General features: G+C 42.2%; 3 protein-coding genes across 4 annotated transcripts in view; 2 read left to right on the top strand and 1 right to left on the bottom strand.

The window, feature by feature from the left end:
- The first annotated feature begins 12,745 nt into the window (after window positions 1–12,745).
- On the top strand, window positions 12,746–30,067 carry zgc:113279 (NF-kappa-B inhibitor zeta). Of its 2 annotated transcripts, XM_023981761.2 has the most exons (11): window positions 12,746–13,035; window positions 13,120–13,348; window positions 14,598–14,719; window positions 14,831–14,855; window positions 15,403–15,449; window positions 15,583–16,328; window positions 17,824–17,929; window positions 24,080–24,226; window positions 24,495–24,555; window positions 26,225–26,388; window positions 27,355–30,067. In XM_023981761.2, the coding sequence occupies exons 2-11, from the start codon at window positions 13,129–13,131 to the stop codon at window positions 27,370–27,372; spliced, it is 1,656 nt and encodes a 551-aa protein (XP_023837529.1). In that variant the 5' UTR covers window positions 12,746–13,035; window positions 13,120–13,128; the 3' UTR covers window positions 27,373–30,067. The 2 variants fall into 2 exon arrangements, with proteins under 2 accessions (XP_023837529.1, XP_070293851.1); XM_070437750.1 differs by having other exon boundaries at window positions 12,746–13,348.
- A 4,940-nt stretch (window positions 30,068–35,007) lies between these two features.
- LOC111959934 (uncharacterized) lies at window positions 35,008–39,808 on the bottom strand. The gene is made up of 4 exons (XM_023981793.2): window positions 39,248–39,808; window positions 38,225–38,461; window positions 36,704–37,895; window positions 35,008–36,134 (listed from the first exon to the last, which is right to left on the bottom strand). Exons 2-4 carry the CDS (start codon window positions 38,361–38,363, stop codon window positions 35,948–35,950), a joined length of 1,518 nt encoding a protein of 505 aa, XP_023837561.1. The 5' UTR covers window positions 38,364–38,461; window positions 39,248–39,808; the 3' UTR covers window positions 35,008–35,947.
- Window positions 39,809–63,986: 24,178 nt separating this feature from the next.
- LOC111959835 (alpha-2-macroglobulin) overlaps window positions 63,987–72,089 on the top strand; it is a 27,725-nt gene continuing 19,622 nt past the window's right edge. The window contains exons 1-12 of the mRNA XM_023981643.3: window positions 63,987–64,283; window positions 67,389–67,572; window positions 68,915–69,071; window positions 69,304–69,356; window positions 69,949–69,969; window positions 70,132–70,300; window positions 70,456–70,540; window positions 70,780–70,894; window positions 71,029–71,140; window positions 71,223–71,332; window positions 71,538–71,705; window positions 71,869–72,089. The exon at window positions 71,869–72,089 is cut by the window's right edge and continues 16 nt beyond it. Coding sequence (XP_023837411.1) covers window positions 64,183–64,283; window positions 67,389–67,572; window positions 68,915–69,071; window positions 69,304–69,356; window positions 69,949–69,969; window positions 70,132–70,300; window positions 70,456–70,540; window positions 70,780–70,894; window positions 71,029–71,140; window positions 71,223–71,332; window positions 71,538–71,705; window positions 71,869–72,089 — 1,496 coding nt within the window. The 5' untranslated portion in view covers window positions 63,987–64,182. The remainder of the gene's footprint in view (window positions 64,284–67,388; window positions 67,573–68,914; window positions 69,072–69,303; window positions 69,357–69,948; window positions 69,970–70,131; window positions 70,301–70,455; window positions 70,541–70,779; window positions 70,895–71,028; window positions 71,141–71,222; window positions 71,333–71,537; window positions 71,706–71,868) is intronic.

Below are 72,089 nucleotides of genomic sequence, written 5' to 3'. Positions count from 1 at the left end.
CAGAGGACCTGAGGGACATACTGAGTACATAATGTCAGACATGTATTAGGGTGCACAATCATAGATTGATTTTAAAACCAATAGAAGAATCTTACAATAAATTCTAAGACTCACAGGCAGCCAGTGCAGAGACCTTAAAACCAGTGTGATGTGTGCTCTCCGTCTGGTCTTGGTCAGTACCCTGCAGCATTCTGTATGTTCTGCAGTTGACCAATCACTTTCTTGGGTAGACCAGACAGGAGAGCATTACAGTAGTCAAACCTGTTTGTAATAAAAGCATGGATGAGTCTCAGGTCTCAATGTTCCTCAGGTGGTAAAATGTGCAGCCAGATTCTCTCTCTGTGCTTTGGCTCCAACAATAACTACCTCGGTCTTGTCTTGATTTAGCTGGTTCAGCTGTGAGTCATCCAAGTTCTTCAATCACTAATACAGTCTAATATTTTATCTGTGGAGCTAAAGCCCTCTGGTGACATAAAAAAGTAAAGTTGTGTGTCGTCTGCATAGTAGTGGAAATAAACGCTGTGCTTTCTGATAATGCTGCCAAGGGGGTAACATATATAAACAGAATAGTACCGGACATCATGCTTAATAGTGTTGAATGCAGCACTCTAAGGACAGAGAGCTGTTTGGCATCTGTGTGGGCACAAAAATAATTTACTACTAACTCTCTGCTGTGGTGGGCCTGAAAACCAGATCGGAATTGAAAAGAATTCATAAGAATGGAAGGTTAGAGATTGGCTGAACATTTCTAAGAACTGAAGAAGCTAGATGACTTTTCTTCAGAAGGGGTTTCACCATAGCAGTTTTTAGTGCAGTGGGGAAAGTGCCTGTGAACTGGTAGTGATTAACAATAGCTTGCACTTCTTCAGATACAGTTGAAGTCAGAAGTTTACATACACCTTAGCCAAATACATTTAAACTCAGTTTTTCACAATTCCTGACATCTAATCCGAGTAAAAATTCCCTGTCAGAGGTCAGTTAGGATCACCACTTTATTTTAACGAATATAAAATGCCAGAATAATAGTAGCGAGAATGATTGATTTCAGCTTTTATTTCTATCATCACATTCCCAGCGGGTCAGAAGTTTACATACACTTAATTAATATTTGGTAGCATTGCCTTTAAAATTGTTTAACTTGGTTCAACTGATTCAGGTAGCCTTCCCACAATAAGTTGGGTGAATTTTGGCCCATTCCTCCTGACAGAGCTGGTGTAACTTAATCAGGTTTGTAGGCCTCCTTGCTCACACGCTTTTTCAGTTCTGCCCACAAATGTTCTATAGGATTGAGGTCAGGACTTTGTGATGGCCACTCCAATACCTTGACTTTGTTGTCCTTAAGCCATTTTGCCACAACTTTGGAAGTATGCTTGGGGTCATTGTCCATTTGGAAGACCCATTTGCGACCAAGCTCTAACTTCCTGACTGATGTCTTGAGATGTTGCTTCAACATATCCACATAATTTTCCTTCCTCGTGTTGCCATCTATTTTGTGAAGTGCACCAGTCCCTCCTGCAGCAAAGCACCCAAACAACATGCGATGCTGTCACCACCATGCTTCACAGTTGGGATGGTTTCTTCGGCTTGCAAGCCTCCCCCTTTTCCTCCAAACATAACGATGGTCATTATGGCCAAACAGTTCTATTTTGTTTCATCAGACCAGAGGACATTTCTCCAAAAAGTACTCTTGTCCCCATGTGCAGTTGCAAACCGTAGTCTGGCTTTTTTATGGCGGTTTTGGAGCAGTGGCTCTTCCTTGCTGAGTGGCCTTTCAGGTTATGTCGATATAGGACTCGTTTTACTATGGATATAGATACTTTTGTATCTGTTTCCTCCAGCATCTTCACAAGGTCCTTTGCTGTTGTTCTGGGATTGTTTTGCACTTTTCGCACCAAAGTACGTTCATCTCTAGGAGACAGAACACGTCTCCTTCCTGAGCGGTATTGCGACTGCGTGGTCCCATGGTGTATACTTGTTACTATTGTTTGTACAGATGAACGTGGTACCTTCAGGCGTTTGGAAATTGCTCCCAAGGATGAACCAGACTTGTGGAGGTCTACAATGTTTTTTCTGAGGTCTTGGCTGATTTTTTTTAATTTTCCCATGATGTCAAGCAAAGAGGCACTGAGTTTGAAGGTTAGGCCTTGAAATACATCCACAGGTACACCTCCAATTGACTCAAATGATGTCAATTAGCCTATCAGAAGCTTCTAAAGCCATGACATAATTTTCTGGTATTTTGCAAGCTGTTTAAAGGCACAGTCAACTTAGTGTATGTAAACTTCTGACCCACAGGAATTGTGATACAGTGAATTATAAGTGAAATAATCTGTCTGTAAACAACTTTTGGAAAAAATACTTGTGTCATGCAAAAAGTAGATGTCCTAACCGACTTGCCAAAACTATAGTTTGTTAACAAGACATTTGTGGTGGTTGAAATTCGAGTTTTAATGACTCCAACCTATGTGTATGTAAATTTCCGACTTCAACTCTATGCAATTAAAAACTGTTTTGAAGAAGGTGGTGGGGATAGGATCGAGAAGGCAGGTAGAAGGCTTAAGTCCTGAGCATGTCTGTATCAACCAGGGAAAATAAATTCATAGTGCCTTTGCTTGGTAGGCTACAAGGCACATATCATTAAACTTCTCATCAGGTCTTGCTTGAGTGATACCCAGCCTAATGTTTATCTTATCTCTGAAATATGCTGCAAACTCATCACATTTAGATGTGGAGGAAGGTTCACATAGGTTTGTGGGGGTAGGATTTATCAGGCCATCAATGATCAAGAAGATTATCAAATTATTCTGATTATTAGTGATCAAGTGTATGTGATACCAAAGAGCCATATAATATTTAATATATGGCTAGTCACCATGTCATTGTAATATTAACTTCCCTGCTACACCATCAGGTTAGTAAGCGTGACAGATTAGCTACAGTAAATTACTGTGAATTATTCAATAATCCAATTGCAACTGGTTGAAAGTAAATCATTGAAAATTAAACATTAACTTTCTGTCAACCAGCTGCCATTAAGCTACTGGAAAATGCAGAGTAACCTCTTAACAGTACAGCGATTGCAGAACTGATTGCAGAACTGACAGTCAAAAGAGGTGCTCAACCTTCTTCAACATAACAATAAACTGGAACACCATTTCCACTAATGGTTGCCACAAATACAACATATTTTAGACCGTGCCCCTAAATATGCTATTGTATCCCCACCATTTCTAAAACATATGTTTTTGGAACACTTCACATGTGACATTTCATATGTGAAAACATTTGTTTTTAGAACACTTCACATGTAACATTTCACATGTGAAAAAGTGTTTTTGGAACAATTCAGGTGACATTTCATATGTGAAAACAATTGTTTTTAGAACACTTCACATGTAACATTTCACATGTGAAAACGTGTTTTTGGAACAATTCAGGTAACATTTGACATGTGAAAACGTGATCACTTGAAATGCATGTGTTTTCTCCATAAGGCTGAGGTCTGTGTTAGGATTTTTGTAAGATGTTCTCAAGACATTTGTTTTACCAGTCGTCAGGACATCACATGATGTTCCTTAAGGTCCCAAACCATTATAATTCAAATAATGGTATGGTTGGTTAAAGTAAGTGGTACGCTGTTCAGCTAAAATACTACCCTATCTGGGATTTGAACTCACAACCTCTGGATTGAAGGTGCACTGATCTTTCTGTTGCAGCACTAAGTCTGTAGCAGCACTAAGTCTGTAGCAATCACCTACCTATAATACATCTTTGCACTTAGCAAAAGAGTGATCTTTGCTACTATTTCAGTGAATCTGACTGCTCTCATCATTGATTTAATTGACTGTGTTTTGTATTCACATGTGAAATGTCACATAAAGTGTTCCAAAACCACGTTTTCACATGTGAAATGTCATGTGAAATCATGTGGTTTTTCTGTAAGGGTTAACTCAATGACAAACATCTTTAGAAAAGTATGATCCTCGATGAAAGCATTTTGACATGATCTATTGAAACAAATCTAAAGATGACTTACAGCCCCAACAGAGCATGTAGAGGCCTGTTTCATAGTGCCTATAGAAAGTCACTCTCCAATAGACCCACCCAACACATTCACGGTGCTCCAAGTATCAATGAAATGTGATTCATATCCCTGCTAATGCGAGTCAAATGCTAACGTACATATTTGCTCAAGGAACACAAACTGTAAATCTGAATGTGTTGTTTCAAGGAGAACTTTCTGCAAATGTTGGATGAGTAGTGGTACAGTAGGTGCTAAAATATGTCTTGCAGGTTTTCCCTACACTCAACAAACCAGTTTAACTGTTACATTCATAAACAGTTTTCTGGGAAGTTTTCTGGAGTGATGGGATGATAATTCTGCATTCCTAATGGAAAGGAATACAACCACAAGTTCTGACTAAATGGTCTGAGTACAGTTTATTGGTTACACATGCCTTGGCCTGTTTAAATCCCTGCATAGTAGGTTGTAGTATGAAAGTCGAACATAACCCCATATAACACCAAGGGACCCCAAAAGGCTAGGGCCGGCTCTGACTGCATGTGTGGGTCTGGATGTGGGTACACAGCCCCTCATCATGAGTTCAGATTTTTTTTGTGTCTCCCACCCCGATCAACATTGCCCATCCCTATACTATATCATTGGACATTGTTCTTATAAGCTGAAACAGTAACATAAACTGAACCACCGATTTCCGACTTGCTCAGGCAAAGTCTGCTATAATACCATGGTTAGTCTTCAAACTTCAGTACCTTACTCACTAAAATAAAAATGTATGAATTGGTATTCCCTCTCCTATTATGCTACATTCCAATACACTACTGCCACCTAGTGTAGATATGGACGAATTACCATAATACACCAAGGTCCCACACTGTAATATAGTAACTATAGGGCAGGCTATACTGTATCACAAACAGTAGAGGGTGCAAAGGGATTTGAAAGAATTATGTAAGTCAAAAATATATACACTTACAAATGTACACTTACAAAAACATCATAGTAGAACTCAAGTGATGAAGTAGTTTAGTAGGCTAAATGCATTGTAAGCCAGCGAGGAGGACAAGTGGAATCAATGAAATACAATTGAGATTTACGCAAAGAACCCAGCCTACAGTTTCTTGGAGACGTGATACTATATCTATAGACTACTTATTCAAATCCTGTAGATGGCAGTGTTTTACTACTGTACACCAAGGGTTTTTCTCAACCCTCTCCTTTGAGCCCTATTGCACTCAAAACTTCCCAAATGTGTGTCCTTTTCTGCCCCAAGTGTGCACTTGTTCACTTCCCTTCATTGATTTACAGTAAAAGGAAAGGCCTGTTAAAGTGGAACTTACATAAATCCAGTGGGTTTAAATGTGTGGGAGAAAGAGAGGAATGCCAGTGCCAGTAGCAAGGTAGGAATTGTGACACAGGGTCAATCACAGTAAAACTCACTGAGGCCCTCTAGTGGTCACCATGTCCCTGATTGAGGATTGCTGTTGTGAAGAAATGTACCGGTTTGCATAGTATAATAGGCCAACATTTTCACAAGTACAAATATGACAGTTCTTCTGAGTGGTTGGGGTCAATTAGAAAAGCGTCATCGACAAAACATTCAATTGCATAGCCATTATTTCGGGGTAAGGGGACAGAGAAAAGAGACTAGAGGGTAAGTACAAGTAGTTATTTCTGTTTACCAAGAACATGCCAAAAAGAGAGTACCTACATTGTAAACACTGTATAACCGCTACTTTCTAGACAGTTACTGTACATAGTAATTAGTACTGATTCAACTTCCTGAGATCATGTAAACAGCCTGATGGCCCAAACGGTCTGATGGCTTCAGAAAACACATCAGATGTGTACAAAATGAGGTCTGATTGGAAGGTCAGACAAGGGACTGCATTCTTTGACAGATGATAGGATGATGCATTGACTCTTGTCAACTTCTCATCTTCCTGTGCTAGTGTAGCGCATTGGGATATGTGAAATGTACTCCTCAGCGTTAAGTGTCTCGCTTGCTTCGTCTCATTAGCCAGCTTCTGAGGTGGCGCGATCGGCTAAGACGCTTGAGGAGGGTGCTTACGTACGTTTGCAAGGCAGAGGTCCTGATTTCAAACCATGTATGGGAGGAAGTGGTTGTTGCTAAGCTTGCAGTGCAATGTCCTAGTGACTTGGATCTACAGTTGTGCTCCGTTCAATGCTGGGGTCTCTGTTGAGTAAATTTGAGGGGTGAATGTAGTGCATGAGGATGTGTGACACCTACTCCTCAGCCTTATATGTCCCGCTTGCGTCGCCTCATTAGCTAGCTTTTGAGGTGGCGCGACCTAAGACATAGGTTCCGAGTTTGAGCCAGGCAGATATTGGCCGTATCGGGAGGAAGTGGCACTGGCTAAGCAAGCAGCGTGACGACCTTTACACTAGGTCCAAACACATTCCTCAGTGTCCACTACAGTAAAGGTTAAGGTGTTCCCAGACAAAACAGACCCGTCGTGTTACAGGTGTTCCCAATCCCCAGACAGATAGATTAGTATTTGGGGTTATTGTCTTGCTGGAAGATCCACTTGCGGCCTATTGTCAGCCTGCAGAGGCAACCAGGTTTTTTGGCAAAAATCTCCTGGTAGTTGGTAAAGTTATTGATGCCGTTGATCTTAACAAGGGCACCAGGACCAGTGGAAACAAAATATCCCCAAAACATCAAAGATCCACCACCATAGTTTACAGTAGGTATGAGGTACTTTTCTGTATATGTTTACATTTTTTGACACCAAACCCACTACTGGTGTGTGTGGCCAAAGACCTCAGATGCAGAAAATAACCCCATACCTACTGAAAAATATGGTGGTGGATCGTTGATGTTATGGGGGCTATTTGGCTTCCACTGGTCCTGGGGCTTTTGTTAAGGTCAACTGCATCATAGACCAGTACCAGGACATTTTAGCCAAAAACCTGGTTGCCTCTGCCAGGAGGGTGAAACTTGGCCGCAAGACAATAACCACAAGCACATATCAAAATCCAGAAAGAAATGGTTAATTGACCACAAACATTATATTTGCAATGGCCATCTCAGTTTCCGGACTAGGACCCCATTGAAAACCTGCGGTTTGAATTGAAGAGGGGAGTCCATAAGAGCAGATGAAGGATATCAAGGCTCTGGAAAGATTCCTTATGGAGGAATGGTCTAAGACCCCTCCCAATACGTTCTCCAATCTCATAAAATATGTTAGAAAAAGGCTCCGTGTCGCTATTCTCGCAAGGGGAGTGTGCTAGAGTATTGAAAACAGGGGTGCCAATAATTTTGATCCCTAACCTTTTATTACTTGTTACACAAAATATATTTATAGGAACAATTGAATTAGTATAAAATATAATTTGAAAAAAAAAGGTTTTGCATAAAATATAGCTCAGTATTTGTGTTATTTACTTTATACAGTCTTTTTAGCTAATCTTTATCAAGGGTGTCAATAATTATGGACACCACGACGGACGGACGGACGGACGGACAGACAGACCGACCATTGAAACTTGCAGCTGACTACATGAGCTAAATGTCATCCCCAGTGCTTGGAAGTCAGCTTGTGTTCTGCCCCTGTTAAAGGCATGTGAACCCTCTAACCTAAATAACTACAGGCCAATTTCTAAGCCATTGATTCTAGATAAAATCTTGGAGAACCTAGTGTCTAATCAATTAAATAAGTTTTGATGTGTCAATTACATTTTATCGAAGTTTTAATCAGGTTTAAAAAAAATAGCATGGTAGCTCATGGTTCAAGAGTTACCTGTCAGATAGAACTCAGAGTGACCAGTTTCATGGCAAGGTGTCAAATGCTAGTTTTAATTTTTATGCTGATGATACAGTCATTTATTGTTGTGCAGCAACACTGATTAACCTTTCTAGCCCAGGGGTTCCGCTAGCGGAACACCCACAACATTCCGGTGAAAAGGCAGCTCGCGAAATTCAAAAATATTTTTTAGAAATATGTAACTTTCACACATTAACAAGTCCAATACAGCAAATGAAAGATAAACATCTTGTTAATCTTCCCATGTTGTCCGATTTCAAAAATAATTTACAGCGAAAGCACAACATATGATTATGTTAGGTCAGAGCCAAGTCACAAACACACACAGCCATTTTTTCAGCCAACGATAGGAGTTACAAAAAGCAGAAATATAGATAAAATTAATCACTAACCTTTGATKATCTTYATCAGATKACACTCATAGGACATCATGTTACACAATACATGTATGTTTTGTTCGATAATGTGCATATTTATATAAAAAAATCTCAGTTTACATTGGCGCGTTACATGCAGTAATGTTTTGATTCCAAAACATCCGGTGATTTTGCAGAAATACTCATAATAAACATTGATAAAAGATGCAAGTGTTATTCACAGAATTAAAGATAAACCTATCCTCTATGCAACCGCTGTGTCAGATTTCCCAAAAACTTTACGGAAAAATAATAATCTGAGAACGGCGCTTAGAACCCAAAATAGCCAAAGAAATAGCTGCCATTTTGGCGTCAACAGAAGCTACAAAAAACACTATAAATATTCACTTACCTTTGATGATCTACATCAGAAGGCACTCCCAGGAATCCCAGTTCGACAATACATGACTGATTTGTTCCATAAAGTTCCATAAAGCCCATCATTTAGCCACTTCTTGTTCTTGTTAGCATGTTCAGCCCAGTAATCCATCACGAGAACTTCCTCCAGACAAAAACTCAAAAAGTTCCGTTACAAGTCGTAGAAACAAGTCAAATGATGTATGCAATCCATATTTAGGATGTTTTTAACATTAATCATCAATAAGGTTCCAACCGGAGAATTTCATTGTCTGAAGAAAAGCATTGGAACAAGAGCATACTCTCTCGTGACAGCGCATCATGAGACCGAGGCTTTCTGACAGACCACTCAGTAAAAGAGCTCCTATGAGCCCCTCCTTTATAGTAGAATCCTAAAACCAGTATCTAAAGACGGTGACATCTTGTGGAAGCCCTAGGAAGTGCATGCACATCCATAACTAACAGGGATTTCAATTGGCACTGTTTTGAAAATCGATTTCTCACTTCCTGTTTGGATTTCTTCTCAGGTTTCTGTCTGCCATATGAGTTCTGTTATACTCACAGACATCATTCAAACAGTTTTAGAAACTTCAGAGTGTTTTCTATCCAATACTACTAATAATATGCATATATTGGCATCTGGGACAGAGTAGGAGGCAGTTCAGTTTGGGCACGCAATTCATCCAAAGTGAAAATGCTGCCCCCTATCCCAAACAGGTTTTAAGGTCTTTGAAGATTGTTTAAGGTCTGATTAAGGTCTTTGAAGATTGCCTTTAATATTGATTAGGCTCTGTCAACTGAAGTTGATGGTTTTCACATTTTACATTTAATTAACATTTTAGTAATTTAGCAGACACTTATCTGTGAGGGACCTACAGTTAGCACATTCGTCTTAGTGGTGGGTGGGACAACCACATATCACAGTCATAGTAAGTACATTTTTCTTCAATAATGTAGCTATCAGCAAAATCAGAGCTAGTGGGGGGGCTTATGGTAGAGAAATTTGACAAATTCTCTGGCAATAGCTCTGGGGAACATGCTGCAGTCAGCATGCCAATTTCACGCACATTCAAAACTTGACAACTCGTTAGCATTGTGTTGTGTGACAAAACTGCACATTTTAGAGCGGCCTTTTATTGTCCCCAGCACAAGGTGCACCTGTGTAATGATCATTCTGTTTAATCAGCTTCTTGATATTCCACACATGTCAAGTGGATGGATTATCTGGGCAAAGGAGAAATGCTCACTAAAAGGGATGTGACAAATTTGTGCACAAAATTTGAGAGAAATAAGGTTTTAGTGCATATGGAAATTACTGGGATATTTTATTTCAGCTCATGAAACATGGGACCAAGACTTTAGATGTTGCGTTTATATTTTCGTTCAGTGTAGTTTCAGTGCAATACTGTGTAGGCCTAGACCAAATGTGTTCAATACAGCTTAGCTGTCTGGAAAGAGAACAGTTGGACAAAGAAATAATATTCTAAATGTGACACACCAACCGCCTCTTATGCATAATAAAAGTATATCTTGACATGGCTATAGGGATATAGGCTATTAGTTTCCAAATAAAATGAAAAAAAGAGATAAGTCAATAAGAGAAAAGACAGTGAAGTATGGTAGGCCTAGTGCACGTTCGAAAGTGAGGGACAAGGTAGGCCAGTACTTCTTGTAAGGATGTAGGGTTTTTCTTGTGGGTTATGAATGTTGAGTTAGTCGAAGACCTCTCAATGCACCCGAGGGAAGCAACAACCTATTTTAACGAGTCCTAGCTGCCTTTATGTTACCTCAATCCAGTCACTCTCAACTAGTGGCGATTTTAGCATGTAAATCTTGGTGGGGGGGGAGAAGGGGGATGCATGTCAGCAAAGCCACTACACAACACTAAACAATACATTAATTGCACTATAACTGTGACAAACGGTGCCCACAAACATAAAGCTGTCCCAACATCTTACCACTGCTATACCTGGCTATCAGCGGAGCCTTCTCTAGCAGCAAAACAGTTCATTCAGTGTTATTTACTGCCTTTTAAAAAAACATAGCTGATATGGCTGACTTGCTTAAACAAATGTGGGTTCTAATGACAATTGAGATGTACAAACGCAAGCATAAGGGGACGACAAGCGGATAAGAGGTGGTCCGTAATTTCGATTAAGACAATGAGCAAGCTAGGACGGACGGAGTCAATATAACTATTTGTTTAGCACTTTGAAATGTACAGCAACATCATTCATTACATTTTTTATCCATTCTTACAGTGTTCTCCCTGTACACCAAGTCAGAACCGTAGGATAAATAATGAAAGCTCTTACAATATTCGATGATTACATTTCTCTAAAACAGGTTATAGGCTACATGTGCATTGTGCACCACCAAGTCAGAACAGTAGGCAAAATTAAGCGGGGTAAACAGACCAAATTATTATGGTGAGGCACATGGGCTACTAACATCTTACTACACAACATACACTTAGTATTACTTTCTTAGCTATAGTATACATATCTCCCTGGCATATTACATAATTTATACAGCATCATACATTTTTGGACTCACCTTGTTGTGCTGTGCTCACTTGAACAGGAAGGTGGCGCGGCAGTCCTTCGTGGGAAAATGTTGTCATCAAAGTATTTTTGGTGCTTTTCAAAAGGTTGAATCATGATGATGTCATTGATCTTCAGGTCGTAGCTTGAGAAAGAGGCCAAATTTACAATTCCGAGTTTGATGACCGTTCAAAATGTATTTCCCCAGCCGGAGCTCATTTATTCCCAACTTCCCAGTTGTCTTGAACTCACTGAAGTCAAGTTTTCGCAGTTCCGAGTTAACAGTCGTTTTGAGCGTGGCACAAATCATGCTTCATTGACAGCATGGTCAATGTTGAACTTGGAAAAGAGCCCCTTAATCCCAGATTTGGGACCACACAGCCACTGTCACTGATTCCTTCCAAACCACTTACTATTGAATTTGCGATTTCCAACTTGTTGTGTAATGTTTATGTCCAATGGCCGATGAGCACCGATACGTTTTATCTATAATTTCTCTTCATTATTTCTCTTCATATGACAAGGATTAAAGAGGATTTGCCAGTAGACTGTCGACTTGATTCATGATGATGACTGCTAGCTAAGATTTTGAAAGTATGATGCTGACATGATCAGTCCAATCAAAAGCTACTGTTCATATAACGTGATTTGATGTCATTTTATCTGTGGCCAATGACCTTGAGCCTTCTTGGATGGGCACTTCTATGGCAGCACCCAACGGGCTATAGAATTTTTGAGGTCTACCCTTAGACTTGGCGGTGACGTAGTGTCCCCATGAGTGACAGAACACGGAGCCAATCATGGCACAACGTATTTTCTGCTGGCTTGCCCCACCACCACAGAAAGCACTGAGCTAGGCTGAAACACCTGCATTTTGGTGCTGCCTTACTCAAGAAAACAAAAAGGGCATGTTTGTATGCTGCTATATTAACTTAAATATTTATATAATTTTTTTAACGTTGTTTGCAAACTGATATGTGACACATATTAATGCCAAAATAACATGTTTTTATATAATTATTTTTTTGCAAAAAATGTGGGGCTCAAAACAGGTGGGCCTCTGCCCCACCTGCCCTGAATGACAGGTCACCACTGCTCTAAACCTCACAAAAACATGTTTAATTTAAGCAATAAGGAAAGGGAAAGGAAAGGGAAAGGGGGATACCTCGTCAGCTGCACAACTGAACGCATTCAACTGAAATGTGTCTTCCGCATTTAAACCAACCCCTCTACAATAAGCCCGAGGTATATGGGGCGGCAGGGTAGCCTAGTGAACGACAAATCTGTCGTTCTGCCCCTGAACAGGCAGTTAACCCACTGTTCCTAGGCAGTCATTGAAAACAAGAATTTGTTCTTAACTAACTTGCCTAGTTAAATAAAGGTAAAATAAAAAATATGGCCAATATACCACGACTAAGGGCTATTTTTGTGCACAACACAACGCGGCCATATATCACAAACCCCGAAGGTGCCTTATTGCTATTATAAACTGGTTACCAATGTAATTAGAGCAGTATACCCATAGTATTTGGTCTGATATACCACGGCTTTCAGCCAATCAGCATTCAGGGCTCGAACCACCCAGTATATAAAGTCATATAAATGTGTTGTTTTACAGGGTCAGTCATAGTAGTAAGCTGCCCAAGGAGCAAATTACAGTTAAGTGCCTTGCTCAAGAGCACGTCGACAGATGTTATCACGTGGTTTATTCAAACCAGGGACTTTTTAGTTAATAGCCCAAAGCTTTAACTGCTAGGCTACCTGCCGCCCACTGACCTGAAAAACAGGTGTTAAGAGCAATTTATAATTCGCTCCACCAGGTGCTTCGTGTAGGGCAGGCTACCGCCCCACTGAGGGATTTCAGACAAAACAGACGTTGAACGCTGGTATTTACACTCTATGACTCCCAGGTAAACAGTCTGTTTGTTTCAATATCTTGAGAGTTTCCCGTTTGATTTTGTTTCCAACTAATACATTACCCCACTGCTGCAAAGGGGAGCGAGATGCGTGGGCGATATAAAAGTAAGGAGAACGCGGGCAGTGAATGCATCCATGCTTTTGAGGGGAAATGGGACATTGGAAACGAGCTGTTTAGGAGTTACGACTCACCTATGCCAGGAGAACCTGCCAGCTACGCGGAGGGGCCAAATTCCCAAAATGGAGGTATCCTGACAAGTTTGGACGACGGGAATGGGCCTTCAAAAAGGAACTCTTCTTTGACAGGTCAGCACAATTTAGTGAATGCCTTCCTTGTATAATCAAATGTTATTATCTAGCCAAATATCATAATTTAAGAAGTTGACATGTATAAATGTTTTATATCACAACCTTACTGAAAATGAGAATGAGCACTTCTATGCGTCAACTTGTGTTGAGTAGTCTACATTAGACTAAAAGGTGCAATACAAAAGCCCTTTTGGTAACACCTTACATCCCAACCTGGTCTCAGAGCATGTGTATTATTCTGTACGAAATCCAAGACAGTCCATTTAGTATGACATGATATGTTACGTTTCGTATGGTATGTATTAATATGTGGATTTAATTTATGAATTACAATTCGTATGATATGTTTGCAAATTTCCTAAAGTTACAAAATGGTAAGAATTACAATACGTACAATGCGTTACGAATTTGCAAGATATATGATGTGTTACGAATTCCAATTCGTTATGGATAATCCTAATGTTAGCTAGCGGGCTAGGGGTTAGGATTAAGTTTAGGAGTTAGTTTTTAAACATTTTAATTTAAACTTTATTTAACTAGCAAGTCAGTTAAGAACAAATTCTTATTTTCAATTACAGCCTAGGAACAGTGGGTTAACTGCCTTGGTCAGGGGCAGAACAACAGATTTTTACCTTGTCAGCTTGGGGATTCGATCTAGCAACCTGTCGGTTACTGCCCCAACGCTCTAACCGCTAGGCTACCTGCCTCCCCCATTAGCTAAAAGGTTTATGGTTAGGGGAAGGGCTAGCTTACATGCTAAGTAGTTGCAAAGTATCTAAAAGTAGTAAGTATTTGAAAAGTTGCTAATTACCTAAAATGCTAAAGTTGTCAGTGATGAGATTCGAACACCCTTTGGGTTGCTAGTAGCCTGTCTTATGCAACCAATTTGAGTGTTGCCGAAATAAGTTTACTATGTTACGTGTAGTCTATGAGAGCAGGCTGCACATCCAGGTATAATGCTTTATAACTTGTTATAAGCATGTATGAGCCTTTATATTGTCTTACAACAAGCAAGGCTCATACTGTTGGTTGTTCATATACTGTGCTGTGCAATCTATATGTTTCATACAGTACATGTGATACATTTTTGTAAATTACATATAGATGAAGTCATATTTTAGGCCTTACTTTTTGGAATGAGTGATACATTTTAGGATAATATGATCATCAGATATCATGTTTCTTTTTAGGCTGTCTGAATTCACAAATCAATTGCTTTCTGTTGCAACATGGTTTTATTCATCAGGTCCAAAACGCTCCAACTATGACGGTGAGAAAAGGTACCTGGGAGTCAGGGTCAAAATGCCTGTGAGAGACATGCTTAATAAGATTCGCATAGCGAAGGGAATGGACCCCAGAAATATCCAGGTATGACATACTGTATATTCACTGTGGCTAAATTGCTTGGAAGATAATTTCCACATTCCCCAGTTAGATGTTTTGACATATTCACAGTTTATCCTTTACGTCTCTCTACAGGGCAACTGCGGCAAGGCATTGAAAGGTTAGAAAAAACTCCTCCAAATTCTATTATGCTTATGTTCTTGGCCTATAACCAAGATTTAACACTTCTGGCAGTCTCCTCAAAAGTGTGTCTTGTTCTGCTCTGGAATTAGGGTTGTTTACCTTCTGCAAACATTAAGAGTCATAAAGTGCTTGGTATTGGGTGAGGCTGATCACACGCTGTTCACATTTATAAAATGTAGTCAAGACTTTACTTAAAGCCTATGGATATAATGCATAATGATGTACACATCAATTAGTAGTAAGACATACGCATATTTTACATCTTAGTATTGTTTCATAATAATACAGTATATCACAGCCATTTTGAAAAAGAGACTTGTAGGATACTGATTTCTAACAATACAAGTTAAAACGTGTTACTGAATTTCATCATTACAATATGAACATAAATAACACTGAAAACTGTCACAACAACAATGATGTACTATTACACAAGCATTTATGTTGTGGGTAAGGGCATGCAACAGCAAAGATACTGTCAACTTCATGAAACCTGCTATCAAAATTCCTTATATTCTTCACAGGAGAGAAGAAACGGGTAAATGCCAATAGAGATCGCAGAAGTAGCAAGGTGAGTGATTTACAGTACATTATATGAATAAGCCTACATGTCTTTTCACATTTCACCAGGTGTGCCTTGCTCTAACATGGACGGCTCAGCACTCAACACTGCATACTTATTATGTGTGCCCGCTGTGTTTCAGAGAAAACAACCTACAAAGAGCCTGGAGGAACTCGCCATAATAGTGGAGGTATTGGAGGAGGATCTCAAAGCCAGCAAGCCATACAGCCAGTCTAACACGTCTGAGTCACCTGATTACAGCCCAGAGCCCAACGTGCAACCATGGAATAGTCCAGAGCAACTCCAGCATAGTCACTCAATGAAGTTCAGTCAGGAAAACAAGATGCCACAACAAGCCACAAACTACTGTATGTCCCGCTCTGCAGACAATCACAACACTAGTGTTCCTCCGCTGAACTCCCAAGGACGGTGTATCAACGACGAATCCGACAATATGATGCCCAGTCCAGATTCATATATGACTTACTCCCCCAGCAGCACCAGTGAATGTCAAGTGCCATCTCCCCAATATTCGGTCTTTGCTAGCCCCCTGTCCTCCAGCTATGAGCTAGGTCAGGATGGAGGTAGTGACTACCAGGATAGCTTTAGCCCCCAGTGCCAGGATAGCTTTAGCCCCCAGTGCCAGGATAGCTTTAGCCCCCAGTGCCAGGATAGCTTTAGCCCCCAGTGCCAGGATAGCTTTAGCCCCCAGTCCCAGGATAGCTTTAGCCCCCAGTCCCAGGATAGCTTTAGCCCACATTGGCTCAGCTACATGGGCCAGAGTTGGAACAGCACAGCATACTTCTGGAACCAGCTCCAGAGGGAGGAGAGCTTACTGACGGGGGTCTCTGACACAGAGGTTCTGGCCACAGACAGGAACGGAAGGACGTAAGTTGGAATCACAATTTATATTTTAGCCTTTTCGTATTACTGAGCCTTGCTGAGCTGTAGCCTGGTCTTGTTAGGCATCCACCAGAGGTTGGAACAGTGCTGGAAACTAGCACAGTGCGGTTCAGGTCGGCACAATAGTGTGAAAAGGGTACATGTGTCTGATACTGTATCAGTGCTTGCAGACAGTGCTAGTACATCGTAGTTACACCAACTGTTGATTTAAATTGTATACCCCGGGAGGCTATAGCAGTATAATAGCCCGAATGTTATGGAGTTTCAGACAGAAATGTGAGATGGTATCACTCAGTTTGTCATTAAAGGCAGTGTACAGAGCCTGTATGTGACATTATGGTGAATGGATGCTTTGTAGTAATTTAATGAGATATTTGTTGTCCAAAGATAAACAGTAACCTGTTACAGACATATTAGTTTTCCTACAATAATTAACAAACACCAAATGATGCCAAGACATACTGAGGGTATCTAATAGGCAGCAGTTAAGTGTTAGTGTTGTTACGTTCCCCAGCAAGAAAACCAAAGATTGTCGCTCAAACAGAAGGGGGAACTAACAAAGAGTCATTGACGAATAGGTGGGGTTTTAGGAGGGGTTCTGAAAGACACTCATGGGGGTGTCCACTGAAAGTTGACTAGCAACAACAACTGGGACCTAAAATACACCCACCATGACTGCCACTAAATTTCCCCAAGAGGCAAACAAAAGAAAAACCCACACCAAACTTAAAGACAGGAAGCAAACCAAAAAGTGGAGCAAAACGAAAACATGGAAGATCAGATAAAGGATTGTTTGTCTAGAAATCAAATAGGGAAAGCCAACTAAAGGTGTTAACCCGCCACATCTCTCAAAACAACTGGAGCACTGGGCCAGCCACTCTAAATATCACCTGGAACAGCACTGGTGAAACACCTTCCGACTAAGGAGATGGACAAGCCAGCACAGAGATGGACACCAATCGATGTGCCCCATGTGCTAATGTCCAACCTCAAAACATAAATGGAAAATCCTGTAACAATGTTCTGAAGAAATTTCCTCATAATGTACTATATCATCATGACTCATGGGGCGTTGGCTGAAATTGCACGAAAAGTAAACAATGACTGAAAATCCATGACCAATGTTGATATAGGAGGACAGTAGACAAATAATTGTTTGAATGGCTGACTTTAGTGACAAACACAGCAATCTAATATACATTTTGCTGTGAAATGTCATGTTCTTGATATAATTGATAATGAAAAAAAAGTATTATTACTTTCAAGCTACCACTGATTCGAATCAGGCTGAATTATCATTGGCCATCACAGTACAAAACAAAATTCCCACATTGTTGATGTACGATTGACATGCTGCTATCTATCATCGAGTACATTCATGTTAAAATGCACTTTAATGCATTCATGTTGTTAACCATTCAAACTCACAGTGACATTTATGTGAGTACACTATAAATACGTTTATTGCTTCTTTCTTTAGAGCTCTCCACAGAGCTGTGGGTCAAGGCAAGAGGGCCCTGGGATATGTGATTGCCAGAAGGATGGCAGCTCTGAATAGGCTGGATGTCAAAGACTCAGAGGGAAAGGTAAATCAAATGAAAAATATAGCATGACTTAAATTGTTTTCTGGTTGTTCAGATTCATTCAGACGTTCAGATAACTTTGAAGCAACTGTATACTACTGCTGAGCGATTAGTGCTTTTTGAGGTTGGTACGGTTTCTGTTAGATTATTCAAAAATAATCACGGTTTTCGATTTCAATTTACTTTTTTAGTTTAGACATTAAATGCACTAGGCATTATGTGGGTTGAATGCTTTAACACAGAATAAAATAATTAATAAAAGTCCCATTATGGTAGTGACTGCCCATTTACTGCTTATCACTTATTAACCCTCGTTTATTCACATTACTTTAAGAAAATATTTGTTTTATTTGATGACTTTATTATTTAATTCCAAGTCATAATTTCGAACTCCTGCTATGCCCTCAGAACTCCTGCTATTCCCTCAGACAAAACATTAAAGTGTCAATACAGGACTAAGATTGAATCCTACTACACAGGCTCTGACGCTCGTCGGATGTGGCAGGGCTTGCAAACTATTACGGGCTACAAAGGCAAAACAAGTCGCGAGCTGCCCAGTGACGTGAGCCTACCAGACAGGCTAAATGCATTTTATGCTCGCTTCGAGGCAAGCAACACTGAAGCATGCATGAGAGCACCAGCTGTTCTGGACGACTGAGTGATCACATTCTCTGTAGCCGATGTGAGCAAGACCTTACCTGGACGTGTACTCAGAGCATGCGCGGACCAACTGGCACCGCCCGTAGCACTCACGTCAGTAGCCATGAAGTGCTTTTAAAGGCTGGTCATGGCTCACACCAACACCATCATCCCGTAAACCCTAGACCCACACCAATTCGCATACCGCCCCAACAGATCAACAGATTATGCCATCTCAATCACACTACACACAAAAGGAATGCTGTTCATTGAGTACAGCTCAGCATTCAACACCATAATTCCCACAGAGCTAATCACTAAGCTAAGGACCCTGGGACTAAACACTTTCCTCTGCAACTGGATCCTGGACTTCCTGACAGGCCGCCCCAAGGTGGTAAGGGTAGGCAACAATACATCTGCCATGCTGATCCTCAACACGGGGGCCTCTCAGGAGTGCGTGCTTAGTCCCCTCCCGTACACCCAGTTCACCCACGACTCTGTGGCCAAGCACGACTCCAACACCATCATTAAGTTTGCTGACGACACAGCGGTGGTAGGCCTGATCACTGACAATGATGGGACAGCCTATAGGGAGGAGGTCAGAGACCTGGCAGTGTTGTGCCAGGACAACAAACTCTCCCTCAACGTGAGCAAGACAAAGGAGATGATTGTGGACTACAGAAAAAGGAGGGCCGAACACACCCCCATTCACTCCGACGGGGCTGTAGTGGAGCTGGTCGAGAGTTTCAAGTTCCTTGGTGTCCACACCACCAACAAACTATCATGGTCCAAACACACCAAGAAAGTCATAAAGAGGGCACGACAATGCCTTTTCCCCCTCAGGAGACTGAAAAGATTTGACATGGATCCCCAGATCCTCAAAAAGTTCTACAGCTGCACCAACGTGAGCATCCTGACCGGTTGCATCACCACCTGGTATGGCAACTGCTCGGCATCCGACCGTAAGGCACTACAGAGGGTAGTGCGTACAGCCTAGTACATCACTGGGGCCAAGCGTCTTGCCATCCAGGACTTATATACTAGGCGGTGTCAGAGGAAGGCCCAAAATATTGTCAAAGACTCCAGTCACCCAAGTCATAGACTGCTCTCTCTGCTACCGCACGGCATCGGTACCGTAGCGCCAATTCTAGGTCCAAAAGGCTCCTTAACAGCTTCTACCCCCAAGCCATAAGACTGCTGAACAATTATTCAAATCGCCACCTGGACTATTTGCTTAGCCCCCCACCCCCTCCCCCCCATTGTTTTTACACTGCTGCTACTCGCTGTTTATTATCTATACATAGTCATTTTACCCCTACCTACATGTACAAATTACCTTGACTGTTATTTTATTGTTACTTTTTATTATTATTTTTACTTTGTTTATTTTGTAAATATTTTCTTAACTGCATTGTTGCTTTTAAGGGCTGTAAGTAAGTATTTCACGGTAAGGTCTAGACCTGGTGTATTTGGCGCATGTGACAAATACAATTTGATTTGAAGGACATTCAGAAACTTGTCCTGAAGCCACTCCTGCGTTGTCTTGGCTGTGTGCTTAGGGTCGTTGTTCTATTGGAAGGTGAACCTTCGCCCCAGTCTGATGTCCTGAGCGCTCTGGAGTAGGCTTTCATCAAGGATCTCTCTGTACTTTGCCCCGTTCATCTTTCCCTCGATCCTGACTAGTTTGCCAGTCCCTGCCGCTGAAAAACATTCCCACAGCATGATGCTGCCACCACCATGTTTCAGCGTAGGGACTCTGGAGCTCTGTCAGAGTGCCCATCGGGTTCTTTGTCACTTCCCTGACCAAGACCCTTCTCCCCCGATTGTTCAGTTTGTTCATTTAAAAATGCTGTAGGGCACTGTGTTCTTGGGGACCTTTGCAAACAAATCGAATAACCTGTTTTCGCTTTGTCGTTATGGGGTATTGTGTATAGATTGATGTGGAAAAGGTTTTCTTTAATCCATTTTAGAATAAGGCTGTAACATAATAAAACATTTAAAAATGGAAGGGGCACTGTACCTCTCTGTCCCTCTTGTGCGTTCTCTCTTCTTTCCGTGTCTGGTCCGAACAGACCAGACAAGCTGGCGCTCTACATCTCACAGTTCGGGCTTGATCTGATTTGTCTCTACAAAAACTGCACATCGAGCTAACAGAAAAAAAACAGATCAAAATGGAATTCAAATAATTGAACCGACGTCGGTCAATTAGTTGTTTATAAACTGAAGATTTACAGAAATGTAATCACTCAGCACCACTTATCGCTCAGCACTACTGTATGCAATCAGTGATAAAGCTCAAATAGCTTAAGCCACGTCAGGATTGCTGTCCAATCAAAACATAAGACGGTCAAAGAGTTGATTACAGGATTGCCATGTTTGTAGTTTTCCGTCCAAATTGAGCTACTTTGAAAACTGTCGCGGGTGAAAATGTATTGGTTGCAGGTCGCGGCGTTTTGGACTACTTCTAAATTGGACCGCGGCCGCCATGGCATTTCTCTTAAAAAAAATATATGTATATATATATATAACTGTAACCTGCTGCTGCTGACTATCAGGCAGTGAGCAGGTTGTTACTGAGTGAGTGAATGGTGGGGAGGGCCAGAGGGGTGTGTGTGCGTTGAGAGTACTAGTGTGCTGCAGCTGAGTCAAGGAGCCAGAGCAGAATTTAGGTAGGTAGGCTATATAGATTAGTCATTATGGAGACCCCCTTTTCCATGGAACAGGTTAACGTGCTAGAACTGATATAACGGTGACAAAGCAGTGGAAAATGACTGTAGGTGAGAGATGAGAACTCTCTTGGTAGATAGTGTGGTCAGTTTATCATGAGATATTCTACCTCAGGCGAGCAATACCTCAAGACTTCTTTAATATTAGACATTGCGCATTAGCAGTTATTGACAAGTAGACACACACCCCCGCCCCTCGTCAGCCGTAGCTACTCTGTCCTGCCGATACACGGAGAAGCCAGCTCTATATTATCAGTGTCGTCGTTCAGCCACGTCTCGGTGAAACATAAGTTATTACAGTTTTTAATGTCCAGTTGGTAGGATAGTCTTAATTGTAGATTGTCCAGTTTGTTTTCCAATGATTGCACATTGGCCAATAATACCAAGGGTAGTTGTGGTTTACCTACTCGTCGGGCAAATTCTTACACGGCACCCCGCCCTCCTCCCCCCTTTTCTCCGTCTTTTCTTCACGCTGATGACGGGGATTTGGGCCTTGTCTCGACAAAGCAGTATATCCGACTCATTAAAGAAAAATTCTTTGTCCAGGTTGAGGTGAGTAATCGCTGTTCTGATGTACAGAAGCTCTTTTCGGTCTTAAGAGACCGTAGCAGCAACATCATTATGTACAAAATGAGTTACAAACAATGCAAAAAAAGAAAACAAAAATGCATAGTTGTTTAGGAGCCCGTAAAACAGCAGCCATCTAGTTCAGCGCATTATATACACTGCTCAAAAAAATAAAGGGAACACTTAAACAACACAATGTAACTCCAAGTCAATCACACTTCTGTGAAATCAAACTGTCCAACTTAGGAAGCAACACTGATTGACAATAAATTTCACATGCTGTTGTGCAAATGGAATAGACAACAGGTGGAAATTATTGGGGGTGTCTTGCTAATGCCTATAAAGGAGTGGTCTGCAGGTGGTGACCACAGACCACTCTCAGTTCCTATGCTTCCTGGCTGATGTTTTGGTCACTTTTGAATGCTGGCGGTGCTTTCACTCTTTGTGGTAGCATGAGACGGAGTCTACAACCCACACAGGTGGCTCAGGTAGTGCAGCTCATCCATGATGGCACATCAATGCGAGCTGTGGCAAGAAGGTTTGCGTGTGTCTGTCAGCGTAGTGTCCAGAGCATGGAGGCGCTACCAGGAGACAGGCCAGTACATCAGGAGACGTGGAGGAGGCCGTAGGAGGGCAACAACCCAGCAGCAGGACTGCTACCTCCGCCTTTGTGCAAGGAGGAGCACTGCCAGAGCCCTGCAAAATGACCTCCAGCAGGCCACAAATGTGCATGTGTCTGCTCAAACGGTCAGAAACAGACTCCAGAGGGTGGTATGAGGGCCCGACGTCCACAGGTGGGGGTTGTGCTTACAGCCCAACACCGTGCAGGACGTTTGGCATTTGCCAGAGAACACCAAGATGGAAAATTCGCCACTGGCGCCCTGTGCTCTTCACAGATGAAAGCAGGTTCACACTGAGCACATGTGACAGACGTGAAAGTCTGGAAACGCCGTGGAGAACGTTCTGCTGTCTGCGACATCCTCCAGTATGACCGGTTTGGCGGTGGGTCAGTCATGGTGTGGGGTGGCATTTCTTTGGGGGGCCGCATAGCCCTCCATGGGCTCGCCAGAGGTAGCCTGACTGCCATTAGGTACCAAGATGAGATCCTCAGACCCCTTGTGAGACCATATGCTGGTGCGGTTGGCCCTGGGTTCCTCCTAATGCAAGACAATGCTAGACCTCATGTGGCTGGAGTGTGTCAGCAGTTCCTGCAAGAGGAAGGCATTGATGCTATGGGAACGGGCGGGCCAGTCCCAGACCTGAATCCAATTGAGCACATCTGGGACATCATGTCTCGCTCCATCCACCAACGCCACGTGCACCACAGACTGTCCAGGAGTTGGTGGATGCTTTAGTCCAGGTCTGGGAGGAGATCCCTCAGGAGACCATCCGCCACCTCATCAGGAGCATGCCCAGGCGTTGTAGGGAGGTCATACAGGCACGTGGAGGCCACACACACTACTGAGCCTCATTTTGACTTGTTTTAAGGACATTACATCAAAGTTGGATCAGCCTGTAGTGTGGTTTTCCACTTTAGAGTGTTACTCCAAATCCAGACCTCCATGGGTTGATACATTTGATTTCCATTGATAATTTTTGTGTGATTTTGTTGTCAGCACATTCAACTATGTAAAGAAAAAAGTATTTAATAAGAATATTTCATTCATTCAGATCTAGGATGTGTTATTTTACTGTTCCCTTTATTTTTTTGGAGCAGTGTATTAACCAGTTTATAATAGCAATAACGCTCCTCAGGGGTTTGTGGTATATGGCCAATATACCATGGCTAAGAACAGTCCAAAGAACAGCCCTTAGCCTTGGTATATTGGCCATATACCACACCTCCTAGGGCCTTTTAATTATAGCAGTCAAAACAATTTAAATCGACATCCGTTGATGGAAAATGATCTGGAGAGTTTAATAAGGGCGATTTATTTTCTCTTGCAACATTCTCAACATTCTTAAACTTGCAAAAATTATTATATTGATGGAAAAACTAATTTTGCTTCTTAGCCTAAAAATTACGTAGATATTCCCTCTTAATTCGCTGAATAACGTTATGGAAAAAGGGTTTCATGGATAAATGTGGCAACTCCTCCATTGCTGAAAAAAATTGGCTCATTTTCAGGCCTTGTGGGTGGGTTTTCTGAGGTCTTTGGTTTAAAATGTTTAGCTCAACCTGGCAACGCTGGTTGATTAAGCCCCTGACTTCTGTTCCCAGACTGCACTTCACCTGGCTGCCCAAAAGAACCAACACCTGATGGTGGCTGATCTGATTCACCTTGGTGCCAGTGTGAACGAGAAGGACAGGAGTGGAAAGACCTGCCTGCACCTCAGTGTCGAGAATGGATACATTCAAGTTCTGGAGGTAAGTATAGCCAATACTGACAGGCCAAACCTGTTCTGTGAGCTGAGCTCTTTAAAGGTTAGCTTCAAATAGTATTTAAAGTATTTTTAGGAGGTACTTTAAAAGTTTCATTTTAACGTGCTACCCTGTCATTATGATTCATGTAAGCCTACTGCATCACCTTCACAACCCAGTTTGTCAGGTTTGGTTAGTTCCCTCAATGAAATTGATACCCTGAACCTCAGCAAGATCTTATGGTGTCTAATGGCATACATATTTCTTCTTTTAGGTTCTGAAAAATATGATGAAAGAAGGAATTTATGTAGATGTCGAAGCTACAGATAATTATGGTATGTTTGGCTTTCTTGTTCTCATAGCCTATTCAGAACCTTCCGTTTAAAAAAAGCTCTTAATGTAAGTCTTATATTTAAAGCTGCAATATGTCACTTTTTGGTGAGTTATAGATCTGTCATTCTCATTGAAAGTAAGTCTAAGAAATGGTTGATCTGTTCTATGTGCTCTATTTCTGTGCTTCCCGTTCTTAAGTTTAGTTCTTGCATCTTTTACTTTGGGTTTTGTACGCCTGCTTCAAACAGCTGAAAAGACAATATTTTGTGTTTGCGAAGATATTTCACAGAGGTTTAGATGGTACAATTGCTTGTTTTGTTACATAAACTGAATTTTAGCAACCACGGAATGGCAGAGCGATTTCTGCATATTGGATCTTTTTAAAGGGATAGTTCACTCCAAAATGAAAGTTTGTCATATGATTCAGACCTCAAAAGTACTCAAATGTCAAGATGAATCCACATCCCACGGCATTAGTTGTGCAGATAGAGCTAAATGCCTCAACCACAAATGAATGGAAAAGATAAGCACAGAATAAAATCATGAAATGATAGTCTTTATATTTTCCATTCATTTGGGACTGAGGCATAAGCTGGATCTACACAATGTCCTGGAATATGGACTTATCTTAACAAAAGACCACTTTTGAGGTATGAAAACATTTAGTTTAGAATGAACTGTCCCTTCAGGAATGCTCATTCAATATACTACCTGAGGGGTCAACAAGGAACAGTAATGCTAGCCTATTCAGCTGGTTATATTCATATCAAAGAAGTTGATGATTTTAGATTTACAGTATATACAGTTCCTTCAAAGTATTCACCCCCCTTGACTTATTACATATTTTGTCACCCACCTACACACAATACCCCGTAATGACAAGGTGAAAACATGTTTTTAGAATTTTTTTGCAAATGAGTCAGTACATGTTAGAATGACCTTTGGCAGCAATTATAGCTGTTAGTCTTTCTCTGTAAGTCTCTTAAGAGCTTTGCACACATGGATTGTACAATATATATACCCAATGTTCTTTTCAAAATTCTTAAAATTCTGTGAAATTGGTTGTTGATTTTGAAGTTTTGCCATAGATTTTCAAGCAGATTTAAATCACAACTGTAACTCTGCCTCTCAGGAGCATTCACTGTCTCTAGCGGTTTCATTCTTCTCCGGCAACTGAGTTAGGAAGGACGCCTGTGTCTTTGCAGTGACTGGGTGTTTTGATACACCATCCAAAGTGTAATTAATAATTTCATAATAATGTCTGCTTTTGTTTATTTTTACCCATCTACCAAAAGGTGCCCTTCTTTGCAAGGTATTGGAAAACCTCCCTCAAGACATTTGAGCTTTTAATTTGTAAATAATTTGTAAGAATGTCCCCAAATATTGTTCCACTTTGACTTTATCGGGTATTGTGTGTAGGCCAGTCACAAACAATCTCAATTTAATACATTTAGAATTCAGGCTGTAAAATGTGGAAAATGTCAAGTGGTCAAGTGGAATACTTTCTGAAGGCACTGTACATTGAAAAATCCATGACCACAATGTCATTGTCATAACCCATGTTTCGTACAGTGATAAATTCCCCTTTGCCTTACATACTTTGATAGGTTTTGGGTGGTTGGTCTTATTCTACAATGCCTCATGTCTGTGCTTGGTGTGTATTGCGGTCAGGACTCAGTGTGTTTCAGTGTGCAGCAGTGGCTCTGAACGTCACCGTGCGAGAGCTGGAGAGAAGTGTGGCCCCCAGTCAGATGAGACTCCACACACTGCGCAAGGAGCAGATGATGGAGACACTGGGGTGTCTGCTGCAAATGGGAAGCTACCATCACACTCTGGTCAGTGTCTCCCTATAATATAGGCGGCTAAAGTTTTCCATTTGGAAGTCATAATGTGTTTATTTAAGTGACTAAGCTAAGAATGTGTTAAGTTTGAACGAATCCACACAAATATACAGATACTGGAGTACTTCAATAACCATTCATGCTCTGTTTACTTGACAGAGTTAAGCCTTAAAGCGCAGGAGATTAAAATGCTGTCAACTACTCTCCCTCAGGATAATCAATCAAATGTATTTATAAAGCCCTTTCACATCAGCCGATGTCACAAAGTGCTATACAGAAACCCAGCCTAAAACCCTAAACAGTAAGCAATGCAGATGTAGAAGCTTGGTGGATAGGAAAATCTCTCTAGAAAGGCAGGAACCTAGGAAGAAACCTAGAGGGGAACCAGGCTCTGAGGGCTGTGCCGGGTGGAGATTATAACAGTTCATGACCGCGATGTTCAAACATTCATAGATGACCAGTGGGGTCAAATAATAATAATAATCACAGTGATTGTAGGTCAGCACCTCAGGAGTAAATGTCAGTTGGCTTTTCATAGCCGATCAGTCAGAGTTAGAGACAGCAGGTGTGGGGAGAATGTGGGGGGAGAATGCAAATAAAGTGGAAGCAAAATGGAGTCCTACAAGTTCATGCAAGGAGTGGTCTCCCGAGCCAGTAACGTGAGCTACTTCTTAATTAACTTGTTCAGTATTTTTCATATGATTTCCAAGGGGGGGCTGTAGACAAAAAGAGGCCTTATTTACAGTACTGTACATTTTAGTTTGTCTTTGTTTCACGCTGTTTTATTGAACACACAAATGTAAATGTAATTTCTTGCTGTACTAAAATAATTGTGTTTTTGATGTATCAAACACAGTTTGATTTGGTTACAGTTTGATTTAATAGGGTCCTCGATGAAATGAATAGTTTCCAGAATCTATTAGATTTATGGTTCTAATTTGGTGTTTATCTCTTTCTTAGGGGAACTACGTGACTTAGATGGTGTCCATCCACACAGCTGTTCCTTATGAAATTATGTGTGCATCTGCCAAGCAAGGCATGCCAGAGAACTGACAGTTAATGTTTCTGAGTTGTTACAAGCTTGAACTTGTCTTGGAGAAAGGCCAATGTGGTTTAGAAAGCCTTTAATTACCTATCTCTTTGTTACGTGGCTTTAAAGTGAGAGGCTTTCTTCATGGCAAGGTACAAGTCTTATGTAAAGCATCCAAAGTTTTATGTAAGCTGAAACACAATTGTAAATTGAGTGTTTTTGTGGCTTGCGTTAAGACTTTGGTTGCACATTAGCTGGTTTCTGTGAAACTTCCACTGTTTGTTACATTAAAGTAACAAAATGTTAATGCAAGTTAAGCTCAATGTTATTTGGTGAATGTGTTATTGGTGTTGTATGTAATACAACAAGGAAGACGAATTCTTTCATACTCACGTCTTGGAGGGAAAGTGATAATGTTCAAAGCAGCTAGTTTGGCCGGAAAGTAGACACCAAGTCGCCAACATGTTGTTACACGGTTGAAAACTTTATTATACGTGTGTATGGGTGTGTGTGTATTTTTATTCTGTAATGAATACCAAGGTTATCAACAATATTCTTATATGTGTATAGGCCTATATGTTGATTGTACGTTAAAGGTGCAATCCATAAGTTGGTCTCAGCTGATGGAGAGGGTTATTGCAAGTGCAAAACAAAAAAAGTAGGGGAACAGGCACATTCATTGGCTTAAATCAAACCACATTGTACTTTGTGTTATTTCCACAGGAGACAAAGAATTAGCATTTTACTGCTTTGTTATACACTTTTGTCTGGTGTCGCGTTATTTTACCAAGATGGTCATCTCGTACTAGACACATTCAAGGCTTGTGGCAATGTGTGTGGTTACAGGTTTTTGAAATTGTAGTGAAGTGTCATTTAAAAAAAATATATATCTTAAAGACATTCACAAAATATTATTTACTATGAACCAAAAAGTTTGCTCTTTATTTCACACAGTAAGTCGGCATTGCTCTTTTTGTATTGATGACAGTACGTACAGAGGGCGGTCAGGTGAACTGGTCCACTAGTACAACCATGAATGACTGATCTTTGTTGTTTTTATGGTGGAGCTTGGGTGTTAACCCTGAATTCTTTGATGGCTGTATACCGCATACTTTCGATACGATAGCATTTTATTAGTCCCAGAAAGGACCTAATTTCTTCACTTAAAAATATTTGGTGGTTTGCATGGTGTTGTTTTTGTAAATAATGGTTGTGATGTAGCTAGCTTCATTTCAGCTCCAATTATTTAAAGCAGTTTTTATGTGCACTTTTTTCTTATAGTTGTAATGGTATAGTTGTTAGTCATTTTTATTACACATATAGTAGTTGTAGTGGTGTAGGAATTTTATTTGACATGCATTTTTGTTAAAGTTTTATGGTAGGGCTAGTAGTAATTGTAGTGTTGTGCGGCTGCAGTAGCAATGTAGCTGTGGCTGCAACAGCAATCATAGGAGTTGTGGTAGAAGTAGTGAAAGATGTGGCGCAAAGAGAGTAGGAGCCGTATTGGCTGGTACTTTTAGTAGGAGTTGTATGGCCTTGGGGTTCACAGCATTCATATGAAGTTCATGAAAACCCTTAATTTTTTTCTATTACGGTTTTATTATTGTTATTGTTTCGTACATGTAGCGCTTTAACAGGGGATGAATTGGGACTATGTATGTGGTGGAAATGTCCCTGATTTCTATGGAATATATGCAATTTAGACTCTATCCTGTCTACTAACATATGGTGATAGAGCTCAACAATCCCCAATTCAACCCCTGGCATGAATGTGCAGATGTAGGATCTTAATTTTAGCCAGTTTGCTACAGCAGGAAAATAGTCCTGCATCGACAGGAAATGGGAATTATGATGTGGATTATAATGAATGGAAATGTATGAAGGGATACATTGTTTATAAAGAAACATTTAGAAGTATAAAGGACAAACTTCAGAATCCTTTTTAAACCTAAATACACTACACAATTTACTTTTCCTGCAACAGGGGGAACAAATGAAGATCCTACACCTGTAAAGTAACTATTTTATCCCACTATAAATATAACATTATCTGTATTCTGGTGTTTGGTATGTAATGTTTTATATGTATTTGTATACATTGATCAATATAATGGAAACATGTTTTTTTGAATGAGATATATGCACAACTCAGACCTTTGGAATTGATTGGAGATTTTCAAACTAAAATAATCAAGATAAACACACAGATCTCAGGTTAGGATTCAGCTAACCTCGTCCCCAGGCTCCAGGTCAACAGAGAGAGAGCGGGCTGGGGATGAGATTAGGATTCAGTAACAATAGTCAGGCTAATATAGCCATCCATGTTCGTTATTTCTGTATTTGTGTGCAATTCTAATTTAAACTGGTTGTCTTAAGGCTTTGTTGATCAACGAATAAGCTGAACTGATAGGAATGCAAGCAGCTATACATTTGTTTTAGTCTTGCGGGAGGAGGGTTGTTGAGCAAAATGATAGGCTGTCACTCACATCTTTGGGTTTAGTGATGCCTGAGTGTATAAGATGTTTCTGGTGGTGCACTGGTCCTGAATGGCCACATAGCTGGTGCACAGCCCCTTATTAAGTTGATTCATGTATACCACTTTCCCATGACCTTTTATTAAAGATTAAAAGCAATTTTACCTGAGGATTACGCCTTGTTTCAGTCTGATGATGACAGTGTTCCAACATGATCTCGCAAGCTTACATTTTCATTCACGCAACCTGGTCTCAGCATTTCGTATTATTCTGTATGTAAATCCGAGACACTCCATTTAGTATGAAATGTTACGTTTCGTATGGTATGTATTAATATGTTGATCTCCGTCACTCATTTCGAATGACATGTTGCAAATTACAATTCGTATTATATGTTACAAATTTGCAAAACGTACAATACGAAACTAACAAGTCTCTCAGATTTACGTACAGAATAATATGAAATGCTCTGAGACCAGGTTGTAACCAGGTGCCTTGAAATTATTCACAATGGAGCTGACTGTAAGGCACTTAAACAGGTCCAGTATCACCTGTAGGTTTTGTCGGAGTATATCGTGCTCCCGAGTGGCACAGCGGTCTAAGGCACTGCCTCTCAGTGCTAGAGGTGTCACTACAGACCTCCTGGTTCAAATCCAGGGTGTATCACAACTGGCTGTGATTGGGAGTCCCATAGAGTGGCGCACAGTTGGCCTAGCGTTGTCCGGGTTTGGCCGGTGTAGGCCGTCATTGTAAGTAACAATTTGTTCTTAACTGACTTTCCTAGTTAAATAAAGGTTAATAACACAAATGTCTGTACCAGAATAGCTGCATAAACTCGATGCATATATGGAAATCAGTCAATTGAAATAAATAAATTATGCCCTAATCTATGGATTTCACATGACTGGGTACAGATATGCATCTGTTGGTCACAGATACCTTTAAAAAATGGTAGTAGTATGGATCAGAAAACCAGTCAGTATCAGGTGTGACCGCCTCATGCAGCGCAACACATCTCCTTCGCAGTTGATCAGGCTGTTGATTGTGGAATGTTGTCCCACTCCTCTTCAATGGCTGTGTGAAGTTGCTGGATATTGCCGGGAAATGGAACATGCTGTCGTACACATCGATCCAGAGCATCTCAAACATGCTCAATGGGTGACATGTCTGGTGAGTATGCAGGCCATGGAGGAACTGAGACATTTTCAGCTTCCAGGAATTGAGTACAGATTTGTGTACACCATGGGGCCGTGCATTATCATGCTGAAACATGAGGTGATGGTGGCAGATGAATGCCCCGACAATGGGCCTCATCTCGTCACGGTATCTCTGTGCATTCAAATTGCCATCGATAAAATGCAATTGTGTTCGTTGTCCGTAGTTTATGCCTGCCTATACCTTAACCCCACCGCCATCAAAGAGCACTCTGTTCACAACGTTGGCATAAGTAAACCGCTTGTCCACACAACGCCATACAAGCTGTCTGACATCTGCCCAGTACAGTTGAAACCAGGATGCATCCTTGAAGAGCACACTTCTCCAGCATGCCAGAGGCCATCAAAGGTGAGCATTTTCCCACTGAAGTCGTTTAGTACGCCCAACTGCAGTCAGGTCAAGACCCTGGTGAGGATGACAAGCACACAGATCAGCTTTCCTGAGATGGTTTTGGACAGTTGTGCAGAAATTCTTCAGTTATGCAAACCCACAATTTCATCAGCTGTCCGGTGGCTGGTCTCAGATGATCCCGCAGATGAAGAAGCGGATGTGGATCTCCTGGGTTGGCGTGGTTACACGTGGTCTGCGGTTGTGAGGCTGGTTGGACGTAGTGCCAAATTCTCTAAAACAGCGCTGGAGCCGGCTTATGAAAATGTAATTCTCTGGCAACAGCTCTGGTGGACATTCCTCCAGTCAGCATGCCAATTGCACACTCCCTCAAAACTTGAGACATCTGTGGCATTGTGTTGTGTGACAAAACTGCACATTTTAGAGTGGCCTGTGCAATGATCATGCTGTTTAATCCGCTTCTGTCACGCCCTGACCTTAGAGAGCCTTTTTATGTCTCTATTTGGTTTGGTCAGGGTGTGATTTGGGGTGGGCATTCTATGTTTTTGTTTTCTATCATTTTCTATTTCTATGTCTTTGCCGGGTATGGTTCTCAATCAGGGACAGCTGTCTATCGTTGTCTCTGATTTGGAACCATACTTAGGTAGCCCTTTTCCCTCCTTTCAGTGTGGGAAGCTGTCTTTGTTTGTGACACTAGCCTTAAGCTTCACGGTTGTGTTTGTATTGTTTATTGTTTTTGTCGGCGTCATCCTAAATAAAAGGAATATGTACGCTCACAACGCTGCGCTTTGATCCACTTCATTCGACGGCCGTGACAGCTTCTTGATATGCCACACCTGTCAGGTGGATGGATTATCTTGGCAAAAGATAAATGTTCACTAACAGGGCTGAACATTTTTTTTGCAAAATTTGAGAAATACAATTTTTTTAGGAACATTTCTTGTATCTTATATTTCAGCTCATGAAACATGGGACCAACACTTTACATGTTGCGTTTTATATTTTTTGTACAGTGTAGGTAGACATAAAAGACAATACAAAACTCTAAAAACACATACACTGTATGTTCAAGGCCTCTTGAATACTTTCCATGCAAAGCATATACTGAACAAAAATATAAACGCAACTTGTAAAGTGTTGGTACCTTGTTTCAGTGGGTGGGCCTGGCTCCCAAGTGGGTGGGCCTATGGCTGCGCCCCTGCCCAATCATGTAAAATCCATAGATTAGGGCCTGATGAATTTATTTATATTGACTGATTTCCTTAAATGAACTGTAACTCAGTAAAATATTTGAAATTGTAGCATGTTGTGTTTGTATTTTTTTTCAGTGATAGTGGTCTGAGAAAGTTTGATGTTTGTGCGACATTTCTAAACCCATGTGGCTCACTGAAACAGTGACTGACACCCGCAGAAACATTACAGAGAATACATAGGATGCTTTGATAAGGCATTATTTAAGTTATACAACACTTTTCTAGATGTTCAAAGCACTTTACATTATATGGGGCTTAACTCATCCCTTCCATTACCAATGTGTAGCACCCACCTGGGTGACCATAGAGACCACAGAGAACAGGATTTTATCTTAATATCTTATCTGATGAATGATAGCTTGTACAGAGTCGTGCCCCTGGCCCTCACTGCCCTGGGACAATGAGATGTCCTTGAACCAGAAGGAAGAGTGCCCCCTACTGTCACTCCAACATCACCTTCAGCAGCATCTGGTCTCCCATCCAAGGATCAAGCAGGCCGAACCGTGTTTCAGGGGAATGCCAGCAGTGGGATACATGGTGGTATGGCTGCAATTCACATCTATAGTCACACTTCTGAGAGTCTTCAACGCTGAGCTGAACATCCTGTGGTGAAGACATGAATTACTGCCCTGATTTTTTTTAAATTCTGTTCAAGTTTCTGTCCATCTGATCATGTGAACAATGTATTATTTTTCACAATGATAAAATGTATAATGTTTACTGATCTAACTGCAAGTGTAACTGAATGAACCTCCAAATGTGCTATACTATCAATACAAATTGAATCACAAAACAGAAGAGGATATCCCTCAACCACCCTGTGAGAAGACAGTGAAGCACTAGAGCAAGATAAACATTTTTATTCATTCCAGCGACTCCCTCTTCTAACTCTGATCTGCAAGAATTGTGTAAGATTGCCTCATACTTTCAGAGGCCCATGTAGTATGGATATGGAGAGGTTTCGCACACCCTCCTAGTGGTGGTTGATGAGATTGGGAACTTCTGTTGTCACTCCAAGAGACAGATACCAGTCTTCCTCAGTGTGCCTTCGGCCTCTGGGTATGCAGTAGATTAGTACTTTAGCTTCATTCCAGTCATAATTGTTGGATTGACCGTTATGTAGAACTATGAGACCAACAGATTGTTGATGTATGTATGTTTGTATGTATCTATGTACGTATGTTCAGTATGTATGTATAACTGACCCTTTCTATGTTTTCCTCCCTGACTTTACACTAGAGAGTGTGATCTCCTAATAATGTAGTGACTGTTTGCAAGCATTACAGAAATTGTGTTTGTGTTAAGAACAATTTCCCTGTAAAATATCCCATATTTCCCTGAAAAACACAAGACTTTATGGTGTTCAGAACCTTTATTCATTTTCATCATTATATGCGTAATCATTCGTTACTGTACATTCCTCTAGTGGTGAAAAATAGATGTACTCACTCTCCCTGCAATGCAGCCAACCAGACCAGAGGGAGTGAAATCTTGGTTCAAAACAGACACAGAAGGGATGGGCATCTCGCCTTCCTACTCTTGTCTATCACTTTGAATCTACGGCCTAAATAAAAAGCATAGCCTATTGGGATATGAAGGAATTGAATAGGTCTATACAAAATGGTGATACAGCACTACACCTAACCTTTCTATCGGGGTCAGGGTTTCGGCCATATTGCTACAACAATCTGATTCCTTCAAAACTACACACCGACATATTGGCAGGTCGAGATGGATACGCAATAGCCTGGTGAAACCAGCCTGATCCCTGGTTCACCATTCTGTAATATGTGGAGTGAAATAGAATGGTGAATGCAGCAATCAAGTTGGTTCTACCAGACTAGAGCCAGAGATTATGAGAAGACAGCTTTTACCAGGTCAGGTCTGTACGAGTTTGAGAGGGTACCTTTCAGTCTGTATAATGCCCCTGCAATGCCACTTACCACCCCATTGGGTTTGTACGTGTTTGAGCGGATCCTTTCGGCCTGTGTAAGGCCCCTGACACAGCGGTGTCCGGGCTGATGGTGAGACTCCCTATTGACCTACCTTGATGTTGTTGTTTATTCGCTGGACTGACAGACATCTAGTCCACCGTTAACAAGTCTTCCAGAAGATACATTAAGCTACATGACCAAGGCTTAAAATCACTTGTTAGCTGGGCTATAAAATAAAAGTGCACTCCCTCTGTGGGTCCCACAGAAATGGATTGAGCAACACTGATGTAAACTGTGTCTGACTTCTATAACAGTGTAATAACAATGTATTGTAATAACAGTCCACACAGAATACATGATAAAAACATAACTGGTTTATTTGGCTGCAATTTACCTGATAGTTACCAGACATCATCATCTATCAAACAAGCAGACCTGAATTGAACACATACTCATCAAATAAGATTCTCATGAAGACATTATGCCCAACAACAATTTATTGTTGTGTCAACAGGTGATTGTTTTTTCGCAAAATACAGCCAAGAAAAAAGTAAGCTGATAAAACAGTGAATTCCATGTATATTTTCCCCATTATGTAAAAGTGGACAAACATCCTGAGTATGATTCAATATTTAAGGGTAATGCACTGTAGAAAAAGTCAGCTCATGAAACTAAAACAGTTAAAGCATGACTTTTCAAATAACAATCAATCATGCATTTTTAACAATCAAACATGCATTGGGTACTTTAGCAAGGTCTAGGTGGTTTCCTACATGTTCAACATTAGCATTTTAGCAATCAAATGTTCTAGTAGTTTGCAGCATTTATTAATGAACTTTTCCACAGCATTTTAAACATTCCTTCTTCAATCCCTTATACCAAATGAGTGGAAGAAGCAAAAGGGTACTTGAATAAATAAAACAAAACGTACAATATCACAGAATAAAGCTTCCTTCCTTTATGCTGCCATTGAGTGTCAATAACACAGACATAATTCAATTGCTTCTATTACTGTTAAAAAATGACAGTTAAACAGTCAATCATTGCGAGCTCAAACATTACAAGGCAGGTCAGTGTCACAGTGGTCACGGACAGTTTAGTTTAGTTCCCTCCTAAATTCAACTGAGGCCTGAAGTCATTCAGGGTAACATTTGGAAAAGTACATTGTGTTGTTTATTGTCTGTAACAATTTTAAAGCGATTATATTATTTATTTTTAGAAAAACTACCAAAATCATGCAACTATAATTTTGAACAAACAAGTGCTTTTGATGTGAATGCTGGTGTTGTGGGTAGGAGATTAGGCACTGGCATCTTGCTTTAGGCGTTGACTACGTGCCTTGTAGACCTCGATGAGTAAATCTTTGACATATTGAATCTCTCGTTCCACTGACTCCGCCTTGTCGCGGAGCTCCCGGTTGTGTTCCTCCAGCCCATGAAGCTCCTCCTCCAGTATGTCCAGCTCCACCCTCTTACGCAGTCGATACCTGCAGTTTACAAAATACCAGGGTCAGCTTGCACCTACTGTACCGTTGGAGCCCCCCCTTTCCCCTTATTATGTCCCTCTCTCAGTCCCCACCACAAGTCGCAGTTGCCAACCCTATCCTACACCCACAACATCCCATCTATCTTTGTTGAAGCTACCATGACTTGTCTGGGTCACTGAGCTACAGTAGGTTGGCAGTTCAATATCAGTTCTCTCTAAGAGATAGAGATAGCTAGTGTCATGAATTTAACATGGACATGTTTTCCCAATCCCAACCTCATGCTAGATTTCCGGATATGCATCTATGAACCTCCAAGATAGCAGGTCCTATTAGAAGAGTTCAGATTTCATATTTTATAAACACATTTATATCTGAGCAATTCTGGTAGCACTATCACACCAGTGAAAAGACACAGTGATCCCATTCAAACCAGAGATGAAGGTCTACTTCAAATGTGCACAGAATTTTTTGGGGTCCGACTCAAAAAAATGACCAAACATTCTATCATCACAGTTTTTATTTAAACTTTATAACACAATAAAAAAATTAGTATATTTTTCACAACATACCTGTGAGCAGCTGTTTTGTTCTGGTCTCTCTTCTTCTGCTTCCGTTCTCCGGTATGTACTTCCAGAGGGACAGCGACAAGGCCTGGTTTGAGGCAGCTCAGGGAGCATGGATCTTCCTTTARCCTCTGTACTGYTTGCCTGTGAATGGGCGAGCCCWCCATTGGCCCCTCGCTCTCTCCTCTTGACAGACATTCGTAGCTTTGGTCTCCRAKRCATTCTGGGAAGAGGTAGTGGYCATGCTGGGGCTCTRTACCATGTACTTGTGTAGGCTCTTCGATTTCACYKATAAAGCTATGATAAGGCTCTGTATSAGCAAYGTTCGGGTGGTGGTGGTAATAGCCAYCGTTTGCCTCTGGCTCTTGAGGAATASYTCCAGAGWGTCCACCATCTTTGTTGCAATGCAAGACCTCCAGCCCCATACCATCATAACCACTGCCACTAACCTTCATTCCATGCATCAACTGTCCTTCTCTCTTGGGGTGGGTATCGAASGACCCACCCATACAAAAACCTCTGGTCATCTCTTCACTGCAAAAAACGTCCTCTGTAAAACAATAACTTTCCTCWTCCTTCARCRATACACCACATTCTCTGACTTTCTTWACACTGCYAATGYTCTTCCCMACKSTYTTCAATGTAGAAMAGTGGTTAACAGCMACCTCTGTGCWTCCTGAGKAACTTCCTTTGGCACTCCAGGTGTCATGCTCAAGTTCCTCTCCAACTTTGTTGACACCATCTGAAACTATTYTTCGGCAAGTATTGTATGAACGATGATGAYAGTTGTATKGGGCTGGTCTCGCMATTTTGGRTCTTCCAAYGGGACCACCACAGAAGCTCACCCGGTCGAGTTCCCCYGTTGCCAGGGTAACAAMCAGTGGGCTGGTTTCTGATTGGTTGCCACTGTACGAAGCATAGGGCAACTGGTAGTAAGAATGGGCACCCATTGCTTGGGCGCCTTTGTCACATTTTGGTGATTTGTCCAATTTGGTTGAAGTCGATTCAGACCGGAAGTAATCCTCAAGCTGAGCAAGCTCCTCTTGCAAAAGAGAGGTCATGACCTCCAAGTCAGAGGGCACCTTGACATCATGTTCCAACGGTGAGGGCGGAGAAGATGAGCTAGAAGAGGATTCAGTAGTCGACTGGAACGAAGACAAATCAACTTTTTCCGTCATCCAGTCCGTCTGACCATCACCTATGAAAAAAAAAGATTTTGTTAAAATATTGAATTCAAATGTCCATATCGCAGGCATAAAATTAAATTAGGATTTTTTTTAAACGGTCCTTTAATTTCAGACGATAAATGATGATAAATGTAGAAAAATCTGGAAACGATAAATGTAGAAAAAAAAGAAAACAAAATATCCTTGAGAAACTAACCGATCATTTGAAAATGATTGAACGCCATCGTCTTCATTGGGAAAATATCCTCTTAGCTTCACTCACTGTACGACATTAGCCCGTACTGCAGTGCGGTTCCACCTGGAATGTGGAAAAATAAAAAAGCGTCTTGCCGTAACTCACCAATTATGTGCTGTCTCTCCGATAACTCCACCCCCTTCCTTCCCCAGGATTGGCTGTCGTTAGCTTGTTGGAAAGAGGGAATGATGAGGTCGACCGTGCAAACAAGAGGAATTTTCCTGCGAAAGATCGATACCGCCATCGTGTCTTTTATTTCGGTCAAAATGGTGAAATGCACTAAGTGTGCGAGGGTTCCAGAGAAGCGTCACTATGGACAGAGTGGTGGGAACACTTGAAGACCTGTGAATGACAAAAAATTCAAATTAAAACAATCAAGAACTCTACTGAATTTCCACACCCAAACACCCCATTTCACCCCACTGCCACACCCGCAAAACCACCACATACTAAAAACAACTGTTCAAATTGTACAATTATCAGAGGGTCTTCATCAGACCAAAAATGGTTGAAGATTCCTGATAATTGCATTTTACATCCATAAACCAACATCTTAGTTTTCACATTACGAAACTACTGAACTTTAGGAAAATAAGTTGGTTTGGAAATCTGTTTCAGGGCTATATAACCCTGTCTCTATGAAAACTCACTCCCCTCATAAAATGCAACTATAATATCTCAACAACATATCAAATTGTATTTGTTATAATCCATTTCACAGTCCAGGAAAGCAGTGTCTACACTACAGTATAGTAAACAAGGTTCATGTTAGTTAGCCTATGTGTATTCTATATCAAATATTAAAAAGTATAATTTTTTTCCTCTCGTTCCAACTATTGTTATATGTTTATGTTTTAAATGTATAGCAAATTTCTACATTTGAAAAATATAGATTTTACTAGTAGCCCACTGATAAAATATTTTTCAGTGGCAGTTCTCACCTCTGAGCTCAGTAGGCTACTGTAAAACTGTAGATTCAAAATATCTCTATTAGACTAAAAGGTCATTACAATAACCCCAACATCATTTCAGAAATGGTTAATAAAAGAATTACAATGTCAAAGCTAACATATTGAACACATTTTATTTCACAACTATAGAATAAAGAGAACAAATAATTTCACTTACCCCATTATTTCTCAATAGTATAGTTGTTTGGAAGTGCGTTGCAAATGCAAAGCACAACAACTAGTGACAGGGAGGTCAATTTAATAAGCCATTTCTTACTTAGAACACAATGACCTCATTTGATGTGTTATGAAGACGATGAGTTTCAAACAGAAAGTTTAGGAATCCGCTACTTCTTCTGGAACTACTAAATCCGGACCGTATCACACTGTTACAAATCAATCCGCAGTTTACATTTTACCCCTTTTATCGCGTCATATTCAAGGGACTTTCCACCGTGTTATTTCCAAAAGACATATTGTAATACAATGGAAATAAAACGATATAACTTTACATTATTTACATTTAAATAATAATATATATTTACATTGCTACAAACACACTTGGGTTGCAAAAACGCAATTCACCTCAGGAATCATGGTATGTTTAGGATCATATTTCCGAGCTAATATCTTGTTAGTAAATAAATTGTCACCCACAGAGAATGTCTTACATAAAGCCTTCTGTAATAACGGGCACGGTTTATAGCGGACTATTTAGTCATACACACGGGAGGAAGGATACAGTCTTGCAGTTGGAAGGTGTAACTTTTGTTGCAGCCCTGTTGCAGCCCTGTTGCATCAGTTACGCAGCGGGTTCGCCGAATGTTGTAGGATTGTGGTCACACTATTGGTTTATCTAGACTAAACCTCTTATTGGTCGATTAGGAATTGTCCAATGATTTTTAATAGTCATAGATCCAATGTTACTTGTATATGTGTGTACACGTAGTAAGGAGACAGAGGCCACCTGCCTCTTTCAGTATTTATTATTTCCTCCATAAGACATTACCTTTTTAATAATTATAATAAGAAGGTTGCAACCTATAACTTTACGAATGAGCAAATTCTATTATAAATGTAATGCACTTTAGTGTATTCAACCAGAGAAAAACTTAGTAGGCTACCAGCCATCAATTTCATCTCAACTAAAATTGTCAAACCTCTATAAAAAATCTCTTATTAACATATATTGTGTATAAAATATTAATAAAAGTATAATAATAATTCCAAAGGGCTATATGGTTAGAAAGACAAAAGGACACACAGGAGGTCAAAGCAGCTTACACTTGACCTTATCTCTCATTAGTACAACAGTTACACCACTCTCTGTCTGGAGTTGCTATGCATTTTCCTCACTGAGAAACCAAAAGCTGATTGAAGCAGCCATGTCTTCCTGTTGCTATAGTAATAGGGAACACTGCCCCCCTTTGAAAACATGTTTTTTGGCGTGTCTGTTGCCAAGGGTTTAAAAGAATCCCCGTACCTCTGTGCTTACAATGTTCTTGTTATTGCACTCGTTGGAGCTTTTGTTCATACAACCTCTTAATTCTTTGCATTTGTAATATTCGTGTCATGAAGTTCATGAAAACTTCCTGCAGTCGCCTGACCCTTTCTACGTCTATTCTTTCTCGACGTGTGTAACCTAACCTGCAACCTATATTCTATTGTAATATATTAAAATTCGACTCTATTCCATTCCCAAAATAATGCAGAAAACTGGTGATAGTATAACGATACAGGACACACGTTTTTGTGTGTTTTTTTGTTTGCTTTCTTCACTGTTTCAATTTCTCACAGCATTAACCATCTGATAGCAGCAGAAACGCCATCTGGTGTTATCAATAGCATTGTTGAGGAATGTAGTCCACTTGCTATTGTAGTCCATTTGTTATTGTTTAACTTCTCTCCAGGAGACCAGCACTAGTAAATTGAAATGTAACTATTATAATCATATGGGAGAGTACTGTTGCTTTTTGAGAAGTTCTTTAAGATTTGGAATAGTGGAAAAATTACACATGAAACACCCAATAAACACTGATGCATGCTATCACGAACGGATGTTTGTGTGTGTGGATGTGGACAATGTGCAAATACTTTCATGTTTTTTCCCCTTTTTTCTGTTTGAAGTGGTCACGGAGAAGGTTTATATTATAACAGGCATATTGTATGCATATGATATGCGTTCAGTAGTCACATATCATCTCGTATGCCATACCTATATCATTTTATGCTATATTTTATTCATTTTCTATCTACATTTAATTTATGGAAAATAATACAAATCATATTTTCTGCTGCAAAAGCATTGCCCTTTCTGCAACTACTGTACAAGAAGCTTTGAGAGATCTGACCCTACATCATAGAGAGAACTGCTTTCAAAGGAGGGCTTGCACTTCGCAAGTATGGCACATTGGTAACAGTTACAGCATAGTTTCATCACCAGCTCCCTACGAATCCTGCTTACATTAACTTTTTACACGGATTGGCAATATGGGAAGCAACACTACAGGTTCCTGCCAATACAGGGACACTTTTGAAACCTTTAATACACCCTCCCTCCCACATTACTTGTGTGTAAGATGTCATTGTAGTGATTAAATCCTGTACTATAATAAACAACGGAATTGCTTCCTTTACTTTATGTATGTATATTTAGTAAAAATCATCCTTTACGAAAATCTATTTGTATAGAATAATCCTGAAAAATTATATCAGAGGCAAATTTGCAAAGATATGACCTTAAATTTGATGAAACCTTCTTGAAAGTCAATCATCCCCGAGGAAGCTTGGTAGAAAGAGGGAGTGTCATCCTGTCATCTTATCATGCAGCACAATGTCATGCAATGTGCTGCATTGTCAAATGTGGTTCAATCACAAGCTGGAACTAAGAACTTCATCTTTTGTAAGTCTGTATGACATTCAGAAGAAGAAATAATCTCTGTGTTTAATTAGTACAAATGCTTATACATTACTTACAAAAATACTTTGAATCATATTGACATTGAGCCTGAATATTAATACCATAACATATTTTACCCTGACATGGATGGTACATTTTTTGTTTTTGTTTTAATTGTTCACTGGGCCAAAAGCATCACTTTAGGATATTATCACACTTTAGGGAAGACCCAGATGCAGACAGTGTTGAAGTAACAAAAGTGTATTACTACAAGAGGGGGCAGGAAAACGACAGGTCAAGAGCAGGCAGAGGTCAATAATCCAGTGTGATGTGACAAGGTACACAACGGCAGGCAGGCTCAGGGACAGGGGAGGCAGAATGGTCAAAACTGTGAAAACTAGAAAACAGGAGCTAGAAACAGAGCAAGGGGAAAACTCTGGTAGGCTTGACGAACAAAATGAACTGGCAACAGACAAACAGAGAACAAAGGTATAAATACACTAGGGATAATGGGGAAGATGGGCAACACCTGGAGGGGGGTGGAGACAAGCACAAATACAGGTGAAACAGATCAGGTTGTGACAGATATTGTATTTTAATTTGGTTTAACAGTATTGCTGTGCTGTGCTTATTTCCTGTACACAAAAGGTGAATGATGGTGGCAGAACAAAGTGCAGTGTTCTGGAAAGTCTGGTTTGAGCTTGAGCAGGAATAGTGAAGTAGAGGCTAAAGACAATTTTTAAGTATGCATTTTAAAGCTTCTCAGGTTCTCATTACATTTCATTTAAGTTCTCATTTCATTAATCATACCGGTGACACTTTGTTCACCTTCATCTTGAGCTCTCTCACAGTCACCTCCAGTCAGTAACTGATCGTGGCTCAGATTGGGGAGGTAGTTAGTATCCAATGCCCCACAGCCCTGACTATGAGCTGACCAGGACCAGGAGAGCTAAGGCAGCAGACCACAAAATAACTGTACGTCGCTCTGGATAAGAGTGTCTGCTAAATGACTAAAACGTAAAGGGTTGCAGTTACATGTTCAAATAATGTTACTGGATTACTGAATCTTATTTGTACTGCAGTTTCACATAACAATATGGGTTGGAATAGACAACAATCCAGTGATTTCAAGCCATTGTAGTTTCATCACAGCAACCAGAGGAATAATAAGCCTTGCCTTTGATCTAAGAGCCAAAGAGAACAAGTGTTTTACAGTATTCAAATAATGTTATTTTCTCTCCCTCAGCACCTTATTTACTCCCACCTAACAGTCTATTGTGAATCCCATAGTATTATATATACTAAATACTGGATAGGGAACCCAGAATGGGTATGAAACAGCAACAGGGATGCTCCTCAACAGCAGTACTGCCATGATCAATCACTCTTCCCATGACAACAGGGGCCTTTTGAGCTTCAGCAGCAGTCTGGGTCTATAGGGAACTGACAGGCAGCAGCAGCCAGCTGCTCTCCTGTGTCATCCACAACCACAGGCTTGATCAGTCGCTCATCCACAGGCCAGCCACATGGAGACAAAGCTCCCCAGTCTCCACACACAAGTGCGTCCATATGGCTTCTAAATACTAAAAAGAGATGATGTGTGCTCTGATGAAGATTCGTTGTCAGAATGTGTCAATTGGCGTTTGTTTTTGTCACTCTGATCGTGAACATTTTGATGAAGATGCAGCAGATTCAACTCAATACAGTTGAGTTGTAAGAGCAGGATCACTTCAGAAGGAGCCTCAAGGAAAATATAGAGTAGACTTGTCTACTTGAGGTGATTCAGATACTGCATTACAATACCCTTGAATTAGATATTGATCAGTATTCGATATTGACTAGAAAGTACTATTATTCTGAATTACATTGTTTAAATATGTTCATCTATCAAGTACGCAATGATTCCTCAAAATGAGCCCATCCCAAAAATGAAGAAATGCTAAACAAGGATCCCTGCCAGGGGTTCTTGATATAATACTGTGCTTGAGTCTGCTGCCCTCTTCTGTTACTTGCTGTAGATGATCGTAGAACTGACACATCGTCTTCAATACATTAAGGAGATCCTTGAGTACCACTTCTCTCAATTTTTTTCTGTTGAGAAGAAACAAATGATTGTCCAGCAACAACAATTAAGAGCACGCACACAACACATACTGAATCTTGTGTGTGTATCTGTGTGTGTACGTGTGTGTGTTTGTTTTTGTGGTGCATGTGTGCGTGTGTGCGTTTGTATGTGTGTGTGTGTTCATCTTCAAGACAGAGTGGGGTGTTGTGGTTCACAAGTCTGTAGGAGCTGGGCCTCAAGCCAACAACAACTCTAAGGGTCACAAAGTGCTCTCTTCTCCAGCCCCATCAAAGGTTATTACTGGACAGGGAAATATGAACAATCTATAACACACAGTGAACGATTGGCAGACGTCTTCTCACCAAAAGAAAATAAATTGTATACTGGTTCACATTTGATATAGACAGTAGGATGTCTTGAGAAATGTTCCCAGCCCTAGAACTGTCTAATAATATCCTGTCCTATCAGACCAAAAGAATGTTTGAGCATGCAGCCTCTTGGGGAGAGGCTTTTCGATATCCGTTGGTAAATTCCTCTGTTTACCTCCCAATATCTGACTGTGCTTTCTGTCTCTCTTTTAAAACCATAATTAGGTGTGCTTGCTGAAGCCAAGCACAACTTTAGAAATGTTTCATACTTATTATTAATGTCCTTGCTGAAGGCATGATCACTCTAGAGTTCTTACATATTCATATTATTAATGTGCTTGCTGAAGTCATGATCACTCTAGAGTTCTTACATATTCATATTATTAATGTCCTTGCTGAAGGCATNTTCTTACATATTCATATTATTAATGTGCTTGCTGAAGTCATGATCACTCTAGAGTTCTTACATATTCATATTATTAATGTCCTTGCTGAAGGCATGATCACTCTAGAGTTCTTACATATTCATATTATTAATGTGCTTGCTGAAGGCATGATCACTCCAGATTTCTTACATATTCATATTATTAATGTGCTTGATGAAGGCATGACCACTCCAGATTTCTTACATAGTGTAAATGACTGTCTTCGGGTGAAAGAGAGGAGGACCAAGGCGCAGCGTGAATTTCATCCATATTTAATGGAATTACTTAAACACCGAAACAAAAACAACAAACCGACAAAAAGGAACGAAGACGAACAGTCCCGTAACATGAACACTAAACACTGGTACACTGAAACAGGAACAATCACACCACAAACAAACAGTGAAAACACAAAACATAGAATGCCCACCCAGCTCACGTCCTGACCAACTAAACAAAGACTAAACAAAGGAAATAGTCAGGAACGTGACAGTATCCCCCCCCCCCCCCCCCCCCCAAGGTGCGGACTCCGGCCGCAAAACCTGAACCTATATGGGAGGTCTGGGTGGGCATCTGTCCACGGTGGCGGCTCTGGCGTGGACGTGGCCCCCCACCCCACCATAGTTAAATCCCCGCTTCCCTTGGCCTCCTCGGAATGGCGACCCTCCAACATAACCCACTGTACTGCATGGGGGCCTCTGGACAGAGGGGCAGCTCCGAACTGAGGGGCCAGCTCCGGACTGAGGGGCAGCTCTCCGGACTGAGGGCAGCTCCGGACTCACTGACGGCTCTGGCAGGTCATGGCTGCTGACGACTCTGGCCGTCTGGCTGGCTGACGGCCTCTGGCCGGTCCTGGCTGACTGATGACTCTGGCAGGTCCTGGCTGACTGACGACTCTGGCAGGTCCTGGCTGTGACTGACGACTCTGGCAGGTCCTGGCTGACTAACGACTCTGGCCGGTCCTGGCTGACTGACGACTCTGGCCGGTCCTGGCTGACTGACGGCTCTGGCAGGTCCTGGCTGACTGACGGCTCTGGCGAGTCTGGCTGACTGACGGCTCTAGCGGCTCCTGACTCGGCGGCGGCTCTGGCGGCTTCCTGACTGGCGGACAGCTCTAGCGGCTCCTGACTGACGGGCGGCTCTAGCGGCTCCTGACTGACGGCGGCTCTAGCGGCTCAGACAGACGGGCGCTCTGACGGCTCAGGACAGACGGGCGGCTCTGACGGCTTCAGGACATATGGGCGGCTTCTGACGGCTCAGCACTCTGACCAGACGGCGGCTCTGACGCTCAGGACAGAGGCGCTGGACGCTCAGACAGCTCACGGGCGGCTCTGACGGCGCTGCGTGGACACGCAGGCGGGCGCTGGGCAGACGGCAGCGCAGGCGGCGCTGGGCAGACGGGCAACCTGTAGGGAGGAGACGGAGAGACAGCCTGGTGCGTGGGCTGCCACAGGACCCACCAGGCTGGGGAGACCTACAGGAGCTTGGTGTTAGGAGGAGGCACCCTGAAGGACCGGGTGTGTGAGGGAGCACTGGAGCTCTGGTGCGCAGCCTTGGCACCACTCCCCAGGCTGGAATACTACTCTAGCCCGGACCCTCCAGAGTGCAGGCACAGGTTGAACCGGGCTGTGGTGAGCACTGGAGATCTAATGCCTACTACACGCAACCTCCCTTAAACTCCACTCCCACATTTGCCCGGCACGAGCGGAGCGCAGGCATAGGACGCACTGCACCCTCCCAGCGCCCCGGCACCAGCACGCAGAGCCGGGCAGGATACCCTGGACCGAAACGGCGTACTGGAGACCAACACGCTGACCAGGCACACTACGCCCTGGCTGGATGCCCACACTCACATTACACCTTCGGGGGGCTGCCCTATAGCGCACCGGGCTAGGGCACGCACTGGCGACACCGTGCGCTTAACCGCATAACACGGTGCCTGACCAGTAACGCGCTGCTTATAATAAGCACGAGGAGTGAGCTCAGGTCTGCTACCTGGCTTAGCCACACTCCCCGTGTTCCCCCCCAAAAATTCTGGGGTGCCTTCGTACCTGTCGCGCTGCCGTGCTGCTCCTCATATCGCCGCCGCTCAGCTTCGCTCCCTCCAGCTCAGCTTTGGGCGGCGATTATTCCCCAGCCTGTTGCCCAGGTCCTTCTCCGTTTAAAATCTCCTCCCATGTCCAGGAGTCCTGAGATTTCGGCCGCTGCTTGCTGCTGTTGCTGCCCGTTACCGACACTGCTTGGTCCCTTTTGTGGGTGATTCTGTAACACTGTCTTCGGGTGAAAGAGAGGAGGACCAAGGCGCAGCGTGAATTTCATCCATATTTAATGGGAATTACTTAAACACCGAACAAAACAACAAACCGACAAAAAGGAACGAAGACGATACAGTCCCGTAACGTGAACACTAAACACTGGTACACAAAATTCACATACCCCAAGGTGGTAAGGGTAGGCAACAACACATCTGCCACGCTGATCCTCAACACGGTGACCCTTAGGGGTGCGTGCTTAGTCCCCTCCTGTACTCCCTGTTCACCCACGACTGCGTGGCCACGCATGACTCCAACACCATCATTAAGTTTGCCGACGACACAATGGTGGTAGGCCTGATCACCAACATTGATGAGACAGCCTATAGGTAGGAGGTCAGAGACCTGGCAGTGTGGTGCCAGGACAACAACCTCTCCCTCAACGTGAGCAAGACAAATGGAGCTGATCGTGGATTAAAGGAAAGGAAGGCTGAACACACCCCCATTCACATCGACGGGACTGTAGTGGAGCAGGTCGAGAGCTTTAAGTTCCTTGGTGTTCACATCACTAAGAAACTATCTTGGTCCAAACACACCAAGACAGTCGTGAAGAAAGCACGACAACGCCTATTCCCCCTCAGAAAACTGAAAAGATTTGGCATGGGTCCTCAGATCGTCAAAAAGTTCTACAGTTGCACCATCGAGAGCATCCTGACTGGTTGCATCACTGCTTGGTATGTAACTGCTCGGCCTCCGACCGCAAGGCGTTACAGAGGGTAATGCGTAGGGCCCAGTACATCATTGGGGCCAAGCTTCCTGCCACCCAGGACCTCTATACCAGGTGGTGTCAGAGGAAGGCCCTAAAAATTGTCATAGACCCCAGCCACCCAAGTCATATACTGTTCTCTCTGCTACCACACGGCAAACAGTACCGGAGAGCCAAGTCTAGGTCCAAAAGGCTCCTTAACAGCTTCTACCCCCTAGCCATAAGACTGCTAAACAGTTAATCAAATGGCTACCTGGAATATTGACATTGACCACATTTTTTACACTGCTGTTACTCTCTTTTTATTATCTATGCATAGTCACTTTACCAGTGGCGGTCAGTGCCGTTTATGGTGAGGGAAGATTTAATTTTTTTCATGAGCATGGCCTTATTTCTATTACAGCATGTTGGATGACTGTCATTCATATTCCATTCATCCAGCTCAATGTAACATCAATAGGTTTAGGTTACTATATGATACTCAACATGTCCTTATACCCATCATGTGCTTGCTACAACCTAGCCTATGAATGAAGGTTTACAACGTAGGTGCACACAGGTCGAGAGAAAAATTTGAGATGACAGACATGGACACATGGACAGACAGACACATTCAACAACTTTAACATCTTCAAAACTTTGTAAACTATAACAATTCAAATTAGAATTACTTAGAATTGGTTAAGAAAGAACAGACTGGTCTATACAGACAACAGGCAGAATGTATTATGCACAAAGCTTGGCAAAATGAATAATTAAACGAGATAAGTCAGCGCAATGAGTGCTTTGCAAACCACAGCAGTCGAATCAACAGAGGGGATAGTCCATACAGACCAAAAAGTAATTATCAATACATATCGCTCTTTTTACTCTGAATTGTACTCATCACAGGTTAAACATGATGATACTGATTGCACCAGTTTTCTAAATAATGTACAACTCAGACATCTCCCTAATCCTGCAGCATCTCAACTAGATGCTCCAATCTCTTTGGCTGAGGTTAAAGAGAGAATACAAAACTTGAAAATAGGAAAATCACCAGGCTATGATGGAATCCCTCCTGAGTTATTGAGTGTTTTTTGGGCGCAATTGGGGAAGCCACTATTTAATATGATCCAGTTCTCTGTGTCCAAAAGGTAATTCTCAATAGATGTAAACAAAGCAATTATCTCACTTTACTTAAGAAAAATAAAGATTCATTAGAATGTGCTCACTATCAACCCCTATCACTGTTAAATTCAGATGTCAAACTATTTGCAAAATGAATGTCTCGCAGACTTGAACCTTACATGACAAATTTAGTTCATCACGTTCAAACTGGCTTTATAAAAACTTGTCTGGCCTCTGACAACATCTGCCGTCTGCTACACATCATTGACACAGCTGAAAATGTGGAACTACCTGCTGCTGTTCGTTCACTTGATGCCAAAAAGGCCTTTGATCGCCTTGAATGGCACTACCTCTGGACAGTACTCAAACGTATGGGCTTTGGAGACTGTTTTATCAATATGATCAAAGTACTGTATTCTTACCCATCCACTATGGTGCTTACTGGGAAATGATGTTCTAAACAGTTCCCCATTGCCAGAGGGACAGGGCAAGGCTGTTCTCTCAACAGCTTACTCTTCGCTTTATCACTAGAACCTTTGGCTCAGGCAGTCTGTCAGTCCACACATGTTCCTATCACTGCTCACAACTCTGACCACCATATCTCCCTTTATGCGGATGATATTTGATAATATATGTTGGAGACGTTCCTCATTCTCTACCTTTCCTTCTCAATATCTTTAAAAACGTCGGTTCAATCTCAGGTTACAACATTAATGGGCAAAATCTGCACTATTACCACTGAATGAAGATATGAGGAATACCTCCTTGTCCCCTGACATCTCAATAGTAAGCCATTTCAAATACCTAGGTGTTGACATCTCCCCGTCCTTACAGATCACCACCAATTTGAATAGTGTTTAAAACAAATAGAGTCAGTGTCACGCCTTGACCTTAGTATTCTATGTTTTCTGTATTATTTTGGTCAGGTCAGGGTGTGACGAGGGTGGGTATGATTGTTTTGTATTGTCTAGGGGTTTTGTATGTCTAGGTGTCTGTGTGTAGTCTAGGCATATGTAGGTCTATGGTGGCCTGAATTGGTTCCCACACAGAGGCAGCTGTTTATCGTTGTCTCTGATTGGGGATCCTATTTAGGTTGCCATTTTCCAGTTTGGTTTGTGGGTTATTGTCTATGTGAAGTTGCATGTCTGCACTCGTTGTATATAGCGGTCACGTTCGTTTTGTTATTTTGTTTAGTTTGTTCAGTGTTATTTCTTTATTAAAAGAAGTATGTATTCACATCACGCTGCATCTTGGTCTCCTCACTACGACGGACGTGACAGTCAGACCTGCAAAGGTGGTCTCAATGCTCAAATTCAAGCTCTGTTCATACATGCAATTCCATCGTTAAGATGAACATACTTCCACGGAGAAACTTTTACAGCCCTATGATTCCCCTTTCACATATTGGAAGAAACTGCACACTTTGATCTCCAAATGTATATGGAAGGGCAGGAGGCCAAAATCGCCCTAATCTAAGATAGCATTTTTAGTGCCCCCTGGAGGAGAATTTAGCAAAGCTGTACATGTTCCAAGATCTCGTATATTCCAACATCTCTATCAAAAAAGTAAAACTCACCTTTGGCCCCATCATCAATCAAATGCTTACAGTATGGCGTTCAATGGGGAACCATTGCAAATGTATAATTAATCATCATCCCCATATGCCATTCTTTAATAATCACAGTCTCCTCTTGGGTGGCTAGACAATATATGTTCCAGCTCTGAGTGAGAAGGGAATTCATACTCTCTCTGACATTGTGTACAGTTGTAGATTACTTGCATTTCAAGACTGAAATAAGCAATACGATCTGCCTGGTTCTTCATTTTTCTTTTATTCACTGCTTCGTTCTGCCCTACGTGCTTGTGGAGTACCCTGGGGATCAGATCTAATATCTCATCCAATCACCAATAATGACAGCAAGGGTAAGTCTCCATTTATATTTTTACTCAAACCAACATATCACCAATTACCATTCTATTCAAAATGGAACAAAGATATACCAGCAGTAGATAACTAACTAACTGGAGTACTGTTTGGTCTAACATTACATTCTCATCAAGAAACCCAAATCACCAAATGACCCACTACAATTTTGGCCACATGAGTTATGCGAACCCTAAAGAATGATTTGGCTTGTCGGCCTAAAAGCAGACATGAGAATGGTTGCCTTACACAAGCCCCAGACACTCTGCCACACCAGCAATGGATTTCCTCATTCATGGACATAGTTTAACTTGAACTATCAATCTCTCAATCACATGGTGCAAAACAGGAGACAAAGGCTGTGAGACATAGGTTTGACTCTGAACACATGAAAGGTGGATGTATACGAAGGGTACGGGGCAACAGAAGATGAACAGCAGAGGGGCTAATAATCTTGGAGATGGGAAATGGGCCAATAAACCGGGGGGAGAGTTTGCGGGATTCCACCTGGAGGGGCAGATCCTGGGTGGATAGCCATACCTTCTGCCCGAGTCGATACCTGGAGGTGGTCTTTAAGAGGGCCGACCGGGCACTCCTCCATGTACTACGACAGTGGCGGAGAAACATCTGGGCAGAAGGTACGCCGACCTCTTCCTCCTGCTCGGGGAAGAGCGGGGGCTGATGCCCCAGGGAACAATCAAAGGGAGATAGACCGGTGGCAGAGCAGGGAAGGGTGTTGCAGGCATATTTGAACCAGACCAGATGCTGGCTACAGGAGGTGGGGTTGGCAGAGACCAGGCAGCGCAGAGTAGTCTCAAGATCCTGGTTGGCTCGCTCCGACTGGCCATTGGACTGGGGGTGGAAACCAGAGGACAGGCTGGCCGACGACCCAATGAGGGCGCAGAATGCCTTCAGGAAACCGGGACTAGAACTGAGGCCCCCGGTCGGAGACCATGTCCGTGGGCAGTACATGGATCCGGAAGATGTGCTACACCATGAGCTGGGCCGTCTCCTTGGCCGAGGGTAGTTTGAGGAAAGGAATGAAGTGAGCAGCCTTGGAAAACCGGTCGACCACCATCAGGATGGCAGTGTTGCCCTCAGACGGGGGGAGACCCATGATGAAATCCAGGGATATGTGGGACCAGGGACGGTGAGGGACAGACAGTGGTTGCCGAAGACCAGCCGGAGCTTGCCGAGGAGTCGTTTTCTGAGCACAGACCGTGCAGGCGGAGACAAATGCGGTGACAGCCGGAACCATCGTAGGCCACCAAAAGTGTTGTTGCATGAAGGCCAGGGTCCAACGGGAGCCCGGGTGGCAGGCAAGCCTAGAGGAAAGGGCCCACTCCAGGACCGCAGAGTGGACAGCATCAGGCACAAACTTCCGATTATGAGGGCCCTCCCAGGGTTCGGGTGGGACCACTGTGCCTCCCGGACCTGTTTCCTTATACCCCAGTTGAGTGCCGTCACCAGGCACGAGGTGGGAAGGATGGTCTCAGGCTCCGGGGTGGTACCTATGGGGCTATAGTGGCGGGACAGTACATCCAGCTTGACATTCTTGAATGTGGCCAGTACGAGAGGGAAGTTGAACCGTGTGAAGAGCAGGGCCCATCTGGCTTGCCTGGAGTTGAGGCGCTTGGCGGTGTGGAGATACTCCAGGTTCTTGTGGTCGGTCCACACAATGAATGGATGTTCCGCCCCCTCCAGCCATTGCCTCCATTCCTCCAACGCCATCTTTACAGCGAGAAGCTCACGATTCCCCACATCGTAGTTATTTTCCATGGCGTTGAGGTGGTGGGAGAAGAAGGCGCAGGGATGTAGCTTGAGGTCCAGGGCAGAACGCTGGGACAGCACCGCCCCCACTCCAACATCCGAAGCATCTGCCTACACCATGAACTGATGGGAAGGGTCAAGATGAACAAAGATGGGAGCTGTGGTGAAACGATGTTTGAGGTCCCGGAACACCCGGTCAGCAGCTGGAGACCACATGAACGGAACCTTGAGCGAGGTGAGTGTGGACAGGGTGGAAGCCAGGGTGCTGTAACCCCAGATAAAGCAGCGATAGAAGTTGGTGAACCCCAGGAAGCGTTGCAGCTTCAGCCTGGAAGTAGGCTGGGGCCAATCCACCACTTTCACCTTCCGTGGATCCATTTGCACACTCCCTGCGGCGATGATGAAACCCAGAAAAGGGATGGTGGAAAGATGGAACGCACACTTCTCTGCTTTTACAAACAGCTGGTTCTCCAGGAGCCATTGGAGAACCTGTCAGGCGTGGAGCATATGTTCTTGGGTGGACAGGGAGAAGATGAGGATGTCATCTAGGTAGACAAAGACGATCGGTTCAACATGTCGCGGAGAACATTATTGACCAGAGCCTGGAAAACAGCAGGGGCATTGGTAAGGCCAAATGGTATGACCAGATACTTGTAGTGACCACTGGCCGTGTTGAAGGCGGTCTTTCACTCGTCCCTTTCCCGCATCTGCACCTGGTGGTAGGTGTTCCATAGATCCAGCTTGGAAAACATGGTGGCGTGCTACAGCGGCTCGAAGGCTGAGGAGATGAGTGGTAGTGGGTAGCGGTCCTTCACCGTTATGTCGTTGAGACCCCGGTAGTCAATGCACAGGCGCAGGGTCTTGTCCTTCTTCTCCACAAAGAAGAACACTGCGCCGACAGGAGAAGAAGAATGACGGATGAATCCTGCAGCAAGGGAGTCCCCAATGTAGGTCTCCATCGCCTTGATCTCTGGTCCCGACAGAGAATACAGTCACCCCCCCTGGCGGAGTCGTGCTAGGGAGAAGGTCAATCCCGCAGTCATAAAGTCAGTGCGGTGGCAGCAAAGTGGCCCGGGCCTTACTGAACACCTCCCGGAGGTCCTGGTACTCCGCGGGAATGGCGGAGAGGTCCGGGGCACATTCTGTGCTGACTTCAGGCAATGGGCGTGGCAGAATGGGCTCCAGCCCATGATGGCACCAGTAGACCAGTTAATGAGGGGATTGTGTCGCTGGAGCCAGGAGAATCCCAATACCATGGGAATCTGAGGTGACTTGATGAGCAGGAACTGGATAGCCTCGCTGTGGTTCCCTGACACACGTAGGTTGATGGGAGTGGTGTTGTGGGTGACTCGGCCTATAGAGCGTCCGTCCAGCACTCTAACGTCCATGTGAATGGAGAGGGGCTGAGTGGAGATGTTCAGCTCGGACGCAAGGGTAGCGTCCTATAAGCTCTCGTCAGCCCCAGAGTCAAATAGAACCCGGAGAGATTTGGGCTGGTCTCCCCACAACAGAATGGCATGAAAAGGGGTGTGAGCAAGGGAAGCAGGAACGTTCTCCATATGGCCCACCAGAGTACTCGCTCCTACCGGTGAGCCTGTTTCTTTAAAGGACAAGAGGACACGAAATGACCAAGAGTCCCGCAATACAGACAACTCTTCGTGTCGATCCTGTATTGCCTTTCCGCTGGCGACAGCTCAGCTCTGCCTAGTGGCATAGGCTCAGGAAGTGGTGACGCGGCCGTCTTCGGCAGCCTTCGGGGCAGGTCGGGAAGCCTTGGGTTCTCTCGGAAATGAAATTGTCGGGAGCTTCCGGGATGAAGCTGGGATCCTTGGGCGTGTGAGCGATATCCAATTTCCTCTCCCTCCGTCATTCCTGTAATCGCCCATCGTCACGGATGGTCAAAGCGATGAGGGAATTAAGCTCCATAGGTAACTCCCGGGCTGCAAGTTCGTCCTTGACCTCCTCTGAGACGCTGTGCAGGAACATATCTCCACTGCCAACATGCGAAAATCCACTGCATAATCAGCTACACTGTGGGAGTCCTGCCGAAGCTGGATTAGCTTCCGGGCGGCCTCTCTCCCGGAGAACAGGGCGTCAAAAACGTTCCTCACTTCTCCCACAAACCCCTCCAGACTTGCGCATATGGCCGGCTGTTGTTCCCACACGGCAGTAGCCCAGGCGAGAGCCCTCCCGGCCATCAGCGTGATGAGGTAGGCTATCTTGGAGTGATCCAAGGGGAAGGAGGGTTGAAGCTCGAAGACGAGGGCACACTGACCTAGGAACAACCGACAGGTGTTCCGGGGGAGGTAAGCGAGACTCCCGAGAAGGTGGATTGACCAATGAGATGGCGCTGATAGCAGCTGTGGGGGTTACCACATTGGTAGGCGGCCTCCCAGACAACCGTGGAATTGCTCCAGCAAACTGTCCAACGCCCGGTCATGGCGTTCAGCCAACGTTTGGACCCCCTCCACAAAACCACAAAGCAATGCTTACCGATGGTGGTTTCTTGGGTGGGTCTTCTGGGTCAGTCATGGCCAGTTTGCACTATCAGGAATCAAGGTAAGACCCAGATGCAGACTGTCGAAGTAACAATGTTTATTATAGCAACAGGGACAGGCAACGACAGGTCAAGGCAGGCAGGGGTCAATAATCCAGAGTATAGGGGCGGTACAGGTACAGGACGGCAGGCAGGCTCAGGGTCAGGTCAGGCAGAGGTCGGTAATCCTGAGGTGGGGAAAAGGTACAGGATGGCAGGCGGGCTCAGGGTCAGGACAGGCAGATTAGTCGGGCAGGTGGACTCAGAGACAGGACAGGCAAGGGTCAAAACCAGGGACGCGAGAAAAGGAGAGACTGGGAAAAAGCAGAAGCTAAGAAAAAATGCTGGTTGACTCGACAAACAAGATGAACTGTTAACGGACAAACAGAGAACACAGGTATAAATACACAGGGGATAATGGGGAAGATGGGTGGCACCTGGAGGGGGGTGGAGACAATCACAAGGACAGGTGAAACAGATCAGGGTGTGACAGGGTATGACGCTACGAGCTTGGCACACCTGTATTTGGGGAGTTTCTCCCATTCTTCTCAACAGATCCTCTCAAGCTCTGTCACGTTGGATGGGGAGCATCGCTGGACAGCTATTTTCAGGTCTCTCCAGAGATGTTCGATTGAGTTCAAATCCGGGCTCTGGCTGGGCCACTCAAAGCTACTTCTGCGTTCTCTTGGCTGTTTGCTTAGGGACGTTGTCCTGTTAGAAAACATCCCCACAGCATGATGCTGCCACCACCAAGCTTCACCGTAGGGATGGTGCCAGGTTTCCTCCAGACATGAAGTTCTCATGGTCTGAGAGTCCTTTAGGTACCTTTTGGCAAACTCCAAGTGGGCTGTCATGTGCCTTTTACTGAGGAGTGGCTTCCTGTCTGCCTGCAGAGATGGTTGTCCTTCTGGAAGGTTCTCCCATCTCCACCGAGGAACTTTGTAGCTCTCTCAGAGTGACCATCGGGTTCTTAGTCACCTCCCTGACCAAGGCCTATTCTCCCTCGATTGCTCAGTTTGGCCGGGTGGCCAGCTCTAGTAAGAGTCTTGGTGGTTCCAAACTTCTTCCATGTTAGAATGATGGAGGCCACTGTGTTCTTGGGAACCTTCAATGCTGCAGACATTTTTTTTGACCTTATATCGACAGGTGTATGCCTTTCCAAATCATGTCCAATCAATTGAATTTACCACAGGTGAACCCAATCAAGTTGTAAAAACATCTCAAGGATGATCAATGGAAACAGGATGCACCTGAGCTCAATTTCACGTCTCATCCCAAAGGGTCTGAATACTTATTTAAGTAAGGAATTTTATTTTTAATAAAACAATCTAAAAACCTGTTTTTGCTTTGTCATTATGGGGTATTGTGTGTAGATTGATGAGGAATTGTTTTTATTTAATCTAGTTTAGAATAAGGCTGTAACGTAACAGAATGTCAAGGGGTCTGAATAGTTTCCGAATGCACCTTATGTTCTCAAATAAGCAGGTATTGTGGGTGGGAAGGGGAGGGGTGGGGGGATAAGTGTGTATCTGTGTAATGTCTGTTGATTTGTGTTTTTCTGTCCTGTCAATCCCAAAATTATAATACTTGATAAAAAATGTCTTCTTCATAAATCATTAATATCCCAGCAAACAACAATAGCAACTCTTGAACCATTCAAGTTAAAGACACCAAACTAACTTTCACAAGTTCAGGCTATCCTATCAATCAATCAATCAATCAATCAATCAATTGTCCCATCTATCTACTTTTTCAACTATAACCAGTCACTACCATAAAACCCTCTTAGGCCTCACTCCCCACTATCTAAGATATCTACTGCAGCCGTCATCCTTCACATACAACACCCGTTCTGCCAGTCACATTCTGTTAAAGGTGCCCAAAGCACACACATCCTTGGGTCGCTCGTCTTTTCAGTTCCCTGCAGTTAGCGACTGGAACGAGCTGCAACAACTACTCAAACTGGACAGTTTTATCTCAATCTCTTCATTCAAAGACTCAATAATGGACACTCTCACATAACAGCTAACCATTCATTATTGGAAAAATATAACTATCAAACCTGCATTACAAAGACCCAGCAGCTGAAGGTGTCCTGCTGTATGGTGTGAGTTATTTCCCCTCCTTTCCACTTCATGTCCTCGTCTTTTCCATGGCAGGATCTTCTCATTTTGAAGTATTCTCTTTTTTATGTAAACATAATGGAATTCTGATTAGTTATAGGAAAATGAATACACAGGCCAAAACTGTATGCTGTTTTCCTTATCACTATAATCTAGTAGAGGTAATTTCCTTTATGCCCCATTCTACACACAGCCTAAATTATAGGCACTGAACCATTTACAGGAGAATAACAAAAGTAGCATATAGGATCCAACCCTATCACAGAGTGAATAAATGTAGAGCGTTTGTAGACTTTAAGAAAAAAATATGAAGTGACAGTTTCATCTGTACATGCTTTTAGAAAGTCATATCACAAAGATCACAGATGACAGTGCCCACCAAATCTATGACAATAGAGAATGAATTGTAAGCACCAAAGTGTCTTAAAGTGTGTTTGTCAAAATAATATCTGAAAATGTCAGTTGTTGAACATAATACTTCTATTTGCAATAGCAATTCATGATATATGCAGTTGTGGAATATTCCATGTACCAACACTACATGTAGGACGGACATTCCCACATACAGTATACACATACATAGAGGCTGTTTTCAGCTATGATTTTACCAGTCAGAATCCAGAATGGATATGACAATGCACAAGACGTAATACACCCTTACAACAATCTACTTTTTGATCTTCTTGACTTCTTAGCTGGTAAACTGCTACTGTGTGTCAAGAATAGAGCCCAAATTAGGGGTTAGTGTACTCCAGTAAAAAAGGGCTGGTTTAGATGAAAAACTATTGACCTGTGTCCCCGTTCATAGGGGCATGAGAGACTAGTCAGTGGTAGAATTGAGTTGGCACTTTATTGACCCAAACACCCACAGACCCACAAGGTTGAAGTTACTCATGGACAGTAATTAGTAATTTTTTCGTTTTTGCATTGACATATTGTGTCATCTAACTGTGAAAGAATAGGATCCAAAGTGTTAGGAAATATTTGTTCCCATAAATACATAGGAGGATGTCTCTCCTCATACCTCTGGCACTTTAGTCAGGCTGCCAGACTGTGTAAAACCTTTATGATGGGGCCGGCAACGGAGTTCCCATTGACTAAGCACCACAGAGCCAATCAGGAGAGAATACATACAAGTCAAGGGTGTCTGTGCCTTTTGGATTACGCTCGCTTTACAGAGAACCCCTGTGGTTCAAGTCAAGAGCTACCCTTCCCCTTTCAGTCTGCTCTGTGCATGTCTGAAAGTGACAGAGCCAGCAGCCAAGAGAGTTCTTCACAGTATGTCATAAAATATTATTACACTTATGAATGTACAGTTGAAGTCAGAAGTTTACATACACTTAGGTTGCAGCCATTAAAACTCGTTTTTCAACCACTCCACAAATGTCTTGTTAACAAACTATAGTTTTGGCAAGTCGGTTAGGACATCTACTTTGTGCACGACACAAGTAATTTTTCCAACAATTGTTTACAGACAGATTATTTCACTTATAATTCACTGTATCATAATTCCAGTGGATCAGAAGATTACATACACTAAATTGACTGTGCCTTTAAACAGCTTGGAAAATGTCAAAAAATTATGTAATTGCTTTAGAAGCTTCTGATATGCTAATTGACATAATTTGAGTCAATTGGGGGCAAACTACCTGCCCTCCAGGACACCTATACCACCCGATGTCACAGGAAGGCCAAAAAGATCATCAAGGACAACAACCACCCGAGCCAATGCCTGTTCACCTCGCTATCATCCAGAAGGCGAGGTCAGTACAGGTGCATCAAAGCTGGGACCAAGAGACTGAAAAACAGCTTCTATCTCAAGGCCATCAGACTGATAAACAGCCATCACTAACATTGAGTGGCTGCTGCCAACGTACTGACTCAAATCTCTAGCCACTTTAATAATTAAAAATTGGATGTAATAATGTATCACTAGTCACTTTAAACAATGCCACTTTATATAATGTTTACATACCCTACATTACTCATCTCATATGTATATACTGTACTCTATACCATCTACTGCATCTTGCCAATACCGTTCGGCCATCGCTCATCCATATATTTATATGTACATATTCTTATTCGTTCCTTTGCACTTGTGTGTAAAAGGTAGTTGTTGTGAAATTGTTAGATTACTTGTTAAATATTACTGCATGGTCGGAACTAGAAGCACAAGCATTTCGCTACACTCGCATTAACATCTGCTAACCACGTGTATGTGACCAATAAAATAGGATTTGATTTGATTTGAAGGTGTACCTGTGGATGTATTTCAAGGCCTACCTTCAAACTCAGTGCCTCTTTGCTTGACATCATGGCGAAAACAAAAGAAAGTCCTAAAAAAAAAATGTGGTTCATCCTTAGAAGCAATTTCCAAACGCCTGAAGGTACCACGTTCATCTGTACAAACAATAGTACGCAAGTATAAACACCATGGGACCACGCAGCCGTCATACCGCTCAGGAGGGAGATGCGTTCTGTCTCCTAGAGATGAACGTACTTTGGTGCGAAAAGTGCAAATCAATAACAGAACAACAGCAAAGGACCTTGTGAAGATGCTGGAGGAAACAGGTACAAAAGTATCTATATCTACAGTAAAACGAGTACTATATCGACATAACCTGAAAGGCCGCTCAGCAAGGAAGAAGCCACTGCTCCACAACCGCCATAAAAAAGCCAGACTACGGTTTGCAACTGCACATGGTGACAAAGATCATACTTTTTGGAGAAATTACCTCTGGTCTGATGAAACAAAAATATAACTGTTTGGCCATAATGACCATTGTTATGTTTGGAGGAAAAAGGGTGAGGCTTGCAAGCCGAAGAACACCATCCCAACCGTGAAGCACGGGGTGGCAGTATCAGGTTGTGGGGGTGCTTTGCTGCAGGAGGGACTGGTGCACTTCACAAAATAGATGGCATCATGAGGATGGAAAATTATGTGGATATATTAAAGCAACATCTCAAGACATATGTCAGGAAGTTCAAGCTTGGTCGCATATGGGTCTTCCAAATGGACAATGACTCCAAGCATACTTCCAAAGTTGTGGCAAAATGGCTTAAGGACAACAAAGTGAAGGTATTGGAGTGGCCATCACAAAGCCCTGACCTCCATCCTATAGAAAATTTGTGGGCAGAACTGAAAAAGCGTGTGTGAGCAAGGAGGCCTACAAACCAGACTCAGTTACACCAGCTCTGTCAGGAGGAATGAGCCAAAATTCACCCAACTTATTGTGGGAAGCTTGTGGAAGGCTACCCGAAACGTTTGACCCAAGTTAAACAATTTAAAGGCAATGTTACCAAATACTAATTGTGTGTATGTAAACTTCCCACTGGGAATGTGATGAAAGAAATAAAAGCTGAAATAAATAATTCTCTCAACCATTATTCTGACAATTCACATTCTTAAAATAAAGTGGTGATCCTAACTGACCTAAGACAGGGAATTTCTACTAGGATTAAATGTCAAGAATTGTGAAAAAACAGAGTTTAAATGTATTTGGCTAAGGTGTATGCATACTTCCGACTTCAACTGTATGTACAATGCTAAAATGTATTAGATCCAGTACAATGGAATAACTAAGACCTGAATTTGAATGCAGCATGTTCCGATTCCTCCTTCTCTTTCTGTCCAGCAGTGTCAACCAAAAACACTGGGCCTGATGGTTCATGCAGATACTGGGGAAGCAATATAGAAATGTATTGATCCCTTAAATGATTTTACTATTAAATCACCCATATCACAACCCTCATACCTCTTCACAAAAATGTACCTAAATCAATTTTGGGGAAAGGATTTTACTCACAATGAACTTCCAGTGGTTCTGGTTCACATTCAAGAAACTCATGACAGCATTGTAGTTACCGAAGTTCACCTGAAATAAATAATTTCACATGCTTGCCACTAAGCCCAACATTTTTTATCAATAGTTAATCCTTTAAAATTCCACTAACAGATTGTATTAGTACCTTGGGCAGACTTCGCTTGCGCACTGAACTTCTTTCTCCATTTAGAATGACTTGGGCTGAGTAATGATTTAGGGTGTAAATCTTTGTCCCGTAACCACAGCTTTTTGTGGTTGCTTGAAAGTACCATTCGATTGTCTGTATAAGGAGAGAAAGTAAAACCACAAATGCTTTGAATGTGAAGAACATTATACAAATAATTAAGCAACAACTAAAATACATAGACATTTCAGAGAATATCGGTTAGTTAGAAGGATTGTTTATCGAGATTTAAAACACACGTAAACACATTTGCATTTGTTTTTATTTGTCTAATATATTCTGGCTAGATGCAATTTAATGGGTCATTGTCACATATAAACTCAGCAACAACAACAAAAAACGTCCTCTCACTGTCAACTGAGTTTATTTTCAGCAAACTTAACATGTGTAAATATTTGTATGAACATAACAAGATTCAACAACTGAGACATAAACTGATCAAGTTCCATAGACATGTGACTAACAGAAATGGAATATTGTGTCCCTGAACAAAGGGGGGGTCAAAATCAAAAGTAACAGTCAGTATCTGGTGTGGCCAGCTGCATTAAGTACTACAGTGCATCTCCTCCTCATGGACCGCACCAGATTTGCCTGTTCTTGCTGTGAGATGTTACCCCACTCTTCCACCAAGGCACCTGCAAGTTCCCGGACATTTCTGGGGGGAATGGCCCTTGCCCTCACCCTCCGATCCAACAGGTCTCAGACGTCCCCAATGGGATTGAGATCCGGGCTCTTCGCTGGCCATGGCAGAACACTGACATTCCTGTCTTGCAGGAAATCACGCACAGAACGAGCAGTATGGCTGGTGGCATTGTCATGCTGGAGGGTCATGTCAGGATGAGCATGCAGGAAGGGTACCACATGAGGGAGGAGGATGTCTTCCCTGTAACGCACAGCGTTGAGATTGCCTGCAATGACAACAAGCTCAGTCCGATGATGCTGTGACACACCGCCCCAGACCATGATGGACCCTCCACCTCCAAATCGATCCCACTCCAGAGTACAGGCCTCGGTGTAATGCTCATTCCTTCGATGATAAATGCGAATCCAACCATCACCCCTGGTGAGACAGAACCGCGACACGTCAGTGAAGAGCACTTTTTGCCAGTCCTGTCTGGTCCAGCGACGGTGGGTTTGTGCTGCCACTGCGAGGAAGATCAGCTGTCTGTCCTGTCTCCCTGTAGCGCTGTCTTAGGTGTCTTACAGTACGGACATTACAATTTATTGCCCTCGCCACATCTGCAGTCCTTATGCCTCCTTGCAGCATGCCTAAGGCACGTTCACGCAGATGAGCAGGGACCCTGGGCATCTTTCTTTTGGTGTTTTTCAGTCAGTAGAAAGGCCTCTTTTGTGTCCTAAGTTTTCATAACTGTGACCTTAATTGCCTACCGTCTGTAAACTGTTAGTGCCTTAACGACTGTTCCACAGGTGCATTAATTGTTTATGGTTCTTTGAACAAGCATGGTAAACAGTGTTTAAACCCTTTACAATGAAGATCTGTGAAGTTATTTGGATTTTTACGAATTATCTTTGAAAGACAGGGTCCTGAAAAAAGGACGTTATTTTTTTGCTGAGTTTATATGCCTTGTTAGGGAGATTAAGTATCATACATAATGTGTTATGTAGTCAAAAAAATGTGTTATTGCTGACAACACTGTGTTTACGTGATGACACATCTTCACTATTTACTTTAAAGTGACAGAATAAGGGCCATAAATACTCAAGTGTACATCATCAGAAACATTCAACTCCAATTCCACTTAACTACATAATGATATTACATGTCATTAGACTTGGTTAGGTGCACATCTAATGTACTTCTATGTTCATCCTTGATATTGTATGAATTTTTTTCTCTCCACGATATGTTTAGAATTGTGATTGAAAAAAATGCTTATTGTCATGTTACGACTACCTCATCCACAAGCCATTTGTGGGGCTGCAGAGTTTTAAACTCTGAATGATAGAGAAGGAAAGAGGAATTTTTGTCTGTAGACCTCACATCAGCAACCACTACCTCGCAATTGTTTCTTCGCCACAGAGCTGTGACCTGCAATATGCAAATGAAACACATTTAGAAGAGTTATTGTCCTCTTAAACATGAACTGAAAACAAACTATCACAATCCTTTAACATTGGAAGAAAAGAAACATACCTGGCCTGCAGCCTCATTGTCTTGGAGTGGACATTCTGAACCTTGTTTGTAGTCCGTAGGTCACATGACCAAGGAGCTATTGAAATTTGAAAGTTTGAACAATTCATGTAAAAACGTGTGAGATGAAAATGAACAAACCAAAGGGTGTGCAATATAGAAGGGTAGTCAGTGGACATTCTGAAACTTGTTTGAGTCAAGTAGGTCACATGACCATTGAAATTCGAAAGTAAAAAAAGTTTGTACTTTGTTTACGCTCCCTAACTAATTCGAGTAGGAATACCAAATGTTGCTCACATTTCCAAATGTTTATTAGCTTTGGAATGCGAATGAATGTCCAAATCGGGAAAATAATGTTGTGCGCAATTTTTCCAACATCATGCCACTTATTTGGAGTCTGTGCCTCAAGTGGTTTGAAAGCGCGAATATCCGTCGAATATCCAACTTGAAACTTTCTTTACGTCGGTGGATGTTCGAGGGGGGAAGAGTTCCTACGCCCGAATTTTGTGTCATTCTGACCATCCCATTTCTCGCGGGGCTGTGACTGTTTGAGAACTTCTTCGGAATTGGGAGGAAACGGGAGGTGGCTGCGGTGTGCCAAACAATTTGGAAGGGGGTGACACAAGAGGGTGCATTTGGTTATAAACAGCACCGTTTGTGCAACTTTCCTGACCATCTGGACGAGGGAAGGGAGCATTTCGAAGTGCGGAGGATGTGTACCACGGTTATGGCCATGGCTCTCAACTTCCTTTGCCTTGTATTTATCACATCAGTAATTTTACGAACTGCGACATCGAGTACCTTCAATGAATCGTAAGTACGCTACAAAACATTTAACGTACAGTAAGTAGTAGGCAGTAGAAGCACCTAGTATTTTCGTCATTTAATTGAGGGATTAAACTCACAACAAGCAATTGTCGTTTACATGTTTGGCTGCATACCACAGTCTATAATCAAATTGAGGAATTCATTATTCTCCGTAATTTCCAGGCTATGCACCTGCAGATGTAGGGTATGTCACCTGAGCAATATAATTATTTTAGTTATAAACATAATATTACATAACAACAAAACCGTGTATATGCTTACTGCACTGATATAGCTGAATATCTGCTTGTAATTGTCTCCATTTGTGAATAACAATATATAAAAAAGTTGGAAATGGGAAGGCCACAGGACAGGAAAAGTACCATTCTCTCTCTTTCTTGCACGTGAGAGGCTTTTCATATCTTATGAGACATGCTGGCAAACAGGCCTGTACATTTTGGGGTTACAAATCCGACTTGTGATAGTCCTTGGATAGTCCATATTAGTGTGCTTTCCTCCAATGTCCCTCTGTGCAATCATCCCCAACAGGGGCTTCATGCACCCTCAAAATCTGAGGGGCACAAAGTATGTAAGGATGGCTGGGGGGTGGTCCATAGGGGGCTTAGGACCCTGGCCTGAAGTTGGAGAATGTTGAATGTTGCTTTTCTAATGTCTCCCAACTTGCCAACAGGCAACTTGCCAACAGGCATGCCAGCTAAGAGTAGCTTGCTTGTCTGTCTTGATTGATAGCCTGAAATGGCTTCTTGGTAGCTTTATATGGTTAGGAGACTGGGAACATATCTTGGCTAGCTAAAGCCAACTAAATACAATTGCTAGGTGGCTAGTAGTATAGAGAAACAACAAAAATAATAATGACCCTAAGCACACAGCCAAGACAATGCAGGAGTGGCTTCGGGAAAAGTCTCAATGTATTTGAGTGGCCCAACCAGAGCCCGGACTTGAACCCGATCAAATATCTCTGGGGAGACCTGAAAATAGCTGTGCAGCGACGCACCACATCCAACCTGACAGAGCTTAGAGGATCTGCAGAGAAGAATGGGAGAGACTCCCCAAATACAGGTGTGCAAAGCTTGTAGCGTCATACCCAAAAAGACTCAAGGCTATAATTGCTGCCAAAGGTGCTTCAACAAAGTACCGGGTAAAGGGTCTGAATACTTCTGTAAATGTGGTATTTAAGTTTAAATTTGTAATAAATGTGAACATTTCTATGAACCTATTTTTGCTTTGTCATTATGGCGTATTGTGTGTAGATTGAGGAGGGGAAACAATTTAATCAATTTTAGGAGAAAGGCTGTAACATATCAAAATGTGGAAAAAGTCAAGGGGTCTGAGTACTTTCCAAATGCATTGTGTGTGTGTGTATACACTACCGTTCAAAAGTTTGGAGTTACTTAGAAATGTCCTTGTTTTTGAAAGAAAAGCACATTTCTGGTCCATTAATATAACATCAAATTTATCAGAAATACAGTGTAGACATTGTTAATATTGTAAATGACTATTGTAGCTGGAAATGGCTGATTTTTAATGGATTATCTACATAGGCGTACAGAGGCCCATAATCAGCAACCATGACTCGTGTTCCAATGGCACGTTGTGTTAGCTAATCCAAGTTTATCATTTTAAAAAGCTAATTGATCATTAGAAAACCCTTTTGCAATTATTCTCTAACCAGAATAGAAAGAGGAGTGGGAGGCCCCGGTGCACAACTGAGCAAGAGGACAAGTACATTAGAGTGTCTAGTTTGAGAAACAGACGCCTCACAAGTCCTCAACTGGCAGCTTCATTAAATAGTACCCGCAAAACACCAATCTCAACGTCAACAGTGAAGAGGCGACTCCGGGATGCTGGCCTTCTAGGCAGAGTTCCTCTGTCCAATGTCTGTGTTCTTTTGACCATCTTAATCTTTTATTTTTATTGGCCAGTCTGAGATATGTCTTTTTCTTTGCAACTCTGCTTAGAAGGCCAGCATCTTAGTGACCCCAAACTTTTGAACGGTAGTGTATATGCGTTATATATATAACGCAACAATTTCAACGATTTTATTGAGTTACAGTTCATATAAGAAAATCTGTCAATTTAAATTCATTAGGCCCTAATCTATAGATTTCACATGACTGTTCAGGGGCGCAGCCATGGGTGGTCCTGGGAGGACATAGGCTCACCCACTGGGGAGCCAGGCCCAGCCAATCAGAATGAGCTTTTCCTCACAAAAGGGCTTCATTACAGACAAGTACTCCTCAGTTTCATCAGCTTTATGGGTGGCTGGTCTCAGATGATCCCGCACGTGAAGTAGCCAGATGTGGAGGTCCTGGGCTGGCGTGGTTACATGTGGTCTGTGGTTATGAGGCCGGTTGGACGTACTGCAAAATTCTCTAAAATGATATTGGAGGCGGCTTATGGTAGAGAAATTAACATTAAATTCTCTGGCATCAGCTCTGGTGGACATTACTGCAGTCATCATGCCAATTACACGCTTCCTCAACTTGAGACATCTGTGGCATTCTGGTGTGACAAAACTGCACATTTTAGAGTGGCCTTTTACAAGGTGCACTGTATAATGATCATGCTGTTTAATCAGCTTTTTAATATGCCACATCTGTCTGGTGGAGAAAGGAGAAATGCTCACTAATAGGGATGTAAACAAATTTGTGCACATAATTTGACAGAAATAAGCTTTTTGTGCATATGGAACATTTCTGGGATGTTTTATTTCAGCTTATGAAACATGGGACCAACACTTTACATGTTGTGTTTTATATGTTTGTCCAGTGTGTATATGTATATCTATTTTAAACAGTACAAATCTGAGTGGGCACGAGCCCCAATGGGCATGATGCCTTTGTTCCCCAATACATGGTTGACAGACCATCAAACAACTAATTGGTATTCCCTCCAACACTGTCTGAAACAGAATCAATTTCTCATTGTTTGGACTCTGAGTGGGGCACATAGCCAGAGACAATTAAGGTCACTTTATCCCCAACTTTAAAAAATCAGTAGGCTACAAAGGAACTAAAGAGCTGTTTGAGTACACGGCCACTTAAGTATTATTACCACAGCTGCATTCATGCTGACTCTTTCCCCTTTTAGGATTTACCTGGTGACGGTCAGCTCGGAGGTGGTAGGAGGGACCAAAGAGAAACTTTGTGCTCAGGTCCACCAAGCCACAGAGCCTCTGTCGTTGAAGGTGTCGCTGGAGATGGAGGGGGGCAGCAGCATCATTCTACTGGAGGAAGCCGTAACACAGGACTTCTATCGCTGCATCTCCTTCCAGGTCAGCTGCAACTGTGCTGCGTTCAGCAGGCTACAACGTTGTGRAACGCTCTGATATAAATATTTCATGTAGAACCAACATGCCTCTCTGACATGTAAAGTATCAAGCCAGCTCTATGTATGACATTTCTAACTGCAAAGTTCCACAACAATGTGATCTACTGAATGTGGCCCTATTCTATCGTCTTTCATGCAAAAGCATCCCGACCACAGTCAACAAGCCAATGGGTTAAATGTTGACGTCATTTCTTTACTTAACACTGACCGGAGTCATCAGCTTTAATAGTAGATGTGTATAAGAGACAGACTTAACACTGACCGGAGTCATCAGCTTTAATAGTAGCTGACACTTTGAATTGGGTCTCTTTCCCGTCAGTGTTGGGTGTTACACAACCTGTGCCTCGCTTCATATTGATTTTAGTTGAACAGTTACCCCCATCAGTTGTACATACACTGAGTATACCAAACATTATGAACACCTTCCCAATTTTGAGTTTTGATTTTAGAACAACCTTCATTTATCGGGGCATGGGCTCTACAAGGTGTCAATTGTTCCACAGAGATGCTGGCCCAAGTTGGCTGGATGACCTTTGGGTGGTGGACCATTCTTGACACATCATACACAGGAAACTGTTGAGTGTGAAAAAAACAGAAGCGTTGCAGTTCTTGACACTAACTGGTGCACCTGGTACATACTATCATAGCCTGTTCAAAGGCACTTATCTGTCAATCTTTTGTCTTGCCAATTCACCCCCCGAATGGGGCACACATGTCTCAATTGTCTCAAGGCTTAAAAACCCTTCTTTAACCTGTCTTCTCCCCTTCATCTACACAGATTTTTGAAGTGGATTTAACAAGTGACATCGATAAGGGATCATAGCTTTCACCTGGATTCACCTGGTCTGTCTATGTTATGGAAAGACCAGGTTGTTCTTAATGTTTTGTACACTCAGTGTGTGTAAGATTACAGTTGATAGAATCTCCTGGCTCTTCTTCTGTGGTCATTTTGTCATCTAAATAAAGTACTATTCTTACTAGCTTTTAAGTTACCTATGCGCATTCATTCAACAAAACACATTCATTTCAGTATTTTATTTTGAATAGTTTGGTTGTAACTCCGTCATGTTGTGTGGAACTCAACTTGAATTCCAGGCTGGGTGCTATATGCAAAATGATCCAACCTATTAAAGGCAATAGCAGTTATTTTAAATCATACTTTGCTATCTACCATTTAACAAAAAGCCCTCTGTTCTCAAGCTACTCGGAGAGCCAAGCTTTGGTTAGGAGCTAGAGGATTGTAGAAGTTCTAACAAGCTTCCATTCTTCTGTTCTTCATATTGTAGGTACCCCCAGTGAAGGCTGACAGTGTGGCCACTGTCCATGTCAGCATCAAGGGGAGGAAGGATGAAATGAGTAAAAAGACCAAGATCCTTATCAAGCCTAAAAGATTCCTGACCATTTTCCAGACAGACAAACCAGTCTACAAACCTGGACAGACAGGTAGTTAGAAATCATCTTTGATGAACACTGAAACTGACCCTTCCTGAGTTATTACTTGTAAATGTACTAAACTGACTCTTTTGTCTAGGCCTACTGTTAATTTTGATTGATGATTATGCATACTTTACAGTATATTTGTGAGGCCATCAGAAAGGTCCTTCCTGAAATGGATGATGAATATACTGTACATAGACAGATACTATATAGACAAATGTTTCTAACACTTTCCCAGTCAAGTTCCGAATCGTCTCGCTGGATGCCAGTTTCTTGTCATTCAATCAGATGGTAAGTTACTCTTTCAATGTTGTTCAATATAAATAAAGTTACTCTTTCAAAGCATTTAAGTTGGGTTGAACAGGACAGCCGAGTGTTAGTCAGCTTTGGAACATTCTAGGGAGGTGTAGTTTGGGAGAGGTTTACTGTAGTTGAGTAAGGAAGGCAAGTGATGGAGCAATGATTTCATCCTCTTGCAGTCTAATTTTGTCTGCTATTATTTTATTTGTTTAATGGGTCAGTGTGTGTGTGTGTGTGTGTGTGTGTGTGTGTGTGTGTGTGTGTGTGTGTGTGTGTGTGTGTGTGTGTGGCTCAGCAAACATGTGGTCAGAGTTCATTTGGCCTGGCTGTTTGAGCAGAGCATCTGAGTCAACATGAGCTCAAGGCCTGCTCTGTACTGTAACTCTGTAGATAAAGATGCCTGTACTGTAGAAACTGTTTTGGAAAGTTATGAAATGTTTGTTTTAAACCCATTTCCTGACACGACAGTAGTTCCCTTTAGGCCTACTGTGAAAATAATTTTGGGAAATAATAAAGTTTGAAAATGTTTTTTTGGGCCAAATGTTAAATGTTAAATGCTGAATGTTTTGTTTGTCTTTTCTAGTATCTAACAGTGGAGCTTCAGGTGAGACTCATTCAAATCCATTGCAACTAAAAACCAAAGCTGTATATAACCTGAGCAATAATAATGACATGATCTCCCTTCAAAAATATTACCTGCCAATATGTACTGTGGCATGAATTTATACAAATACCTTCCTTCAACCTATTATGAATCTGTATACAGGACCCAAACTCCAACCGCATTGCTCAGTGGTTGAACCAGTCAACAGTGAGTGGAATTCTGGACCTGTCCCACCCCATGTCCGCAGAGGCAACGCAAGGAAGTTACATCATCACTGCATGGAATGAGAAGGGAGAGCAAACCTCCCAAAACTTTGACATCAAAGAATATGGTGAGGAAATTGCCATGGGATAAAAAGAGAAAAGTATGGGATAAAAAAATCTGAGGATTATATTGTTTTTACATGGTGATTTAATTGTGGTGTGATTATGTTTTTGGTGTAGTTCAACAGACCACGAGGATGTAATATCTGTATGTATTTTTTAGTGTTGCCCAAATATGAGGTGAAAGTCCATCTTCCCCAAACAATAACTATTCTGGACAAGCAAGCAACACTGAGAGTTTGTGGAAAGTAAGTGCATAAGATGATAGAGCATGATAGACAGTAAGATGATAATGACAAACAAGCTTTTAAACTGGGACATTTTATGGGCAGAATATTAAGTCAGACTTAATTTGTGTGTTGCATAGACTTTACTTGATATATACTGTCCCATGTTTGATACTCGCTCATGTTCATAGCTGTTTCTATTTATACAACACGTGATTGCCATTCTTGAATTGTTTTTCTTCTGTTGACTTTGTTTCTAGATACACTTATGGAAAACCAGTGCTGGGGTCTGTCATGGCGAAAGTTTGCCGAAATGTCATTCAATATCGCTGGTTATATGATGCTATTAATATCTGCGAGTTGTATCATATGAAAGTAAGTATTTTTTATTCTTGTTATGCCAAATTCTTTGATGAAAAAGAACACTCACTGTGGGGAAAATGTTGAGGTTTATAGACGTTTTCGTAGCGGATTTAAGCTGAGCTACAATAACTACTCATTCTGCCTAGACCGACACAACTGGTTGTGCAACCCAAATTATTGACGTGACCCGGTTCGGTCTAAATGAATCAAAGTTTGATGACTTCGAAGTGGAGACTGAGATGGAAGAATATGGAACGGGTAGGAGAGAACCTTATCTTGAACGTAGATGTGTTTACATGCTCAACTGTTGACCTCTGACCCTTGCCTGTGTTCTCTCCAGGGGTCATCCTTAAAGGTAGTGGCAAGGCAAGCTTCACCAATGTCATCATAACTGTTCGTTTTGAGGACGTGCCCCAAGCATATAAACCAGGAATTGCATACGAGGGGAAGGTGAGGACAAACTATATTAACAAATGCCTTTTTAATAACGCTGCAGAAAATGTATTACTCAGAAAAATCGATTTGAGCATGAAGTGGTGATAAATGTTAACATGTAATTTGGAGCATGTAAACCAGGCTCTTGATGTGTTGTATGCAATGGGAGTGTATATTTAGTATATTGAATGTCTGAAGTCATCCTGTCCTGTGTTTTCAGATCAAAGTGACCGGTCCAGACTCTAGTCCCATTCCCAATGAGCCTGTGTATCTCTTCCTACAAAACGGTGGCACATCTGAGAACTGGACTCTCACCACAGACAGCAAGGGCATTGCTTCTTTCTCTCTAGACACTTCTCTATGGAGTTCTGATTCTGTCTCTCTGTCGGTCAGTGGTCACTCACTCATGTTTTCCTCTATTAAATATTTAATGATATTATTTAAATATTAAATTGTTTGTTCTGAGTGAGATCATTCATTTCTCCTGATGTATTCTCCAAGGTTACTACAATTGTTTATTTTTCATATATTTTCTGTTTTTCTTGAACCAGGCTCGTTATCAAAAGGTTATGGAGGATTATCCGTACGAGCAGGGTGTGCGTAGACCAGAATATTCATCCGATTACCAATTCACAAGAAAATTTTATTCCAAGAGCAAGAGCTTTGTGAAGATAATGCAGGGTGAAGGGAAGTTCTCCTGTGAGAAGGACGGTATTGTTCTTGCTCACTACATCATCCAAGGGGTGGAGCTGAAAAAGGGACAGACGACCCT

The sequence above is a fragment of the Salvelinus sp. IW2-2015 genome, linkage group LG4p (assembly GCF_002910315.2).
Source record: "Salvelinus sp. IW2-2015 linkage group LG4p, ASM291031v2, whole genome shotgun sequence".
NCBI lineage: Eukaryota > Metazoa > Chordata > Actinopteri > Salmoniformes > Salmonidae > Salvelinus > Salvelinus sp. IW2-2015.
Note: the sequence above shows the minus strand (reverse complement) of the source record. Positions and strands in the feature narration are given on the sequence as shown.

Excerpts from the sequence above, each read along its gene's own strand:
- zgc:113279 (XM_023981761.2), top strand. The coding sequence starts at position 13,129 with ATGCGTGGGCGATATAAAAGTAAGGAGAACGCGGGCAGTGAATGCATC. Across the intron at positions 15,450-15,582 it reads GAGATCGCAGAAGTAGCAAG|AGAAAACAACCTACAAAGAG; the intron begins GTGAGTGATTTA and ends GCTGTGTTTCAG. Across the intron at positions 24,227-24,494 it reads GATACATTCAAGTTCTGGAG|GTTCTGAAAAATATGATGAA; the intron begins GTAAGTATAGCC and ends TTCTTCTTTTAG.